General features: G+C 33.3%; 2 protein-coding genes and 2 pseudogenes across 2 annotated transcripts; 3 read left to right on the forward strand and 1 right to left on the reverse strand.

The window, feature by feature from the left end:
• Nucleotides 1-27,275: 27,275 nt before the first annotated feature.
• Nucleotides 27,276-30,163, forward strand: LOC139876570 (cytokinin dehydrogenase 1-like). Its single transcript, XM_071863911.1, has 5 exons — nucleotides 27,276-28,010; nucleotides 28,342-28,469; nucleotides 28,553-28,816; nucleotides 29,215-29,477; nucleotides 29,569-30,163. Exons 1-5 carry the CDS (start codon nucleotides 27,356-27,358, stop codon nucleotides 29,888-29,890), a joined length of 1,632 nt encoding a protein of 543 aa, XP_071720012.1. The 5' UTR covers nucleotides 27,276-27,355; the 3' UTR covers nucleotides 29,891-30,163.
• A 1,664-nt stretch (nucleotides 30,164-31,827) lies between these two features.
• On the forward strand, nucleotides 31,828-33,884 carry LOC139877534 (cytokinin dehydrogenase 6-like; annotated as a pseudogene).
• A 560-nt stretch (nucleotides 33,885-34,444) lies between these two features.
• Nucleotides 34,445-36,772, reverse strand: LOC139877144 (F-box protein At3g07870-like). Its single transcript, XM_071864560.1, has 2 exons — nucleotides 35,022-36,772; nucleotides 34,445-34,855 (listed from the first exon to the last, which is right to left on the reverse strand). Exons 1-2 carry the CDS (start codon nucleotides 36,134-36,136, stop codon nucleotides 34,852-34,854), a joined length of 1,119 nt encoding a protein of 372 aa, XP_071720661.1. The 5' UTR covers nucleotides 36,137-36,772; the 3' UTR covers nucleotides 34,445-34,851.
• A 10,224-nt stretch (nucleotides 36,773-46,996) lies between these two features.
• Nucleotides 46,997-48,304, forward strand: LOC139874289 (uncharacterized; annotated as a pseudogene).
• Nucleotides 48,305-70,181: the final 21,877 nt, after the last annotated feature.

The following is a 70,181-nucleotide window of genomic DNA, read 5'->3' on the forward strand; positions in this document are numbered from 1 at the left end:
TAATTATTAATTAAATGAAAAGTTATTTTAATCATTATTTATATTTTTAGCTTATAAAAAAAATAAGATTTTCTTTTATAAATTAAATAATGAGCCCATGAATTTTGACTAAATATTTTCAAAAACAAAAACTTATTAAAAACATTTTTAACATGTTTTTATTTATTTGTCAAAATTGGCACCTTTATTTTATTATATTTTTTATCTTTTCACCAACCATTTTTACCTATAAATACCAACCTAAAACTCATATATTTTTTCACATAACCCCTAAATCTTTCTCTCCAAATTTTGAAGAAATTTGAGATACTTTCTTTTCCTTCTTTTTATTTCATTTTTTCTTTCGGTTTACATAAAATAATATATAAATCAGATTAAATAGTTATAAATCATTAAAATTAGTAAAAATAATTTTTATAGATTCTATTAATCACATATAAGCTATTAAAGTCGAAATATTAATTTATATGTTGTGCTATATATTTATTTTTGTTTTTGTTTCGGTTAGTATATATATACTATAAATCAATAAAAATTAGTATATGTACTTAAAAACTGGAAAAAATATTTTCATAACTTTAAATTAACATAAGAAGAATATTAGAATTGAAATCAAAATTTATTTACTATTTTATATATATATATATATTCTATATTTTAATCAAAACCCCTATATATATATATATATATATATATATATATATATATATATATATATATATAATAGATATAAATGATATAAAATATTAAGATCAGTAAGGATTGTATAAAAATTAGTTGGAACTGTTAAGGAACATGTGAAAATGATTTTTAGAATTTTTGGAATATTATTTATATTTAATTACGAATTACTTATTAATTAAACACAAAAACTATGAAAAATTGGTAATAAAATATTAAACAGTAATAAAAATAATTATAAATTTTTTTTTGACATTATTATACTTATATAAATAAGCGAAAATTATAAAAATTAGATAAATGGGTCGATTATTATTTAAATAGAATTTACTTTTGCATTATTCTAAACCGAGAGAAATAATAAAGAAAATACAAAATAAATACAAACATGTATTAAATCTATTTTTATAAAAATTTTATATGATTAGTAGCATCACTAGATACTGTAAAAAAATATAAAAATTAATTTTAAATTGTTTTTTATTTATTTAATTATAGGCCTATTAGAATGGTTAAATAATTAGAAAACATTAAATAAATAATATTTTGATATAAAAATTGATTTAATAATTTTTATAATATTTTTACAGAATATAAAACCTATAAAAAATATAAAATTATTTATTTAGGTCGATTTGATATTTATTACCTAATTAATTTTGATTTAATCTAAACCGAGAACATATGCAAAGAAAAATGGAAATAAATATAAAAACTTGGAAAAATTATTTTTGTAAATGTTTCTACTGATTCATATGCCTAACTAGAGTTATAAAAATTATGAACATAATTTTTAGGTGACTAATGGAACTAATCAACAAATTAAATCATATATGTATATAATTCGGCTAAACTAATTAAATACATATAAATACATTAATATTATATTGTTACTATTATTATAAAACATCAAAGTAATACTTATAATAACTAATTAATTCATTTCCCTATTATACATACATATACTTTATTAATTCATAAAATACAATAATATATATATAATAATAAACCTAAACTTATATACACTTAAATAAATAATAAAGATAATCGAATTATTAATACGATAACAATAAACTTATTAATATCATATTATTAATACATAAACATGTCGTATTTCTATACGCACATAATGGGTGAAGGTTATGATCAAAAGATAATGTATGACTTATACGAATTCACCGCTATTTACGGTAAAGTGGATGATGTCTAGGTTGCCATAATGGGAATAAGGTTTTGGATTAAACGAAAGGTTGTAGACTTATAGTCCAACTGAAAGTTCCCGACCCCCGGTTACATCTGGTCATCCCGACTTACTTAATAGCAATGAAGTTTGGACAAAGTTGTACAACGTCTTAATGTGGAGGATTATAACCCAAACTTTCTAAAACTATAAACCTGTTTTAAATGGAAACTTTTCAAAAGTAGAAACTCTTACTATAAATTGTCACTATTAATATAATCCTTATATTAATAAACATACTTTTTGTCTGTTAGAAAATAACTTACTAAACGTTATATCTCTAGGTTGAGATCTCCGTTACTTACTTCTGTCATTTCTTTTCTTTGTGGATTATCTTCAACTGCTATTTAAGGTGAACTTCGTAGCCCCACTTTTTACTGTTTCATAACTGTTTTATAACTTTTGAGGTGAGACACATGCTTGCTTTATAACTGTTTTATGCTTAGACACAAGTACTAAATTGTTAACTATGCTGTCATGCTTTGATTCATGCTAAATCCCTACCGTAATATCGTTAATTGCTACGTTTAAATGCAAACTTAATTATTGTGAGTAGGCCTATTGAGAGTAACGTCTCTAACCATTTGACCGATGGTCTTTGGTTACATAATAATGATTCCACGACACTGACGGTACAAGGTGTCTTAGGGTAAACTTGTTTAGTAGCGATATTACAAACTGCAGCAACACTTTTAGATTGATATTTCTATATCAATCAACTTTAAACTAAATCTTGTGATATATAATTATTATCAAAATCATTGTTTATGATAAACCTATGAACACACCAACCTTTTGGTTGAAACTTTTAAGCATGTTTTGTCTCAGGTACTTATATATTATGCTTCCGCTGTAGAACTTTGATGTACTTAGAAGTCAAAGCCATGCACTGGGACCAGAGTTAACATCTGCGTCAATGTCGATTTTGACGGGGTGTTACAGTTGGTATCAGAGCGGTGGTTGTAGGGAACTAGGCAGTCTTAATGTGGATAACCCAGATTAATAGGGTGCATTAAAGTCTAGTCTACAGCCTGACCTATAGCTTTAAGATATTATTACTTGCATTATACATATACATATCTCTTATTCTGTAACTCCGGAAGGAAACTCCCATTGTGATTCAAAATATTCTATAACTCACGCGAGTTATCTTTATAAACCTACCTTGGTTAAGGGAACCAAGGGATGTCACTCATGATTTCTGAAATTCTTGACATTCCTATGTCATCTATCATGGTTTTGTGTATTACGTATGTATTACATGAAATGTTATCTATGATTTTTAAAATTTCTATGTTTGTTACTACTCATACTCAAACGTATATAACTCCCTGTTATATTACGTACCAATGTGCGCTTATGCCTTTGTGCATTAGTTTGCGAACTGAAAAATGTCATTATTGACTCATAAAGATTCTCGATAATTCAAAGACATTATAATGTCATCACTATTCATATTCATTACCTTTAAATTTTTGTTTTCTCGTTATTTATGATCATTGAACTTTCTTGACGGGTGGCGTCTACGAAACTCTAGGATGGAAGGGTTTGGATTACCGATTTAAAGGATCATATAGCTCAAGTCCCTAGACCTGAATAGGCCATTACGAATTGAAAGTCTTTAATCAAAAGTTTATCTGATTACATACTTATCATTTTTTTATCTCGACACGTCATACTGCAATTATTGAATACACGGTGTATAGACGAATCATATCCTATCATATCTATTATAGTGGATCTTATTTGGCGATGTCCGCAATTTCCTCCGTAATTTAAGGAATCCTGGTATTATATATATATATATATATATATATATATATATATATATATATATATATATATATATATATATATATATATATATATATATATATATATATCTATGTATATTAAGCATTGAGAATACATCCAACTATCATTTCCTATTACCAATCTTTTCATACCCAAAAATATTTTCTGTGATCAAGTAGGATGGCATCTACGAATAGACCAAGTTCCTCTAGCTCCGAAGACAGCGTGACGGGAGCGCACCAACCGATCAACTACCGTGATTTCTTTAGAAAATGGGGATGGGTTCGCAAAATACTCACCCTATGGAGAAATTAAGAAGGTACTCCATATCACGAGCCGAACTTACCACCTAACGTCGGTGTACTCGATCCGCTTACCGGCGAACCTGTCCGCAACAGCGTTTTCACTCTTTTCGCAAGGATTTTCCGCCTTGAAGGTTGACTCGATGTAGTTAAAGACAATATTCGTCCTCTACTCCCGAATTCTAATCAAATAGGATTATTAGAAGAAGTTAGAAGACTTCGAACTAAATATCAAGAATTGACAAACCTTACGAAAGAATGGGTAGAACTAATTCATAGACTTGAGTGTAAAGTAGAAACCCTGGAGGTGACGGTGTTCGATTTGGAAGCTAGGCTCGCACCTACTACGCAGGTACCACCATCAATACCAACAGCATCAGCAACACCACTAGCACCAGCATCATTCCCATCACCACAAGCTCCGTAAGCACCACAGACACCGAAGAGTACTGAGAATGATGAATTATGAAATATTAATTCATTACTTTCGATTCACGATTAAAAGATATATGTATATATATATTTATGTGTATCTCGAAATCGTAATAAAAAAATCTTTTCATACTAAGCTATTATGCGTGAATCTTAACTGGTAGGTACTACTTGGTTAATTCATATCACTAATATGCTATGATATACATCCTTCGTTAATGACTTAACAATCGTTAACTATAATCTCTGTTTCAACTTAATAAATTCCATTTCATAATAAACCAAGTGTATTATTCGAATACGTGTTTGATTGTATACTTTCATTTTCGATGTACTCAAAACTTTTTAGAAAACATCATTCATGCCTTGCGAAGTTCACAAGATTCCCCGAGCACCAACATCATACACCGAGGAATATCAATAACAATGAACGATGAAGTATTGATTCATAACTTCAATAAAGAAATATTCCTCGACGATTATGTAATCTCTAAAGTTTTGGAGATTATTTATTCTTGTTTCAACCATAAATCAAATGAGTTTAATATTATATTAACTCATTAAATCCATGATTACATCTGAAGGAAAATATATATGTACGTATATTATCATAAAGATTGTAATTAAATATTCTGTTGTACAAACTGTTGATGGTGAAAATATTTTAACGGGTAGGTAATACCCGAGAAATATTTAAGTTCACAATTAATATGTTACACCGTACATTCTTCAATTTTGATTCATAAATCGTTAACTATACTCACTACCTTCACAGCAATACACAATCATTTTCATACAAATTCAATTACATATTCTGATTTTACAAATCATAATCCAAGTTAAGATTTTACAGGAGACATCACCCTTAGATTTCTACATCTTTCAAAATCATACTTTAAATTCAAACTATACTAGAACATCACTTTTATTCACAAAACTCATAAAGATATTCGTATCATTCAAGATTCACGACGATTTCATCATACGGATATTGACAATGACAACCTGCATTTAAACCCTTCAAAATTCTTGAAAACACCTCAACTAAGGAACAATCGAAAGAATGAACCAATCACACGATACATACGAAGAATATATGCATATAGTTATGCACCTGGAGAACACTTGGAACCTAAGTAAAAGTTTAACACGTATCCGTGTCAGATCCTTTGGCATTTATTATTACTGAAAATAACTTTGCAATTCCTTTCCAAAATAGCCAATTTTGTCACACCTCCAGCAAAATCAATTTCGACTTTTCATTCGGATTAGCCTTATTATAATCTTGATATATACGTTGCCATGTATGTCATTGTTACCGGGGAACCTTTTATATTCCACCACATTATCAGCAGATGTACCAGCAACTTCGTTACTCTTTGGCGAAAAGCCTCTCCCAAAAATCATTATATGTACTCATTGAAACCCTATCATCTACTCATCTGCATATTGTAACGATAATTTCCATACCAATTACCAAGAATCAGCAATCAGTATTTCGAATCTCGCAGCGTTTCTACATCAACAGTTATAGGCATACATATAACATTTATCTCTTAGAATTATGATCTTCCATTTGGAAATTCTGAAAAGCACCCCAAACTACGAATTAGTTCTTCGAATTTTTGAAAAATTGCTGATGAAGCAGCAAAAACTGTAAACGACCTTAACAGTCGAAAGTTTGATGATAAAGAATAATGTGTTGGCAAAGCTCAGAAAAAGAGAAGGTTTGGAACTGGAAAACGGATTGAGCAAAATATGAAGAAGGCTGTGGACAAATCACAAAGACTAAACCTTCCTTCAAAGAATCTAAATGATTCAGTATCTGCTGAAGTCATTAATGAATACCTTGCTCTTGACTCTAAAACTTTACGGAAAAATCTTCTTCATCATCCTTCGATATTAGAAATTATAAGATATCATCCTATCGTTCATTATAAATATCCTCGATATTTCTGAAGATATTTTCATAACTATTCTCATCTGAAATCATTTATCTCCTCGCGTTATCTGTATTACATCATAAAGGAAACTGTTTAGTTTCTATATTCTGTAAACCTTCGAGTTTAAATTTGAATGTTTTTGAAGTAGTGTTGGGAATTGAAGCATGAGTTAGTATAATATAATGACACTTGATCAACGCGATTATATTACAGTAAGTCATGCTGAGTTTCTAATGGAACATGATAATTCACAGATCACACCGTCATCATGTGCTATGTTACACGACTCTTATATTCTACCTAATCGCTAAACATATCAAGAACATATTTTCTTGATAGTTCTATCTTTTACTTTGACTTCTGGTAATTTAACAAATCAAGATTGTCCTATTACAATTTCTTTCTAAGAACATTAGCTATGTTCGTTCGAAATTCATACGTACGAATTCTGGACCATTACTTGTTGTACTTAAAGTCGAGAAGTAAAAACAAAAGCATGAAGCTTCGAAATAGAAATAGGAGTATAAATCACAGCAAATAGGAGAGAGCATTAACCGTGAATAACGATACAGAAGCATGGAGCTTCGAAATATAAGGGAAAATATAAAACCCGATAACAACACATAAATTACAAACCGTGTATATCAATACATATAGCAACATAAAGACACGGGAGAATTAAAAACACTATAACCCCAAGGTAATAGTAGAAGTAAACAGATTCCTCCGGTGGTAGATGAAAAAGAAGAATGACAGAAGCGATAGCCAGAAAAATATCCAGGATAAGAACTGGATGGAGCATTTTCACAATCTTTGAAAGTATGAATTGAGGAAGAAAGTATATAGGAGTAGTGAAAATAATAAAACGGAAAGGGTTAATTTATATTGGAAATATCGGACATAGTAATCGAGGCAGATTACGAATTTAATCAAAGAAAATCCTAATTTCCTTAATTACCGAAGAATCAAATCTTATACAGATTACGAAGATTTTCTTTGAATCACTTGAATTCTGAAAATCAACCGTGACTACGTCAAAAGTTAAAACAAATCTTTATTTTCCTCATTTCACTTTTTACGATAGCTTCACTCATACTCTTCACGTAATCGAATTGTTTTATTACTCAATAGTGATAAAACTCTATTTTCCAACTCATATCCGTCATGAAAACATACTTATTGTCAACCATGATGATCTCTGTCAAATTTCGGGATGAAATTTCTTTAACGGGTAGGTACTATAACAACCCTCACATTTTTATACTTGAATTGACTAATTTGTCCCTAGGGTTGTTATCCATACTTAATATATGATTAAATTCGATGTTGATTAAATATTTATTTTTTTTCGACACGTTTTGTTAACTAAAGTTTATACTAATTATATAAAATAACTTTATTTAATATTAATATTAATGTGTATTATATATAAAACTATATGTAACATAATTATTAATTAAATGATAAGTTATTTTAATCATTATTTAAATTTTTAGCTTATAAAAAAAAGAAATAAGATTTTCTTTTATAAATTAAATAATGAGCCCATGAATTTTGACTAAATATTTTCAAAAACAAAAACTAATTAAAAACATTTTTAACATGTTTTTATTTATTTGTCAAAATTGGCACCTTTATTTTATTATATTTTTTTCTTTTCACCAACCATTTTTACCTATAAATACCAACCTAAAACTCATATATTTTTTCACACAACCCCTAAATCTTTCTCTCCAAATTTTGAAGAAATTTGAGGTACTTTTTTTTCCTTCTTTTTATTTCATTTTTTTTCGGTTTACATAAAATAATATATAAATCAGATTAAATAGTTATAAATCATTAAAATTAGTAAAAATAATTTTTACAGATTCTATTAATCACATATAAGCTATTAAAGTTGAAATATTAATTTATATGTTGTGCTATATATTTATTTTTATTTTTGTTTCGGTTAATATATATATACTATAAATCAATAAAAATTAGTATATGTACTTAAAAACTGGAAAAAATATTTTCATAACTTTAAATTAACATACAGTAAAACCTCTATAAATTAATAATATTAGGGCCGAGAAGTTTTATTAATTTACCGAGATATTATTATATCGATAAATTAATAAATTATTATATCGATAAATTAATAAATTATTAATTTATCGAGGTTATTAATTTATCGAGTATTAAATTATAGAGGTTCTACTGTAAGAAGAATATTAGAATTGAAATAAAAATTTATTTACTATTTTATATATATATTCTATATTTTAATCAAAACTGCTATATATATATATATATATATATATATATATATATATATATATATATATATATATATATATATATATATATATATATATATATATATATATATATATATATATATATAAAATAGATATAAATGATATAAAATATTAAGATCAGTAAGGATTGTATAAAAATTAGTTGGAACTGTTAAGGAACATGTGAAAATGATTTTTAGAATTTTTGGAATATTATTTATATTTAATTATGAATTACTTATTAATTAAACACAAAAACTATGAAAAATTCGTAATAAAATATTAAACAGTAATAAAAAATAATTATAAATTTTTTTTGAGATTATTATACTTTTATAAATAAGTGAAAATTATAAAAATTTAATAAATGGGTTGATTATTATTTAAATAGAATTTACTTTTGCATTATTCTAAACCGAGAGAAATAATAAAGAAAATACAAAATAAATACAAACGTGTATTAAATCTATTTTTATAAAAATTTTATATGATTAGTAGCATCACTAGATACTGTAAAAAAATATAAAAATTAATTTTAAATTGTTTTTTATTTATTTAATTATAGGCCGATTAGAATGGTTAAATAATTAGAAAATATTAAATAAATAATATTTTGATATAAAAATTGATTTAATAATTTTTATAACATTTTTACAGATAATAAAACCTGTAAAAATATAAAATTATTTATTTAGGTCGATTTGATATTTATTACCTAATTAATTTTGATTTAATCTAAACCGAGAACATATGCAAAGAAAAATGGAAATAAATATAAAAACTTGGAAAAATTATTTTTGTAAATGTTTCTACTGATTCATATGCCTAACTAGAATTATAAAAATTTTGAACATAATTTTTAGGTGACTAATGGAACTAATCAACAAATTAAATCATATATGTATATAATTCGGCTAAACTAATTAAATACATATAAATACATTAATATTATATTGTTACTATTATTATAAAACATCAAAATAATACTTATAATAACTAATTAATTCCTTTCCCTATTATACATACATATACTTTATTAATTCATAAAATACAATAATATATATATATAATAATAAACCTAAACTTATATACACTTAAATAAATAATAAAGATAATCGAATTATTAATACGATAACAATAAACTTATTAATATCATATTATTAATATATAAACATGTCGTATTTCTATACGCACATAATGGGTGAAAGTTATGATCAAAAGATAACGTATGACTTATACGAACTCACCGCTATTTACGGTAAAGTGGATGATGTCTAGGTTGCCATAATGAGAATAAGGTTTTGGATTAAACGAAAGGTTGTAGACTTATAGTCCAACTGAAAGTTCCTGACCCCCGGTTACATTTGGTCATCCCGACTTACTTAATAGCAACGAAGTTTGGACAAAGTTGTACAACGTCTTAATGTGGAGGATTATAACCCAAACTTTCTAAAACTATAAACCTGTTTTAAATGGAAACTTTTCAAAAGTAGAAACTCTTACTATAAATTGTCACTATTAATATAATCCTTATATTAATAAACATACTTTTTGTCTGTTAGAAAATAACTTACTAAACGTTATATCTCTAGGTTGAGATCTCCGTTACTTACTTCCGTCATTTCTTTTCTTTGTGGATTATCTTTAACTGCTATTTAAGGTGAACTTCATAGCCCCACTTTTTACTGTTTCATAACTGTTTTATAACTTTTGGGGTGAGACACATGCTTTCTTTATAACTGTTTTACGCTTAGACACAAGTACTAAATTGTTAACTATGCTATCATGCTTTGATTCATGCTAAATCCCTACCGTAATATCGTTAATTGCTACGTTTAAATGCAAACTTAATTATTGTGAGTAGGCCTATTGAGAGTAACGTCTCTGTCCATTTGACCGATGGTCTTTGGTTACATAATAATGATTCCACGACACTAACAGTACAAGGTGTCATAGGGTAAACTTGTTTAGTAGCGATATTACAAACTGCAGCAACACTTTTAGATTGATATTTCTACATCAATCAACTTTAAACTAAATCTTGTGATCTATCATTATTATCAAAATCATTGTTTATGATAAACTTATGAACTCACCAACCTTTTGGTTGACACTTTTAAGCATGTTTTGTCTCAGGTACTTATATATTATGCTTCCGCTGTAGAACTTTGATGTACTTAGAAGTCAAAGCCATGCACTAGGACCAGAGTTAACATCTGCGTCAATGTCGATTTTGACGGGGTGTTACACTAAGAATGGTTTAACATCTCATTGTGTACTAATAACAATGAGTTATAAGTATACTTTGAGACTACTAACTTAAGTTTTCAAAACGGTAACTATATATAACGTTCTTTGACATATTTACCTATAACCTATAATGCTTATACAAGTATCGTATAAATACGTATTTAATCACTTTTAAAGGGCTTAAATACATAAAACAATATAAGTATATTCACAAAAGATAGTTATATTTGAATTCTCGTTCCGTTTCCTCAAGATTTCTACACGTATACCTAGGGTATATGTAACCATATTATACGCAGCTTCTAGATGTATTTACTATTGATAAATACCAATTATTAGACCTCAATTATCTGCTCTTAGCAGCCTTTGTTAGTCAACAACATGTGGGATCAAGTGTTAACATCTAGGAAGACTCATGAGCTAGAAATCAAAACTTAAAATCTATATATATACATACATATACACGTTTACATACATATACATATACTTTCATAACAACTTTCTTTCAAGCTAGATTAACTTCTAAACTCTTTCATCTTCAACCTTCAAGTGTTCTTCAAGGTCCTCATAAGTTTCTAGCTTCATAATCAAGGTAAAACTATGTTTAAACTTTGATTCAATTTATGTAAGTTAATTATCTTAAATCAAGATATAAACTTACTTACAACCTTTGTTTCTTTTCATGATTTCACTTCTTAATATCCCAAGTCATCAAGAACAAGTTCATATCTTGTTTATTAAGTAACTTTCTTCATCATACTTGAGGTATAACCTTTGTTCATCATCTTGTTCAATTATAACTACTTTACTACGAATATACGAATTATAACAACAAAAACATAGCTTGAATGATTTCAAACTTGTTCGCAAACTAAATAGATCCTTCTAACTTGACTTTTAAAACACTTCAAGACCTGTAATATATCATAATGATATGCTAACTTAACAAGATACAACTTGATTTTACAATGAACACCTTAAAACTGAATCTACGTCGTCGGAGTGCAACAGGGGGCTGTTTTGGGTTGGATAATTAAAAACCATCTTAAACTTTGAATTGGAAGTTTATATTCTGGAAAAATTATATTTATTATGAGTACATTAATATATAAAAATCTCATGGTATAACTCAAAGTGTAAGTATTTTTATAAAAATGATCATCTAGATGTTATTTTTATGACGGAAATGATCACTTTCATAAGATTCAGCCAAGTTTGACCTATAACCTGTGATTTCGAATGCAAACCAAGGTATTTACAGTTCATATTCATAAATAATGGCTCGATCCAAGGAAGTGGCAAGTTGAACCAATAAAAACGGAGTTGTATTGAAGAAACTATGGCTAAAACAAAATTTGGTATCTGAAGCTAGTTTAGCTACGAAATTATTTGGAGTAAAACTAAACTAATCATATCTTTTCTAATAAATATGATATTTTATATATATTTACTTATGATTTGATTTTATATATTTCAGGACCACCCGTAAACAACACGAGAAGATTAATTATAAGACCTCATGATTGTACACAATACATCATTTGACAATACGGTACTTTGGGTCACGATTTTAAATCATAAGACACATGTACACAATACGTCATTTGATAACACGGTACCATGGGTCGAGATTAATTCCGATCAATACGAATACGATGGGGTCTTTATTTATTTTATTGAAAAACTAATTGTGGACCACTAACATCGGACTGCTAACTACGGACTACTAGATATTAAAAGTATTATAAGTATACATGTAACGATTATTGGAAAAAGAAAATATGTTGATATATTATATATGGTTAGGTTCGTCATATCTATCGGAGACCAGGCCGTTTTATATATCTTCAAGGCAAAAGTGAGTATACAGTCCCATTTTTAAACTCTAAATATTTCGGGATGAGAATACATGCATTTTATGATTTACGTTATGGACACAAGTGATTTAAAATATATATTCTACGTTGAGTTATACCACTGGCATACTTCCCTGTAACTTGGTAACTACTATTTACATGCGGTATTGTAAACGCGAATCCTGTTGATAGATCTATCGGGCCTGACAACCTCAACCGGACTGGATGACCAGTATTCAACGGTTGCACAGTACTTCGTTTCGGTGACTAAACTTGGTACGGTGTAGTGAGATTTCATAATAAAGGGAATATGTGACGTTGAATAAATGTTAAGTATGGTTATCAAGTGCTCAACCACTTAGAATATTTTTATTAAAACGTTTATGTATATTAAATCTTGTGGTCTATATTTATAACGCTGCTAGCATTAAACCTATATCTCACCAACTTTATGTTGACGTTTTAAGCATGTTTATTCTCAAGTGATAAATAAAAGCTTCCGCTGCATTATGCCGAATTTAAGCAGGATTTGGAGTATGCATATTTGTGTCAAAAATAAAACTGCATATCGGAAGATTTGTAATGTGAAATATATTGGAAATCGTATTGTTATTATCAAATGTAAAGTTTGTAAAACTAAGATTATCGCTAAACGGTAATCATTATTATGCTGTTTGAATCTTTGATTATAATAAAGGTTATGGTTTGTATTATAAAAACGAATGCAGATTTTGAAAAATGTCACATATAGAGGTCAATACCTCGCAATGACACCAATAAGTACGTGACATTTATAATCGATATGAACGGGACACTACAGGTGGTATCAGAGTGTTGGTCTTAGAGAACCAGAAAAATTGCATTAGTGTGTCTTATCGAGTTTGTTAGGATGCATTAGTGAGTCTGGACTTTGACCGTGTCTGATTTCGAAAACTATTGCTTATCCTTGTTAGTTAAAAATTAATATGTAAATATTATGTGATACTAACGTGCTAGTTGTTGTGTGATAGATGTCTGGCTTAAAACTTGTTATCACATTCAGCGACTCCGAACCAGAATCCTCAGATATTGTTCCAGTCATTAACCTATCCGATGATGAAAACGACACTTTTGGGGAAGACTCACAATTTCTGGATGAATCAATTGAAGAGGAACCGAAAAGTGATTCTGAGGAGGAAGAAATACAGGAAATTACGAAAGGCAAGTTCGAACGAGGAAAGAAACGAAAGGCTACTGAATTGAAAATTCCAAATCCCGAGTTTAGTGAGGATGTTGTGGCACCAACTCCACCAGTCACTTCCACCCCTATTCCCGCTATTCCTATTAGTTCTATCCCGACATCCAGTTCTTCGGCCCCTTCGCCAAAACGCAGGGAAATAGCCAAGATAAGCGTTAAGCGATATCCTGAACACAAACGTTTTGGGAATATAGGCTAAATGATGCGCTGTTGTTTTAAACCATGGGATCATATAACGTTTTGTATAATATTACTAGTGTGGTTTGCTTAATATTTAATGTAAGATAAGCATATGTGAAATAATGAAGTGTGAAATGCAATAATTTTCCATGGTGGAGTATTATTTGGATGGTAGTAATTAATTTCCGTACTAAGCTATTAAATATGAACTTTAACGGGTAGGTACTACCCTAGATATAATTATAAAACGCTAATAGGAAGAAAAGGCTTTTATAATAATAACTGGTTCATATTATTAATAAGCTACGATGTACTGTAAATACACACTACATCTATAATATTCTATGTGAATAATTATTTTTTTTCATTCTTATTGAAGAATATGGCGCGATTGAATCGAATGACGGAACAAGAAATCAAGGAACTCATCAATCAGCGAGTGAACGACAGAATGTTATGGGTCGAGGCTGCAAGAGGTGTTGTAGTTAACCCAAATCCTCGTGTGGGATGCACCTACAAAACTTTTCAAGGTTGCAAGCCCTCATCATTCAGTGGAACAGAAGGACCAGTCGGTTTAACCCGGTGGATCGAAAAGATTGAGTCTGTGTTTAAAATCAGTGGTTGTATTGAGAAGGACATGACTAAGTATGCATCATGCACCTTACAAGATAGTGCACTCACGTGGTGAAAAAACTATGTGAAGGCCGTAGGAGGAGATGTAGCTTATGATACTCCATGGGAAGAATTCAAAACAATGTTAATCAACGAGTATTGTCCAAGGAACGAGGTTAGGAAGTTGGAAGCTGAATTACGAAGCCTGAAAGTTGTTGGTACTGAACTCACCAACTACAATCAGCGATTCATGGAATTAGCTTTGCTATGTCCCGAATTGGTACCAACCGAAGAACGGAAGATAGAACTGTACAAAGATGGTTTGCCTAAAAATGTCAAGGCAAATGTTACAGCATCGAAACCCAAGACTATTCATGAAGCCATCACCATGGCAAACGAGTTGATGGACCAGATTATTCTGGATAAGAACATTGATGTCAAGACATCGGAAAACAAAAGAAAGTGGGAAGGTAATCATCAACAATCCAACAAGAAACAAGAAACCACGCAAGGTGTGGGTAGTGGTTCAAGCTCAGGTTACAAATGACGAAATCCTTTATGTAACAGATGCCACAAACATCACTCTGGTTATTGTAATGTGGTGTGCAACAATTGTAATCGAAGGGGTCATCTTACTGGAGATTGTAGGGTTCTCGTTACAAATACAAATGGCACCAAGACTCCTCCCACCAATGCAAATAGAACTGCCTTGGCCACTGTTACTTGTTATGGGTGTGGGAAACAGGGTCATTATAAGAGCCAGTGCCCGAATCCAGAGAAGAATAATGGATCTGCACGTGTAAGAGCATTTATTATTAATGCTAGAGAGGCGTGTGAAGACCCGGAGCTTGTTACGGGTACGTTTACCATTAATAACTTATCAGCATCTATTATATTTGATACTGGTGCCGATAGAAGTTATATGTGTAGATACTTTTACGCTAAATTGAATTGTTCATCATTACCTCTAGATGCTAAGTACATGATTGAGTTAGCTAATGGTAAACTAATTAAAGCCCATAAAATTTGCCGTGATTGTAAAATAAATTTAGCCGGAGAAACGTTTAAAATTGATTTGATACCCGTAGAATTAGGAAGTTTTGATGTAATAGTCGGCATGGACTGGATGTCCAAAATATGAGCTGAAGTTGTGTGTGCCAAGAAGGCAATTCGCATTCCTCGTAAGGATAAAACGCCAGTAATGATTTATGGAGAGAAGAGTAATTCAAAGCTAAAACTCATTAGCTGTTTGAAAGCCCAAAAGTGCTTGAAGAAAGGGTGCTATGCTATCTTAGCACATGTTAATAAAGTCTAAACGAAGGAAAAAGAGAAGAGCATCAACGACGTGCCTGTAGCAAAAGATTTTCCTGAAGTCTTTCCGGAAGAGTTGCCGGGATTACCTCCATTTAGATCTGTAGAATTTCAGATAGATCTAGTACCAGGAGCTGCACCAGTGGCTCGTACCCCATACAGACTTGCACCATCTGAGATGAAAGAGTTAGAAAGCCAGTTACAAGAATTACTGGACCATGATTTCATTCGACCGGGCACTTCACCGTGGGGAGCTCCGATTTTATTTGTCAAGAAGAAAGATGGATCCTTCCGAATGTGTATAGATTACCATGAATCAAATAAGTTAACTATCAAGAATCGGTATCCACTACCGAGAATTGACGACTTATTTGATCAACTGCAAGGATCATGTGTTTATTCAAAAATCGACCTAAGATCGGGCTATCATCAACTACGCGTCAAAGAAGAAGATATTCCGAAAACTGCTTTCCGGACACGCTACGGTCATTACGAGTTTTTGGTCATGCCGTTTGGATTGATGAATGCGCCAGCTGTATTCATGGACCTCATGAATCGAGTTTGTAGTCCGTATCTAGATAAGTTTGTTATCGTTTTCATTGACGATATTCTTATCTATTCTAAAAATGAGCAAGAGCATGAGCAGCATTTAAGGTTGGTATTAGAATTGTTAAGAAAAGAACAGTTATACGCCAAATTTTCTAAGTGTGCATTTTGGTTGAAAGAAGTGCAATTTCTTGGCCACGTTGTTAGTAGCAAAGGAATTCAGGTTGATCCAGCTAAAATTGAGGCATTGAAAAATGGGAGACTCCTAAGACACCAACACAAATACGTCAATTTTTGGGTTTAGCCGGTTATTATAGAAGGTTTATTCAAGATTTTTCCCGAATATCTAAACCATTAACAGCGTTAACGCAAAAAGGGAAGAAGTACGAATGGACTTCTGAGCAGGAGAGTACATTTTAATTACTGAAGAAGAAGTTGACTACGGTGCCTATTTTATCGTTACCTAAAGAGAACGATGATTTTGAGATATAATATGACGCTTCGCGACAAGGTTTTGGTTGCGTCCTTATGCAACGAAAGAAAGTTATTGCGTACGCATCCCGACAATTGAAGATTCACGAGCGAAATTATACGACGCATGATCTAGAACTGGGAGCAGTAGTGTTTGCATTGAAGATATGGAGACACTACTTATATGGGGTTAAATGCACTGTTTTTACCGATCATAAAAGCCTTCAACATATTTTCGATCAAAAACAGCTGAACATGAGGCAACGTAGGTGGGTCGAGCTGATAAACGACTATGATTGTGAGATTCGCTATCATTCCAGGAAAGCGAATGTAGTGGCCGACGCTTTAAGCAAAAAGGAACGAGAGCCAATTCGAGTACGAGCGATGAACATAAAAATTCGCATGAATCTCAACTCACAAATCAAAGAGGCTCAACGAGAAGCTCTTACTAAGGAAAACATAGGAAATGAAATAATGAAGAAGTATGAGAAGCAACTCGTTATACAGGAAGACGGAATTCAATATTTTGCAAAACGTATTTGGGTACCAAAGTTGGGTGGATTAAGGAAGTTGATATTGAACGAGGCACATAAGACAAGATACTCGATACATCCTGGAGTTGGAAAGATGTATCAAGATCTTAAGACGCATTATTGGTGGCCTAATTTAAAGACAGACGTTGCAACATATGTCGGTGAATGTTTAACTTGTTCCAAAGTCAAAGCAGAACATCAGAAGCCGTCAGGGTTACTTCAACAACCAGAAATCCCAGAATGGAAGTGGGACGGTATTACCATGGATTTTATCACAAAGTTACCTAAGACTGCATGGGGTTATGACACCATTTAGGTAATAGTTGATCATCTCACCAAATCTGCACATTTCTTGCCTATAAAAGAAACGGATAGAATGGAGAAACTATTACGATTATACATAAAGGAAATTATTTCAAGGCATGAAATACCTATTTCCATTATATCCTATCGTGATAGTAGATTTACATCAAAGTTCTGGCAATCACTACAGGAGGCCCTGGGAACTCGTTTGGATATGAGCACCGCATATCATCCACAAACTGACGGGCAGAGTGAAAGAACAATTCAGACTCTTGAAGACATGCTCAGGGCATGTGTGATCGTTTTTGGAAACGGATGGGATAAATATCTACCATTAGCAGAATTCTCGTATAATAATAGTTATCATGCGAGCATTAAAGCTGCACCATTTGAAGCACTGTATGGAAGGAAGTGTAGATCTCCTATCTGTTGGAATGAAGTAGGAGATCGACGATTAACTGGTCCCGAGATCATACACGAAACTACTGAGAAGATAGTACAAATCAAGGAGAGATTGAAAACAGCCAGTAGTCGCCAAAAGAGCTACGCCGATGTCCAAAGGAAACCATTAGAGTTTCAGATCGGTAATATGGTTATGCTAAAGGTGTCACCTTGGAAAGGTGTAATACGTTTCGGAAAAAGGGATAAATTGAACCCAAGGTATGTAGGCCCGTTCAAGATCATCGAACGCATTGGACCGGTAGCTTATCGACTTGAGTTACCACAACAACTCGCCGGAGTACATAATACATTTCATGTTTCAAACCTTAAGAAGTATCTTGCAAAGGAAGACCTCACCATTCCTCTTGAATAAATCCAAGTCGGCGAGAAACTACAATTCATAGAAGAACCATTCGAAATCATGGACCGTGAAGTTAAACAGCTCAAGCAAAGCAACATACCAATCGTTAAGGTTTGTTGGAATGCTCGAAGGGGTCCCGAGTTTACTTGGGAATGAGAGGATCAGATGAAACAAAAGTACCCACATTTGTTTCCCGAGAACGCAAAATAGGTACAACTTTAAAATTTCGGGACGAAATTTATTTAACGGGTAGGTACTGTAACGACCCGGATTTTTCCGATCGTTTTATACATATAAGATTAATATTTATATAAATTAAACATTACCAACATAATAAGCAATCTAAATTGTTGAGTCTTGTATTTTTGAAAAGAGTTTTACACAACGTTTGACCGTCCAATTTGATCGATGATATCACGAACTATATAACTTACAATAATTATACGTTGTGAACATATACATATTTATACATATTTAACATGATCTAAGAATGGTTTAACATCTCATTGTGTACTAATAACAATGAGTTATAAGTATACTTTGAGACTACTAAATTAAGTTTTCAAAACGGTAACTATATGTAACGTTCTTTGACATATATACCTATAACCTATAATGCTTATACAAGTATCGTATAAATACGTATTTAATCACTTTTAAAGGGCTTAAATACATAAAACAATATAAGTATATTCACAAAAAATAGTTATATTTGAATTCTTGTTCCGTTTCCTCAAGATTTCTACACGTATACCTAGGGTATATGTAACCATATTATACGCAGCTTCTAGATGTATTTACTATTGATAAATACCAATTATTAGACCTCAATTATCTGCTCTTAGCAACCTTTGTTAGTCAACAACATGTGGGATCAAGTGTTAACATCTAGGAAGACTTATGAGCTAGAAATCAAAACTTAAAATCTATATATATATACATACATATACACGTTTACATACAGATACATATACTTTCATACCAACTTTCTTTCAAGCTAGATTAACTTCTAAACTCTCTCATCTTCAACCTTTAAGTGTTCTTCAAGGTTCTCATAAGTTTCTAGCTTCATAATCAAGGTAAAACTATGTTTAAACTTTGATTCAATTTATGTAAGTTAATTAACTTAAATCAAGATATAAACTTACTTGCAACCTTTGTTTCTTTTCATGATTTCACTTCTTAATATTCCAAGTCATCAAGAACAAGTTCATATCTTGTTTATTCAGTAACTTTCTTCATCATACTTGAACTATAACCTTTGTTCATCATCTTGTTCAATTATAACTACCTTACTACGAATATACGAATTATAACAACAAAAACATAGTTTGAATGATTTCAAACTTGTTCGCAAACTAAATAGATCCTTCTAACTTGACTTTTAAAACACTTCAAGACCTGTAATAGATCATAATTATATGCTAACTTAACAAGATACAACTTGATTTTACAAAGAACACCTTAAAACTTAATCTACGTCGTCGGAGTACAACCAGGGGGCTGTTTTGGGTTGGATAATTAAAAACCATCTTAAACTTTGAATTGGAAGTTTATATTCTGGAAAAATGATATTTCTTATGAATACATTAATATATAAAAATCTCATGGTATAACTCAAAGTGTAAGTATTTTTATAAAAATGATCATCTAGATGTTATTTTTATGACGGAAATGATCACTTTCATAAGATTCAGCCAAGTTTGACCTATAACATGTGATTTCGAATACAAACCAAGGTATTTACAGTTCATATTCATAAATAATGGCTCGATCCAAGGAAGTGGCAAGTTGAACCAACAAAAACGGAGTTGTATTGAAGAAACTATGGCTAAAACAAAATTTGGTATCCGAAGCTAGTTTAGCTACGAAATTATTTGGAGTAAAACTAAACTAATCATATCTTTGCTAATAAATATGATATTTTATATATATTTACTTATGATTTGATTTTATATATTTCAGGACCACCCGTAAACAACACAGAAGATTAATTATAAGACCTCATGATTGTACACAATACATCATTTGACAATACGGTACTTTGGGTCACGATTTTAAATCATAAGACACATGTACACAATACGTCATTTGACAACACGGTACCATGGGTCGAGATTAATTCCGATCAATACGAATACGATGGGGTCTTTATTTATTTTATTGAACAACTAATTGTGGACCACTAACATCGGACTGCTAACTACGGACTACTAGATATTAAAAGTATTATAAGTATACATGTAACGATTATTGGAAAAAGAAAATATGTTGATATATTATATATGGTTAGGTTCGTGATATCTATCGGAGACCAGGCCGTGTTATATATCTTCAAGGCAAAAGTGAGTATATAGTCCCATTTTTAAACTCTAAATATTTCGGGATGAGAATACATGCATTTTATGATTTACGTTATGGACACAAGTGATTTAAAATATATATTCTACGTTGAGTTGTACCACTGGCATACTTCCATGTAACTTGGTAACTACTATTTACATGCGGTATTGTAAACGCGAATCCTGTTGATAGATCTATCGGGCCTGACAACCCCAACCGGACTGGACGACCAGTATTCAACGGTTGCACAGTACTTCGTTTCGGTGACTACACTTGGTATTGTGTAGTGAGATTTCATAATAAAGGGAATATGCGACGTTGAATAAATGTTAAGTATGGTTATCAAGTGCTCAACCACTTAGAATATTTTTATTAAAACGTTTATGTATATTAAATCTTGTGGTCTATATTTATAACGCTGCTAGCATTAAACCTATATCTCACCAACTTTATGTTGACGTTTTAAGCATGTTTATTCTCAGGTGATAAATAAAAGCTTCCGCTGCATTATGCCGAATTTAAGCAGGATTTGGAGTATGCATATTTGTGTCAAAAATAAAACTGCATATCGAAAGATTTGTAATGTGAAATATGTTGGAAATCGTATTGTTATTATCAAATGTAAAGTTTGTAAAACTAAGATTATCGCTAAACGGTAATCATTATTATGCTGTTTGAACCTTTGATTATAATAAAGGTTATGGTTTGTATTATAAAAACGAATGCAGATTTTGAAAAATGTCACATATAGAGGTCAATACCTCGCAATGACACCAATAAGTACGTGACGTTTATAATCGATATGAACAGGACACTACAGTAATAATGACATGTAGGGCATCCTACTCCAATAAGTAATTTGATTGTTTCTTCATTTCAGTAGTTAACTTTTACAAAAAATTGTCGTTGATTTAATTGTTGTTACATATTAGCTTTGATTGTTGTGTAAATTTAATTGTTTGTTTATTTCATTAGTAAAGTTATTATTTATTTTGAGAGAATTGATTTTAGGGTCTTGATTTGAAATTATATTTGAATTTTATATAACTTTAGGATTTGTCCCATTGAAGATGAAGAGAAAGGAAAAATAATAATAAAGATGAGATGAATTGAAAAAAAAAATGTCCTCACGTGCCATGCACATGATTATGCTTAACGACGAAAAATTAACGACGTTACAATTGCAAAGTTTAAGGTCATCAGATTAAAATATAAGAAAAGGGTCATCCATGTAATTTTTGACAAATTTTAAGGACCAAACACATAATTTTGTCTTTATTAAACTTCAAAAGAGGTCCCCTTGATGGCTTGCTCTGCTTACAACATAAATAATTACATTTTGATACATTTCTAACATTTTTTTTTTAACTTATGAAAAATCTTTGCTTATGGTGTATTAAACAAGAAAGCGTCCTCTACTCCTCTATTCATCGTTTATTTATACTTTATTATAAAAATGTTCGTGCATCCAAAGATATGCCAATACCGCCGCGAATCATTTTCATTACATTACAATACGACTATGCGGCTAATTAGATAAGAATTTTGGGAATATTTTACTTTACAAATTACTAATAACTAGTCCGGAGCAGCCCGCGCAATGCGGCGGGGGCTTTCGGCCTACATATTCGTATTTAACGTAACGTTGTGTATGTACAGAAAGAGAAACGGCAAATGTGTTAAGACCCATTTAGATGTCGGTGTAATTAGCGTTTTTAAAAAAGTATCCGTTTCGGACGTAGTTAGTCTCCTTTTGCTCGTTAAATTATTTTAAGTTTAATAGTAGTAGCGGTGAAAATTAATTCGTGATGAGTAGGAATATAGAGCCCGTTGAAGTTTATGATGAGTTTTTTTTTTTTTAAATTAAAAACTGTAGTTACGCTTTTAACCCCTGTAGAATTTAAGAGGCTAAGATAGTTGAGGGGGTAAACTGAAATTTACCAGTGTGAAGGGGTGTTGTTAAACGACAAAAAAATGGGGGGGGGGGGGGGGGGGGGGGCGGGGGAACGACGACAAACTCTCGCGGTGAAAATTAATTCGTGATAAGTAGGAAGATGGAAGTTTTTTTTTTTTTTTTTTTTAAATAAAAAATTATAGTTACGCTTTTAACCCCTGCAGAATTTAAGAGGCTAAGATAGTTAAGGGGGTAAAATGAAATTTGCTAGTGTGAATGGGTGTTAAACGACAAAAAAAATTAAATAAAATAAGGGGAACGACCACAAAGTCCACTTCTAATAATTAAAAAAATAAAATAAAATAAAATAAGGGGAACGACCACAAAGTCCACTTCTAATAGTATGTATACAACAAATAAATAAATAAATAAATAGATAAATAAAAAAATAAATAAATAATACTTAATTGGAAGAATATATATTCTTACTCGGGTTGATTGGTCTAAAAGTTTAACGTGCCTAATAGGTGGTCACATATCTCAAAAGGCATCTTTAGAGTTTAGACCAACAACATAACTTGTTTGACCAGTATTCGAACTCGATCAATAACAAAAAGGTACGTGCATTGCATCAAATATCTAAGTTTTGTTTAAACCTTCACAACTACGGTAGGGATGATAATGGATGGACTGATTTTTTTTTTTTTTTTTTTTTTAGCGAAAAAAGTTGAACTTGCATTAAAATAAAGGACTTCAACATAAATTGAGGTCTTTAAAAAACATACAACCTAAGAGAACCGAGCACAAAACTATAACATAACTAACCTAGGTCGCACCAAACATAAAGATTAAGAATTACAAAAATCAACAATCAAACAACCAAATAAAGACGATGACCAATCGAATGTAAAACGAACGATTAGCAACCATCTTTATCTCAACCACACAACCACAAGTCATAAAATAGAGCTCAAGCATCTTTGATGAATTCTTCAAACTTCTCGATCTCGACTCCTTGTATCCGACGTTGTCTTCTCGAAAGTCTCACTTTAGTCGCCTTTGGAGGGGTCACTTCGGATGTACGGCGGATATCATCCCCCCTAACGGTCTCGGCCTCCGAATTCGTCATCAATGCATCAGATTCGGGAAAAGATTTAATCGACCCCGAAACACCATCAATCGCGGATGAATCCGAAGGTACCATAATCGAAGTCTATTTATATCCATTTAATTGTTACTTATCCATATCCGTTTAGTTATATTTCATCTATCCATATCTAATAGATTAAGCCGATTAACTGACATTCATTTAATATACAATAAATTATTAATCTAACGACATGGAAACTGAATATATAGATTATAACATATGTAAATGTATAATTTTTGTGTTTTTAATTTATTACACAAGTTTTGATTGTAATTTATCGCTGAGTGTGATTTCAGTTGAACAAAATACGTTACAATTTAAGTAAATAAATGTTTAAACCAATCTAAAAATGTAACGTTTAATATTAAATGTAACAATTTAATAATTGTAAACTTTTATAACCCTTATTTTTGTTAATAACTTAAAATTTATGGATTATATGTATATGTATATCAATATGTAGATGTATATGCATAGATTATAGTACGTATATATGTATATATAGATGTATTTTGGGTGATAATATATGGATATATTCATGGATGATTAATTGTCATCCATATCCAATATACAAAATATTTTGATCATTTATATCCATCTTCATATCCACATCTATTATTCGTTCATTTAGATCATTCATATCCATTATAAATGAATCACATCAGATGAATATCTATGAATGGAACATTCATTGCCACCTTAATCCTAACCCATTAGGTTGGGACTCTAAACTCTTTGTGAGTATGGTAACTTCAAATCTTCAGGTGATCGATCAGGAAGGTTTGGAATATAGTCATGGACTGTTTTGGATAAATTTTGTATATTAGAGTTAAACATACTCCTCATTCCGAATAGTTTGAAGGAAAAAATCTCTTAACTATCTAAGGTTTATTTACATAGAATCATTATTTACATAGAATCAACAAATGAATTTCCAAATAATTTTTTTTTCCCTACATACGGATTTTTTTTTAATGGCCAAAGAATATATATTATATTATAAAATAAAAACGATCTCTAGCAAGACGCTAAGAGATGATTACAAATGAATAGCAAGCCATGAGTTCCAATTAGAAACTAAATGGCCCATATTTTTAATTCATCTAAAAGAAAGTAATCTAATAATATAAAAAAGACTACTAAGATTACAAAAAACGTTATTAAAAACAATACCGTTTCGAAATCGCCAAATTGCCCAAAGAAGAGTCACAATAATCGCCACAACCCGATTCTTGCTCGAAGTAGGTAAACTAATACCCTCTAACCACGAAATGAATGAATCCCACGATAAAAAGGTGAGCATATCACAATCAAGCCACAACCGAACCTTACGCCATAAATCCGAAGCCACCTCACACGTGAAAAACAGATGATCTTTCAATTCAACTTCATTATTACAAACCGGGCACACAACCGTAGGTAACTCTATACCTCTCGCAGATAGGTTCCAACGAGTAGGAAGAGCATCGAGTCTAAACCTCCATAAGAAAACATTCACCTTCCTAGGTAAGAACTTGAACCAAATGGTGTCTATATCCGAAACAGGCAGAATCTTTCGATCAATCAAAAGTCTAGCAGCCTTCACCGTATACAAGCCATCACTCAAAATCGAACAAGACCATGAGTCTATCCTATCCGACAAGTGAATGTTGCTGATTTCATTCTGAAGAGAACATAAAAGTTGTTCGTTTCGGCTACCCAAGTATTCCCTGGCCCATGTCCAATGCCAATGACCATCTACCCATTTATTAGCAACCATATCATCTTTACATAAATCCAGGTGGTATAATCTATTGAAACGAGAAAACAAAGTAGTATTGCCACACCACAAGTCATGCCAAAACCGCACTTTGGTACCATTTCCGATCCCCATATGAAATATGTTCGATGGCAAGATGCCCTCGGTATCAACTTTTAAGCAAGTCGAAACAATGTTATGCCAACAACTCGATCCACTACCTGATGTATTAACAAAAATATCACCATGTATGGACTTTACTTATGGATTAATGTCATAGGTAGTTTCTATTTCTAACAAAAGTTAGCTTGGTGCCTTGGTCTATTTCGCTAGAAACTTTAATTATTATATATGATATACAGATTGTATCGAGCAAACTAAAGCTTAAAATCATAACATCTTGATTAATGAGTTCTAGTGCAAATAAGCAAAGGGCTTAGACCTACCGATATGAAGGCAACTATTTATAACTCTGTGTATTTGCAGTTTATAATAAAATAAAATAAAAACTATACCGTCTATTTACTATTGTTACTAACATAAACGCGTTCATACATAGTATTTAGTTTAGAGATTCACATATAGGGTTTTCACACTTATACTACTAAACTTTGAAAAAATGACTTTAGTTAATTAAGTTCTAAATAATGATGATTTGTAGTTTGTGTTTGTATTCGTAACTATTACATGTGTATATCAAGGTCTTGCCAAAAATATGTATAAAGTAATAAATTTATATGGACTAAATTTCAAAGTAAGCAATCACAAATTACCTAATAATCTTCGTGACCATCAATTTCTTAAGGTTGAGGATATGAGTCACTACACATATTGTCCATAGAAAACACACAAAAACTGGAAAAGTTTTCAAAAAGTTGGCAACTAAAAGATAAGTGCAGTAGGATTTGCCAAACCTTTTGCAATTACTTGTAAATACAAAATCACTTTTATACATCTTTCATGTGAAAAATTGGTTTCAATAACTAACACAAGCTTTTTCGACTAAACTAACCCGACATATATACTCGTCTACGCGGTTTAAAGATCTTTTATGTGCTTTGAAGATCATTTTCAAGAAACAGTATAGAAACCATATAATGATCATATTAGTTAAATATCATAACAAGTACTTTTACAGGTATTATATAGTAACATGTTTTAAACAATAAGTTGTTACTAAGATCTTTAAATAATCAAATTTGATTAACTTGTCCTTAAGTACACTCAAAACTATAAGCACAAAAAAGGTAAATTCGTGTCCAAATGTAGTATATTTCTTGCATGGTGAATTATTGAGTAAAAAGTTATGATGATAAAAAGTTTTTACTACATCATTTCATCATTCCCTTTATATAGCTCTTGAAAACCTCTCATTTTATTCATGAAATTTTAAACACCATCTTCTTTAATAATACAAAACAAAACATATTCTCATTATCTCTACTACCAAATAACATGCTTAAACACACAAATTTTGTTTTCGAGATTTTAATAACCTTCATATTAGGCTGCAATTTTGATAGAAACAAAATGTTTACCAAAAACTTTGCTACATCAACAACATGTGATCTTCCAAACCATGCATCAATTAGTTCACTAAACAGAAGTTTAAAACTTGATGGTGAAATTCAATTCGAAAACCTTCGTTATGCAGCTAAAGATTTTGGAAATAGATACACTTACCACCCTGCAGCCATTTTAAACCCAAAATCAGTTTCTGATATTTCAAATCTCATAAACTTTATATTCCAAATGGGACCCACATCCGGTTTAACCGTCGCACCTAGAGGTCATGGTCACTCACTTGAAGGTCAAGCTCAAGCACATCAAGGTGTGGTCATAAATATGGAATCATTAGCTAAATCTCAAGAAATGAACTTTCACATTAATGGCGATACAAAAACAAAAACGCCTTTTGTGGATGTTTCGGCTGGTGCACTTTGGATTGATATTTTGCATGAGAGTCTTAAACATGGGTTAGCACCAAAATCATGGACCGATTATCTTCATTTAACGGTTGGTGGTACGTTATCTAACGCCGGAATTAGCGGACAAGCTTTTAGACATGGACCTCAAATCAATAATGTTCATCAGCTTGAAGTTGTTACAGGTATATTTTCATAAAACTTATACTTGTGTATGATCAGTTGCAAAATTTACAACCAAATAATACTAATAAGTGGCACTGTCATGATGCCATATGGAAGATAGTGAAAATAGTGAAGACAAACTAACAACATTGTCATATTAAAGACTTTATTTAGGGGACCAAACTAAAAAGAAAGTACAAGTATAATTTCTGGATTTGAAAGAGACTACACTTGAAGGGTATGATGGTAAATTTGCATAAAAATGATTAAAAAAACAAATAATATCATGCACTTATTCAAAAGCCCATTAGAGAAAATAATATAGATTTACTTAAATTTTGGATTTCGCAGGGACAGGACAAGTAGTTACATGTACAAAAGAAATAAATTCTGACCTTTTTTATGGTGTTCTTGGAGGACTTGGACAATTTGGTATCATCACACGAGCGCATATTTCGCTTGAACCAGCACCGAAAATGGTAAAAGATTGTAGCTTTCGGCTCATGATCTGCATATAAAAAGTGGGTTGTAAATCTTTTAGCTAAATTTTTTATTTTGACAGGTGAAATGGATCAGAGTACTTTACTCAGATTTTGCTACATTTACAGATGATCAAGAGCATCTAATATCGTCATCAAATGGTTCATTCGATTATATAGAAGGGTTTGTTTTGATAAACAGAACGGGTATCCTTAACAACTGGAGGTCGTCGTTTAAAAACAAAGATACGGTCCAGGCTGGTCGGTTATTTTCTGAGGAGAAAACAGTTTACTGTCTGGAAATCGCTAAGTACTTTAAACAAGAAGATAGCGTTAAAATTGATCAGGTAAAGTGAAAAGTTTGAAGTTGAAAAAATTGGGCTAGTCAGGTGGGTTATGTAACGGGTCAAAATGGGTATATTTTGGTACGGGTCAGGTTGACCCGACCCAAAGACACTGTTGTCCATAAGATTACATTTTATTCATAATATCATATTTTGGTTCGAATATATGTTATTTCAAAAATATCTTTTTTCATTGAATATATTAAAAGTACATTTTGGGCAACTTTCAACCCGTTTGACCCATTTCCTTTCAAGCTATTTTCTTTTAATATAATTGACCCGTTAGATAGAAAACATGTCCCAAATCAACTCATTCGTTAATGAAAGGTTCGACATTGCTACCACTTTGGCTATAACCGTACCAACTATACTAATATTAATCTATGTTTGTTGATATACAGAAAGTTGAAAACTTATTGTCGAAACTGAACTACAATGAATCCACACTCTTCATATCACAAGTTTCGTACGTAGAGTTCTTGGATCGAGTACATGTATCCGAGTTGAAACTTCAAGAAAAGGGTCTATGGGATGTCCCTCATCCATGGTTGAATCTTCTTGTTCCCAAAACCAAAATTTACAAATTCGCTAACGAAGTTTTCGGGAAAATTCTCCCCGATACTAGCAACGGACCTATACTCATCTACCCAGTTGACAAGTCAAGGTAGCAGAAAATTATGGACCCCTTTGAGTTTTGATTGTGACTGAGTAAATGATAAATTTATTTTAAAAAAAAATTATGAAACTTTTTGTAGGTGGGACACTAAAACATCAATGGTGACACCGAACGAGGATGTGTTTTATTTAGTTGCGTTTCTATCGTCTGCAATGCCATCTTCAACAGGAACCGACGGTCTAGATTACATCTTAAGCCAAAACAAAAGGATTTTAGAAGTTTGTGAAACAGCTAAGCTCGAAACCAAGCAGTATTTGCCTCATTACAACACTCAAGACGAGTGGAAACAACATTTTGGGAGTCGATGGGACGATTTTGTTAGAAGGAAATACACATATGATCCTTTAGCAATATTAACTCCTGGACAAAGAATTTTCCAAAAATCGGTCAGTTTTTTATAACAATGATAAGTTGTTCGAACGAGACCATGAGTATTCACCATTCAAGCTCAAGCGTAACAAAGCTACGAACTTGTTAAAAATGTACATTCTTATCGGAATATATATATATATATATATATATAATTTCAGTTGTAGCATATGTAGAAAATAAATTAAAATTAGAAAAAAACATTTATCTTGGCATGTTTCATCATTTTGGTTTTGATGGTTGCAACAGACGATGTTATTACTTTTTTTAGAAGTAACTTCAAATAATACTTATGCTTTCTTGCAGAGACTTAAACTTCAATTAGATTCTTGATATTTTAACATAACTTTGTTCATGAATATTTTTAATCTAATTCTAATATTATCTCTTAATGTACAAACATGTACTAACTATTTTCAAAATGAATTATAGTATCTTGTTACTAACTAAAAGCATGTTCTTGTCAATGTGGATAATATAACTAACAAACCTAACTCTATCTTCTTAAAGACGATATGATTATTAGTCCTGATACATAGCTCGGTATAATGATAGGTCTTCACAGTTTGAATCGTCTTAATCATTCAACTGCATTATTGACTTTTATTCGTTACGAAAGCAACAACCATTATAATTGCTATAAACATATTAATCAATATTTTGCCCACATCTAGGATTTCTTTACTCAAGAAAGAAACATATCACTACTATACACACTCAAATAATGAAGTTTTTCTTTTTCCCAAGATTGGGTTTTGACCAAAGGGTCGAGACGGTCGGGACCTTAAAAGGGTCGAGACGGACGTTGACTTTCAAATATATAAATATATATACACCCATATTTTAAAGCAAAAAGACTTTCTTTGACCACTTTGTACCTATAATCGATGTTACAACTAATTTAATACAAAAAAGTAACACTAAACTACGTTAATTTTGAGTGGTTTGACCGTCTTTAACCGAATTTTTGACTTTTGACTGGCGTTGACCCAACCTTTCCCGCCTATGACTCGAATTTTGACCGTTGACCGACTTGTTAGATGCCGAGACGGAGTCGAGACGGGCTAGCCACCAAAACCCCGCAACGGCCGTCGCAACGGACGAAATTTGCAACCATGGTTTTAACACAAAAAATGGCAACTATTACTTAGGTTTTTAAGTTGCTAGCTAAATGTTGAGCACTTCATAATCATCTGCTAGTTAATTAGATTTGGACTCATATTCATATTAAACTTATATAAGATTTTAACTATGCATAAATTTTGAGGTGGTCAGCGAAAAGGTATAGGCTGTTTGTAACAGACTCCTACGAGCCATTCGAGCTTCTTTCTTAATTTTTCTGTTAGAAAAATGTGAAGAATTTTGAATAATCTAGTTGGATGACAAACATATTTGTTTTAGTTACATTCGTTTATGGGTTTGACCCATTAGATATAGTTAGAAGTATAAACAACAAGCTCGCCGTACCTGAAGGTTAGATCAATACACTTTATAAGTAATCAAACAAGTTTATCAAAAATATGTTATGATTTTTATAGGACTACGAATAGATAATGGGAACCAGAGTTCCAATAACTCAAATCTTGACACAACTTATGATTTTTTAGTCCTTTTTTTTTTAAACCGAAATTACATACTAATGAGTTCATATTATGCAAGAAAACCGACTTATAATACTTACCAGTTTAGCATGTCTTCCTCTGTTGCTGTTGATGTAATTATAAAAGCCTGCAGCAAATGACCAAGTTTGACCAATTTTCAGAGTAATCCCGAGTTTTGATCGATTTTCCAAGTAATCCCGAGTTTGACCGACATTTGACTTAGATTGACCAAGTTTGACCGAATACTCGCCGAGTAATTTCGAGTTCTGCGACACTGGTCGGATGGATACTAGAGTTGCCAACTTTCACACATTGACTAATGAACATGGCGATTCAGGATACGTTTTCTTTAATGGGTTATATGTACAAAAGAAATAAATTCTGACCTTTTTTATGGTGTTCTTGGAGGACTTGGACAATTTGGTATCATCACACGAGCGCATATTTCACTTGAACCAGCACCAAAAATGGTAAAAGATTGTAACTTTCGGTTCATGATCTGCATATAAAAAGTGGGTTGTGAATCTTTAAACTAAATATTTGATTTTGACAGGTGAAATGGATCAGAGTACTTTACTCAGATTTTGCTACATTTACAGATGATCAAGAGCAGCTAATATCATCATCAAATGGTTCATTTGATTATATATAAGGGTTTGTTTTGATAAACAGAACGGGTATCCTTAACACCTGTAGATCGTCGTTTAAAAACAAAGATCCAGTCCAGGCTGGTCGCTTATTTTCTGAGGAGAAAACAGTTTACTGTCTGGAAATAGCCAAGTACTTTAAACAAGAAGACATCATTACAATTGATCAGGTGAATTTAAAGAAAGATAACAAAGTAAAAATTGTTCCTAAAGGTTGAAAAACTGGGCTAGTCAGGTGGGTTATGTAACGGGTCGAAATGGGTATATTTTGCTACGGGTCAGGTTGACCCGATCCTAAAAATACATTTTATTCAAATTATCATATTTTGCTACGGGCATGCCTCTCGAGTTTTGTTTACAAGGTCTTTTGGCTCTACTATTCGAGGCAACAACAAGCGTCGATTTTGTGGCGTCTTGAATGTCGCTTAGAGCCTAAATTAATTTTTCAGGCAGGTTTAAATACCCATGGAAATTTGATTTCTACCATTTTCATGGCGTATCTTTTCTACTTTTACTTTTTATTTATTTATTTATCCTTATTTATTTCTATTTTTTTATTTTTTTATTTTTTTTATTTTTATTTTATTTTATTTTATTATTATTATTATTATTATTAATTTTTTTTTTTTTTTATATATAGAGGCCGGAGGTCCGCGCGGAAGCAATCTCTCTACTCTGGGGTAGGGAGAGGGATGACTTTCTCTTCATGTGGGTAGAGAATTTTTCTCGACTCGTGGATAGAGAAACGACTTCTCCTCTATTCTAGGATAGAGGAAGGATTGTTTACATCTCACCTCCCCCATACCTCGCATATGCGGGATTGGGTATTGTTGTTGTTGTTGTTGTATATTATTTCAAGACTATACACACTTTGGGCAACTTTCAACCCGGTTGACCCATTTCCTTTAAAGCTGTTATCTTTTAATATATCTGACCTGTTAGATATAAGACATGACCCTAAACGACCCATTCGTTAATAAAAGGGACGAAATTGCTACCACTATGGCCATAACCATCCCAACTAAATGTAGCCTACCAACGCTAATTTTGATCTATGTTTGTTCATACACAGAAAGTTGAAAAACTTATTGACGAAGCTCAACTACAATGAATCCACACTCTTTATATCAGAAGTGTCGTATGTAGAGTTTTTGGATCGGGTACATGTTTCTGAGTTAAAACTTCAAGAAAAGGGTCTATGGGATGTCCCTCATCCATGGTTGAATCTTCTTGTTCCCAAAACCAAAATTCACAAATTCGCTAAAGAAGTTTTCGGGAAAATTCTCCCCGATACTAGCAACAGACCTATACTCATCTACCCTGTTGACAAGTCAAGGTAACTTTCATAAAAAGTACTTTATAATGATGAAGTATAATATAAAAAGTACTTCATAGAATTCAAGACACTGGTTCAGTTTTGATTCTGTATTCGTCACTGACAAATAAATTTAAATAATTAATGCAACTTTTTGTAGGTGGGACACTAAAACATCAATGGTGACACCGAACGAGGACGTATTTTATTTAGTTGCGTTTCTATCGTCTGCAATGCCATCTTCAACAGGAACCGACGTCTAGATTACATTCTAAGCCAAAACAAAAGGATTCTAGAAGTTTGTGAAACGGCTAATCTTGGAACGAAGCAGTATTTACCTCATTACAACACTCAAGACGAGTGGAAACAACATTTTGGGAGTTGATGGGACGATTTTGTTAGAAGGAAATATACATATGACCCTTTAGCAATATTAACTCCTGGACAAAGAATCTTCCAATAATCAGTCAGTTTTTTATGACAATGATAAGTTTCATGAATGAAACCATGAATAACAAAGCTATGAACTTGTTTAAAAAGTACATATTAATCGGGAAAAAATATATAATTACAACTGTAGCATTTGTAGAAAACTGGAAAACATATAACATTGTATGTTTCTATCATTTTAGTTTTGAAGGTTGCAACAGAGGATGTAATTACTTCCAAATGTGCCTAATGTTATAAGTAACTTTGTGCTTAAATAATACTTGCGCCTTCTTGCAGAGACTTAACAACTTGGTACAATTTTTCTGATAATATTACTCAACTTTGTTTCTGAGTATGCCACCAATATTATATTTGGATCATTGACAATCCTATGTGAATAAAGGCTAATATTATATAATTCTAATATTCTCTTTTAAAGTACAAACCTGTACTAACTATTTTTTAAATGAACCATAAGTATCTTGTAACTAACTAAAAGCATGCTCTTGTTAAAGGGGATAATATAACTAACCAACCTAACTCTTATCTTCTTACAGACGATAATGATAGGTCTTCACAGTTCGAATTGTCTTAATCATTCAACTGCATTATTGACTTTTATTCGTTACAAAAGCAACAACCTTTATAATTGTTATAAACATGTGAATCAATAATTTGTCCACATCTAGGCTTTGTTTACTCTAGAAAGAAACATATCACTCCTATACACACACAAATAATGAAGTTTTTCTTTTTCCCAAGATTGGGTTTAACCAAAGGGTCCAGAAGGTCACGACTTTAAAGGGTCAAACGGGGGTCGAGACGGACGTTGACTTATGTTGATTTTCAAATATATATTTACATTGATTTTATAATAATGGACTTTAATTTGGGCTAGCTATAACCATGTGCATTTAAGGTAATCCGAATATTCATGTTTAAACAACTGCAATATCTTCCTTTCCTCTATTGGGGGATTCACAATAAGATAGCACCATCCATCACCTGTTGAAGAAAAAAGAAAAACATGTCACATTCCTCATCATATATTGTAAAAGCATATTCAAGCAGAAGAAAAAATAAATAACGGTAAGTCAAGAGTGGTTAGAAAAGAAATCGGTTTAACAGTTGATAAAAATCATAAAACCACACATAATAATAATATGTTTACCTCGAGAACTTGTGAACAATCTCTGATTTAAAGTCTTGGAGTTTAAGAAAGCTCGGACGATAACTGATTGTCCACGCACCTGCAAATTCTGATTTCTCAATTGTACTTGTATCTTGATGATATACAAACAGGTCCTCTTGACTATTTGCCATTAAAATAGTTGCATCAATCAAACTCCCGACTGGGTACCCAAAATAACCAAATCCAGATTGTATAATTGAATAAATGCCTTCATTGATCACCAATTCCTTTTGCCAAGAGTTCTTGATAGTACCATAATCCCTCATCACCCAGACGGAAAAATCTAAGCAAGTTCCAGGAGGACCAGGATAATATGCATAACATAAGCAGCCCTTTAGAACAACCAACTTCCCATCATGTTCTTCTAAGCCTACTGGAGGAGAGGGAAATAATTGAAACGTCTCGTTATCAATATTAAATGTGCAAATATTTTCAAGAGGATTTTCATGGTCATCTAGAAGCCAATGAACATGGTTATTCAAGAATGTTCCGGTATAACCAAAAGAATTAGGAACGTGACCAAGACGTCTCCATTGGCCAGTACCAAGCGTGTAAATCTCCGCATTCACTTTCAGATGTAAAGGCAATTTGGAATCTTCAAAAACCCGTATAACTTTGTATTCCCCTGTTAACGAACTGACTCCAAAACCATAAGAATTATGGATATTACCTTTAATCTCCCTAGGAGGAAGGATAATATATTCTCGAGTGATTGGATTACATAAGTATATCATATCATCGAATCCATACTCAAAACCAAACAAACATATCAAGCCATTAACTGATCCGTGTGTATACACTATAAAAGCTTCAAAATCTGGTGCAGGGAAGAGATCCACACTCATGATTGGGTCGTGGTATAAACGACGGCGCCCATGTTGCTCTTCAATCTCGAGCAGAATTAGAGATCCCTCTTTAACTATAGGGGGATCCTCACAAGATGAAAGATAGCTACGAAACATGATACATTGAGGTGATTTGGTGAGGTGAAGATTAATAAAATGAGAGTCGCTGATTAGATTTAGCCACTCACGACAAACACATTTGCAATGGATGATTGTTTTGACGGGTAGTCTAACAAGAATCTCAACCATCTGATTATCCGATAACTCTTGTATGGATGAATTGTGACTGGTGTCACCAACAACTGATTTCAAAAGGGAGCCTTTAGTTTTTGACAACTTTCTCTTATTTCTCTTTTTTCCCTTTTTTTTTCTTTTTTCAGAATAAGAAGTTTTTGTATCTTTGAGCACAAACTAAGTCTTAGGGTTTTTGATCGATTTTTGTGGTATGTGGACAAACTATACTATAGGGATTATATGATGAGACAAAGTAAGATAAATCAATTACGGAGTATATGATAATAAAGGCAATTTATGCAAAGTGACCTAACTAACACTCGGCGAACAACAACAGCAACAACTACTAATTAACCTAAATAAATTCAAATGAAACAGAATCAAAACGAAATATGGAATGAAGATAAACTTGATATTGACATATCTGGGAGAAGGGAGTGATAGTCTTCATGTTGCTGGTAGAGATACAATGGTAGAAAAGAAGACGGTGATTTACTTGTTTTGCGGCGGTGGAGGACGGTGATTTAATTGTTCGGCGGCGGTGGAGGACGGGTTCAGCGGTGGTTAAACGGGTCTAGGCTACTCCGATCGAATGTAAATTACCTGCTTTTGATTCTGATGTGGAACTGGAGGTCGATTTAGAAGATAATGTTCAGGGTTTCGAATCGAATGCCATTCCAGGCACTGGTTACGTTGTTACCACAGGCTTAAGAGGTTGGGCCGACTGATTTATTTCCTTCTAATTTGGGCCAATTGGTTGCGGGGGCCCAGTAGTGTGGAAGGGCCTAGTTCTGGTCTCAAAGTTGATCCAAAGGTGAATGGGGCCATTGGCCCATCTTATTTTGAATCCGTGGCGTCCAAATTTGATAAATCGTTTGCTAAAAAGCCATCTTAAGTTATCACACGAAATTTTTTGACCATTTTTCTTATTCACCCCAAAATATGGTGTTAATGAGGATTGAACGAGATTTGATGTGAGTACGTCACCAATATTATATTTAAACCATTTGTTAATTCTAGTGTAGAATGCCTTATTATAATATTCTCTCTTAAGGTACAACCACATATCCCACATTTGTGGGTATCAGGTATGGGTATTTTTTGTTGTGTCTTAAGGTACAAAAGCATACAAGATAAATATTTATATAAGCAAAAACAAACATTTCACAATCTGAAAATGGTTTTACAATTCAAACTCCTTACATTCCCTTATCCCTTATCAGTCAAAAGTAGCCTTGTAAGATGCATATTTAGTAATAGTCCACCTACATTATATTTACATGAAAACCATATCTTCAACTGATGTGGAACTGGAGGTCGATTTAGAATATACGAGTAATGTTCAGGGTTTGGAATCGAATGCCATTCCAGGCACTCTGGTTACTGGTTACGTTGTTTTACCATAGGGTCAAGAGGTTGGGCCGACTGATTTTTTTTTCTAATTTGGGCCCATTGGTTGCAGGGCCCAGTAGTGTGGAAGGGCCTAGTTCTAGTAAGTTAAACCACAATCGTTAGGGCTATATATGTTTATCAATGTCCAATGAACAAGATTTTTTTTTTTTTTTGATATGAAACTTTGTATGAAAAAAAAAACACAAAACGATAACTAATCATATTTCCTTATATTAACATTATTACTCCATCGCTTATATATACATGCATGTATAATCAAACCTAAAACCATAACATACGTATGATAAAATCATAATAATTCGACTTGGATTTCCAGGTTTAACTTCGATTTTCTTTTTTTATCATTCACTATTTCTTTTATCGTTAGCTATTACGATGTCGGTAACGGCGGGTGTTAGAGATACTGTTACCATAAGATTTAGGGATAAACATGATGGATTTCAATACATAAACAAAGTCACAAACCCATTTTGTTACATATAAATTCGTGTGTATATGTATATATAAAGCGGAAGCAATTTCAAGTTTATGCATGTAAAGTTTAACCCTTTTAAATTTGAAATCCATTAAAGATCTAGTCTTGAAAATACACTTAAATGTAAATAGAGCTAGTTAGATGTTTATACCTACTCCAAAATGGAGGTGAAGAACTAGGATGAAGAAGATGATGTAGATGAAGAAAACTTCTAACTTGAAGCCTCAAATCTTTGATACCCACAAGCAATAATCAACACCCAAGACTTGGTTAGGATTTTAGACACTTAATTACTTGCAAAAATCAACCAAGAATCCCTTGAAGAAAAGGAGAGGAAATTGCAAGTATTATTTTCAAAATGCTAGAGTCAAAGAGTGTGTTAAAAGTTGCACCAATGCATGTGTATTAGTCATAATTATATGGAGTAATCAAGGAAGGGTGGTTGGCACCTAGGAGCCTTCAAAAAAATGGCCCCCCACCCCTTCCATTTATTTTATATTTTATTACATATTTATAAAACATACATGCATTTAGTTGTAAGTATTTTATTTTATAAGCCTTTTATAAAATAAAATGCAACACACATATGTTACATACACTTTATATTATTTATAACCTATATAAATAATATACAACATGTAGTAACTTATAATTATCCAAATAATTATATCTAGCATTTATTTTAGAAAACCAATTTCTAAAATTCAAGTGTCGTGTATTTGCTTTAATGATCCGATTGTCAAAACAAATACATAAAGTGTTGATAGCTTGTTATTGGGTATGACCCGACTTGGATCACAACATGTAAGCCACATTAATTTATTATGTCTCTCGGGCACAAGAAAATCCTTCAATCTCCCACTTGCACGAGAAACATAAGGAATTAATGCAAGTGACAGATACCACCTAACGACCGTCCATCACCCCCAACATGTTATGACTTAGTGCCATTCAATAACATCATCCCTTTCGAGTTTCCATTTCGAATATGATTTAGGTGAATCTTTCAATATATCCTTTTGCCCTAGATGTCATGTTAAATCCAAGAGACATAGAATGATCACTCTCTTATAGATTTAACTTTGTCAGGCCTTAGACATCTGACTCTCAACGAATAAGAGGGACAAATTCCATCTTGACTACATACGTCCTAGACATTACACTTCGTACCATACCTGAAACCTCCCTTATGTACTACCATGTTTCAGAATAGCGAAGGAAAGAATCAAGGCACAATATTCGGTGAATATCTGAACCCAATATGTGTCTCAGGTCAGAGGATATAATGATATTCTCCTTTACTCAAGATTACATGTGATCAACCACAAAGGTTCCATATAGTAATCTTGAGAGCGGGTCTTCCAATATTTGTGTCCCACAAATATCTATGAACCTTGGTTGCAACCTTGCCCTACATTCACCATTTGAATGTTAACCAATCCAAGTTCATAATAGTCTAGACCTCACACTTGTTCCCACAAATGTGATCAACTACGGAATTTAGAATAATAATTTATTCATGGATAAAATATGCTAAATTGGAACATGACTCATAATTTAAATTAATACCATAATTATATTAATGAGTTTGAACTAATTCGTTCCGTTACAATACATAAAGTAGATCAATTCCAATCACTAGAATGTCGAAGCCCTAATGCACAAACATGTCCCTCATGTTTTGGCCCATGTAAAAGCTTCGTGAGTGGATCCGCAACATTTTGATCTGTGTGAACTTTGTGAATACATATCTTTCCCTTTTCAACCTCATCCCTAATGTAGTTGAATCTCCGCTCAATGTGACGAGTCTTTTGATGAGCACGAGGTTCCTTGATTTGAGCAATCGCACCCTCGTTGTCACAAAAGATCTCAAGAGGGTCCTGAATGGAAGGGACCACTCCTAAGTCGTCGATGAATTTCTTCATCCATGCAGCTTCCTGAGCTGCCAATGAGGCGGCAATGTACTCCGACTCTGTAGTGGATAACGCAACAACTTCCTGTTTCGCACTCTTCCAAGAGACCGCACCACCATTTAACATGAATACATAACCGGATTGTGACCGAGAGTCATCTCGATCAGTTTGGAAACTCGCGTCCACGTAACCTTTTACAACGAGTTCCTCCTCACCAGACCCATATATTAGAAACATATCCTTAGTCCTTCTAAGGTATTTCAATATACATTTAACCGCAGTCCAATGACTATTTCCTGGGTTATTCTGGTATCTACTTGTCAAGCTTAGAGCGCATGACACATCCGGTCTAGTACATATCATTGCATACATGATAGACCCAATAGCAGATGCGTATGGGACTTTCTTCATTCTCTCTTGTTCATCTTTCGTGGTAGGACACTGAGATGAACTGAGAACGGTTCCTCTTTGAATAGGTACCAAACCTTTCTTAGAGTTTTCCATCTTGAACCTTTTCAAGACCTTATCAATGTATGTACTTTGACTTAAGCCTATCAATCTCTTGGATCTATTCCTATAGATTCCAATCCCCAATATATATTGTGCTTCTCCAAGATCCTTAATGGAGAAGCAACTTTTTAACCAAGTTTTGACCTCTTGCATTGTGGTTATATCATTCCCAAATAATAATACGTCATCCACATATAGCACAAGGAACATTATGGAGCTCCCACTAGCCTTCTTGTATACACAAGCTTCATCACCATTTTTAATAAAGCCAAATTTCTTTGCCTCTTCATTAAAACGATGATTCCACATTCTCGATGCTTGTTTCAACCCATAGATTGATTTCTTTAACTTGCATACTTTTTTAGGATTTTTCGGATCGACAAAACCTTCGGGCTGTGCCATATAGACATCTTCCTCAAGATATCCATTTAGGAAAGCGGTTTTGACATCCATTTGCCAAATTTCGTAATCATAATGAGCAGCGATGGCAAATAATATCCTAATAGACTTTAGCATTGCCACAGGCGAGAAGGTCTCATCATAGTCAACCCCTTGAGTTTGAGTGAAACCCTTTGCTACAAGTCTAGCTTTGTATGTATCCAAGTTTCCATGTATGTCGGTTTTCATCTTGAAAATCCACTTGCAATCAACTAGCTTAGAGCTAGGAGGTTGCTCAACAAGTTCCCAAACTTGGTTTTCATACATGGATTGCATCTCGGCGTTCATGGCTTCCTGCCATTTATCTTTATCTATCCTTGATAAAGCATCTTTGTAGTTTGTCGGTTCATCCAAATCAACCGTATAGCAACCATCCACGAGAAACCCATATCTCTCGGGAGGATTACTAATCCTACTAGATCTTCGAACGTCTTGTGTACCTTGATCATCCACTTGATCATTTTCAGCATCCTCATGTTGAGTGCTAGTGTCAACCAATTGTGTATCATCGGCTTGATCTTGTACCTCTACAAGATCTATTTTTCTTTCACCATCACCTTCCATAAGGAACTTGGTTTCAAGGAATTCCGCTTTCCGAGCTACAAATACCGTTTGCTCGGATGGATCATAGAAGTAATATCCCATGTCATCTTTGGGATATCCTATGAAGATACACTTTGTGGATCGAGCATGTAGCTTATTTGCTACATAACGCTTAGGATAAGCTTCACATCCCCATACTTTCAAGTATGAAAGAGAAGGAGGTTTTCCAAACCACATCTCATGAGGAGTTCGTTCCACTTTCTTGGTTGGGGCCATATTTAAAATACGAGCCGCGGAGCTTAGACAATAACCCCAAAATGATAGAGGTAACGAGCTTCTAGCCATCATAGATCGAACCATATCCATTAGGGTTCGGTTCCTCCTTTCGGATACTCCATTAAGTTGGGGTGTTCCGGGTGGAGTAAGTTGTGAGATGATCCCACAACTCCTAAGATGATCTTGGAAGGCATCGCTTAGGTATTCACCTCCTCTATCGGTACGAAGTACCTTGATTGTCCTATTGAGTTGATTTTGTACTTCGTTTTGATATTCTTTGAATGCTTTAAACGTTTCGTCCTTGTGTCTTAGTAAATAGACATATCCGAAACGACTAAAGTCATCAATGAAAGTAACAAAGTATCTTTCACCATTCCTAGTTATGGGTTTAAAGGGTCCACATACATCCGAATGTATTACACCCAATAAATCTTTAGCCCTTTCATGAGTGCCTTTGAAAGGTGCTTTAGTCATCTTGCCTTGTAAACAAGATTCACATACATCAAACGAATCCATTTCATTTGATTTCAAAAGTCCATTCCTTTGAAGTGTATGCATTCGGTTCTTGTTTATATGTCCAAGGCGACAATGCCATAAATAGGAATCACTCAAATCCCTTTTGAGTTTCTTGGTGCTAGTATGGTATATTGAGCTATTAGATGATGCATCATCATGAACCAATTCATAAATTCCATTTGAAGGCGTAGCCTTGAAATAGAATATATCATCTTTAGAAAAATGGATATCATTATCAATAAAATTAACATTGAAACCACATTGTCTTAAGCGAGAAATAGAAATAATGTTTCGACATAAATCCGGTGCATACAAAACATTTTCTAAAATAAGCTCCAATCCACTTGGAAGCTTCAAAACAAATTCTCCTTGAGCTTTAACATGCACCTTTGCACCATTGCCCATATAGAGACTTGATGTTCCCGCTTTATGATCACTTCTTTTGAACCCCTGCAAAGAATTGCAAATATGAGTTCCACATCCCGTGTCTAATACCCATGTATTAGAAGAAGTAATACTAAGCTCTATATATACCATATATATATTACCTGAGGTTTGCCCTGCATCCCTCTTGTCCTTCAACTCTTTAAGATAGACCGGACAGTTTCGTTTCCAATGACCCATCTCACCGCAACCGAAACATGGGTCTTCCTTGGGGTTTGCCTTCTCGGCTACCTTTTGCTTCTTGGCCTTGTTGATGGTTGGGGTAACCATCTTCCCCTTCCCTTTGCCTTGATGGACGGGTCCTTTTCTCTTAGCCACCTTTGGCTTAGAGGTGTTACCTTTAGACCCACCTTGATCGATTGCTAACACGGGTAAAGCTCTTTTACCCATGCTTGTTTCCGCCGTCCTAAGCATACCATGAAGCTCACCTATGCTCTTATCCATCCCATTCATGTTGTAATTAATTACAAATTGATCAAACCTCTTTGATAGGGAGTTAAGGATAAGATCGGTGGCTAACTCATTAGATATGTTAAGGTTGAGACGGTTAGCACGATCGATAAGGCTTTTCATCTTAAGTACATAAGATGAAACCGATTGGGATTCGTCCATACGACAAGCATGAAGCGCCCGAACCGTTTCGAAACGCTCAACACGTGCTTGTTGGAGAAACATCTCCTTCAATTGTGTTATCATGTCGTAAGCGCTATGATGCTCGAAATCCTTTTGGAGTTCGGGTATCATAGTCCCAAGCATTAAGCATGAGACTTGAAGGGAGTCGTGGCAATACTTATCGTAAGAGGCCATTGCCTCCACATCACTCTCATCCGGTTGGTCGGGAATGGGGTCCTCAAGCACATACATTTTATCCTCTTGTTTGAGGACAATCCGAAGATTGCGGAACCAATCCATAAAATTTGTATGGTTGAGTTTGTCTTTCTCGAGGAGAGACCGTAACGATAGGTTGTTAAAGTTAAGTGGTGCGTTGTTCATGTTGTTGTTGTTATTAGCGGCCATCTACAAAATTCAACAAAGTTCTTTTAAGTATCGATTTGGATTTAATAAACAATACCCTTTTAATTTGTTTTATTAAATATTAGAATCCAACGGTAAATCAAATTTCGGTTAGGTGACCTTTATCCCGTCATTTGATTTAGCTAGGTAGTCATAATGACAATTGCAATCCTTTTGCAACTTCTAAGTTATGGGATCATGCAATCCTTTTGCATGGCATATTAATCCCATCAACGCCTATTTGTTCCTCATGCTTCGGTGACCCTAAGTTCATGATTCCCAAATCAAGTCGTCCTACTTGTGTAGACATGTAGACTTAACATACAAGTGGTTAGGTGACCTTTATCCCACAAGCATGCAAAGTGTACTTTATTCATATTAGTTCACTCATGACGGTTAGGTGACCTTTATCCCATCATGAGATTCCTAATATGTCTAAGTGTTTCCACAAAAGGATGGCGTTTAACTTGTTTATCTTGTATTAGTAAAGGGATTTTAGGTTTTCTACATTCTAGTTTAGAAAACAAAGTGCTATACACCAACATGCATTTGGTGTGTAGTATGTTTATGAAAAACCCATTTTCATGTGCCTTTTAGTAACCAATTACTAGTTTTAACCATTTCATTACCTTTTAAATAAACCATTTTATTCAAGTCTAATAACCAATTATTAGTGTCATTTTGTTATGTTTTATTATAACCATTTTATAATGTATTATGCAAGTGTAATCATGTGATGATCTTGTAGCAACCAAACATACAAACATACACAAACATGCATAGCAAAGTGTTCACAATCAAGAGCCATTTTGGTAGACATTTGTTTAGCCAATAAACAAATGTCACCTAAGGGGTTAAACCAAAGTAAGAGATTTTACCAAAATCTCCCACTTAATCTTGTAATCTTCAAAACTTCATCTTGTAATCTTCTTCATGAATCTTCACTTTCATTTTACAAAATCATATCCTAATACAATTTTTCTAGAAAATGAAATAACAACCTATTCTATTTTACAAACCAAAATAGAACAAATTACATACAAAATACAAGATTAATTACAACTTTTACAAACCAAAATTACAAAATAATTACAAGCCATATGAATGAATATTACACCCATGAATAATCACCAAATCAATCAACCAAACAAACACATGGCCTAGGCTCGATTGTGAACAACAACATAACATCAAACATGGCCAAAACTTGAAATCCCAAACCCATTTTTGGGACCAAATATTTCGGCCATCACCATACACCCACCAAAACTCAATATTTTTACATTCTACTTTCATGCATGTTGGTAGATTGTAAAGAAAGTGAGTTTACTAGCCAAAAACAAGAAGCATATTAACAAGACTTTGGCTCTGATACCATTGATGGATTTCAATACATAAACAAAGTCACAAACCCATTTTGTTACATATAAATTCGTGTGTATATGTATATATAAAGCGGAAGCAATTTCAAGTTTATGCATGTAAAGTTTAACCCTTTTAAATTTGAAATCCATTAAAGATCTAGTCTTGAAAATACACTTAAATGTAAATAGAGCTAGTTAGATGTTTATACCTACTCCAAAATGGAGGTGAAGAACTAGGATGAAGAAGATGATGTAGATGAAGAAAACTTCTAACTTGAAGCCTCAAATCTTTGATACCCACAAGCAATAATCAACACCCAAGACTTGGTTAGGATTTTAGACACTTAATTACTTGCAAAAATCAACCAAGAATCCCTTGAAGAAAAGGAGAGGAAATTGCAAGTATTATTTTCAAAATGCTAGAGTCAAAGAGTGTGTTAAAAGTTGCACCAATGCATGTGTATTAGTCATAATTATATGGAGTAATCAAGGAAGGGTGGTTGGCACCTAGGAGCCTTCAAAAAAATGGCCCCCCACCCCTTCCATTTATTTTATATTTTATTACATATTTATAAAACATACATGCATTTAGTTGTAAGTATTTTATTTTATAAGCCTTTTATAAAATAAAATGCAACACACATATGTTACATACACTTTATATTATTTATAACTTATATAAATAATATACAACATGTAGTAACTTATAATTATCCAAATAATTATATCTAGCATTTATTTTAGAAAACCAATTTCTAAAATTCAAGTGTCGTGTATTTGCTTTAATGATCCGATTGTCAAAACAAATACATAAAGTGTTGATAGCTTGTTATTGGGTATGACCCGACTTGGATCACAACATGTAAGCCACATTAATTTATTATGTCTCTCGGGCACAAAAAAATCCTTCAAAACATAATAGAGGTAAAATAGGGCAAACGAAAGTCAAAAGATATAGGTGTGGTAAAGCTCCTAAGTGGGCGGATAATGGCGGCAATGAAGAAGGAATCGATAATATACAAAGAATGTGGTCGAGATCATCAACTTGTTTAGAAAAAGTGTTGTTTCCTAGTAGTAGGGATAGGGATGATGAATTTAATATTAATATAATTATAAGATCAATCGTTGTTAATATTAATACAATATTATAATATCTAGGTATAGAAATTTGTACATTAAATTAAATAAGAAAATCTAATAATTAAATTATTATATAGAATTTACCGATACGTGGTAGAAATAAATGAGGTGTTGACACGTAGCAAGAATTAATTTGGAATTTACACGTACAATTATTTACGCACTTTATATAATAGATAGAAGATAGATAGATAGATAGATAGATAGATAGATAGATAGATAGATAATCGGGTATAACTTTAAGATAAAAAAATATATATACATGGGCTAAATACAGATTTTGGGCCGCCCATGAGGCTCATGGCCTGGAATACATAATTTCTGAAATTATATTATATTATATTTTATATTTTATTATATATTACTATTACTATATAATCTCGACTCCGTGGTAAATATAATCTACTAGGGCTTGAAATCGAATTGTTGCATAATTAATTTCTGAAATTATATAGTACGGAGTTAATTTTTTATTATTATTATTTTTTTGTGTGGCAAAAAACCTGGAAAAATAGCAATGAGGCCCAGCCAACAGATAGTTGTTAAGGCCCAAATAAATTACATGACACCCTCATGATTCTTATACGTAATAAATCATAGGGCCCAAAATTGAAAATAGGAGCAGCTCCTTTACAAACCGACCGTGTGCAAAATAAATTACTATATATATCAATCACAATCTCCATAAGTTGATCATCTCGACTCCATAGACCGAATTACGATTCAATTACTTCCGCTGGTAAGCAAATCTATATCTTTGATTCAAAATTAGTATATCTAATTATTTCAGTTGATTTCGTGTGAAAATCTAGCTAGGGTTTCTATTACGATGTCGGTAACAGCGGCTATTAGGGATAAACAGAATAGAGGTAAAATAGGGCAAACGAATGTCAAAAGATATATGCGTGGTAAAGCTCTTGAGTGGGCCGATGAAGAAGGAATCGATAATATACAAAGAATGTGGTCGAGATCATCAGCTTGTTTAGAAAAAGCGTTGTTGTTTCCTAGTAGTAGGGATAGGGATGATGATGATAATAATAATAATGTGAAAGATGATGATGATCCTAGGTTGCGGAGGTTAACTAAGTATAAGTTGGATGATGATAAGGGATATGAGGTAAGATCTGATCATCGGAGATTTAGGCAGGCAGAGGAAGAAGAAGAAAAGTAGAAGTTGGATGTTGATGTTGATGTTGATGATGATGATGATGATGATGAGGATGCAGTGGATGAAAAGAGGAAGAGAATTAAGGAAACGTGTCAGCAGAGGGAGCGAGATGAAGCAAAAAAGATGATACTGGAAGGAGGAGAGGATGAAGAGGAAGAGGAATCATCATCATCTGAGTATGAAACGGATGATTCGGAAGAAGAAGAACAGATAATGGGGATAGCGATGGTGAAGCCGGTTTGGGTACCGAAAATGAAACAGGATACGATTGCTGAACGGAAGAAGATTCAAGCTGCTGAAGCACGGGCGAGTGAGGAGTCGAGGGAAAAAGTGGAGAAATGGAAGGTGGAAACGAAGGAGATGCTTATTAAGGAAATACGTAAAGATATGGAGATTCAGAAGAAGAATATTGAAGAAGCAGGTGGAGGTAATATTAATATTAATATTATTGTTGATGTGGAAACAGATGATGAGTTGAATAAAGCGGAAGAGTATAAAGCGTGGGAGGCTCGTGAGACGGCGAGGAATAAACGAGATACAGAGGAGAGGAATGATCCGAAGCCTGCCGGTGCACCGAAAGTTAGGAGGAATATTATTATGAGTGATGAAGAGTGGGAGAGGAATAATCCGAAGCCTGCCGGTGTACCGAAACGGAAAAGGAGGAGGTATCTGCAGAAGTATTATCATAAGGGTGCTTTCTTTCAGGATGATGATACGGATGGAATTATTCTGAGATGCGATTTCTCTGCACCGACTGGAGAGGATAAGATGGATAAGACGATTTTACCCAAGGTTATGCAAGTCAAACACTTTGGTCGAAGTGGAAGGACAAAATGGACTCACCTTGTTAATGAAGATACTACTACGACTGACTACTCGAATAACCACCACCCATGGACATCATACAACAACCATACACTTTGGTGGTCAAACTACAACAACACCGAAAAAAGTATCATCATCTGCTAAAGAAGCGAAGAAAAACTCTAGGAGGAGGAGGCGGAGGATAACGTTAATAATTAATGAGTACCCGATGCCTACTGATGCTTCCTTATTTTGGTTTTGAAGGTTGCAATAGAGGATGTAATTACTTCCAAATGTGCCTATTGTTATAAGTAACTTTGTGCTTAAATAAAACTTATGCTTTCTTGCAGATACTTAAACTTGGTATGATTTTTGATACTTTTAACATAAGTTTGTTCATGAAAATGTTACTTTTATATCTTAAAGGTACAAATATGTACTAACTATACTCTAAATGAATCATGGTCTCTTCTGACTAAACTAAAAGCATGTTATTGTTAATAGGGATTATATAACTAACCTAACCCTATCTTCTTACTGGTACAGACTATATGATTACTAGTCCCGATACATTGCTTTGTATAATGATAGGTCTTCACAGTTCGATTCGTCTTAATCATTCAACTGCATTATTGACTACAAGTGAGAATCAAATCAATAATTGCACCTCTCGTTTCTGAAACCTAGAACGATTCACAAATAGCGTCAGGGGATTGATTTGATTCTAATTGGTGATTTGATTGTTATGTTATGATGATTTGATTAGTGATTTTTAATTCTGGATTCGAATTTTCTGATGACTTGATTGTTAGTTTTGATTTTGTTTATGTTTATGAAACATCATAGTCACTCTAATTGGTTTTAGTAATTGGTTGTTGTTGTTGATAAAGTTGTTACTATTTCGTTTATATATCCTTTGTGATCATCTGGTTTAGGCCTTGCACACCACATGGAGCAAGCAAGCTGTGACGACCCGGGAATTTTCGACCAAATTTAAACTTATTCTTTATATGTTTCGACAAGATAAGCAAAGTCTGTAATGTTGAAGTCTCAAAAACTTTGAACTGTTTTCATGTACACTTTTTGTAGTGACCCGAACTTTTCCATGTTTATATATATTAATTGAGGTTGATATTTACATGATTAAATGTTTCCAACATGTTAAGCAATCAAACTTGTTAAGACTTGATTAATTGAAATATGTTTCATATAGACAATTGACCACCCAAGTTGACCGGTGATTCACGAACGTTAAAACTTGTAAAAACTATATGATGACATATACATGGATATATATAGTTAACATGATACTATGATAAGTAAACATATCATTAAGTATATTAGCAATGAACTACATATGTAAAAACAAGAGTACTAACTTAATGATTTTTAAACGAGACATATATGTAACGATTATCGTTGTAAAGACATTTAATGTATATATATCATATTAAGAGATATTCATACATGATAATATCATGATAATATAATAATTTAAAATCTCATTTGATATTATAAACATTGGGTTAACAACATTTAACAAGATCGTTAACCTAAAGGTTTCAAAACAACACTTACATGTAACAACTAACGATGACTTAACGACTCAGTTAAAATGTATATACATGTAGTGTTTTAATATGTATTTATACACTTTTGAAAGACTTCAATACACTTATCAAAATACTTCTACTTAACAAAAATGCTTACAATTACATCCTCGTTCAGTTTCATCAACAATTCTACTCGTATGCACCTGTATTCGTACTCGTACAATACACAGCTTTTAGATGTATGTACTATTGGTATATACACTCCAATGATTAGCTCTTAGCAGCCCATGTGAGTTACCTAACACATGTGGGAACCATCATTTGGCAACTAGCATGAAATATCTCATAAAATTACAAAAATATGAGTAATCATTCATGACTTATTTACATAAAAACAAAATTACATATCCTTTATATCTAATCCATACACCAACGACCAAAAACACCTACAAACACTTTCATTCTTCAATTTTCTTCATCTAATTGATCTCTCTCAAGTTCTATCTTCAAGTTCTAAGTGTTCTTCATATATTCTACAAGTTCTAGTTACATAAAATCAAGAATACTTTCAAGTTTGCTAGCTCACTTCCAATCTTGTAAGGTGATCATCCAACCTCAAGAAATCTTTGTTTCTTATAGTAGGTTATCTTTCTAATACAAGGTAATAATCATATTCAAACTTTGGTTCAATTTCTATAACTATAACAATCTTATTTCAAGTGATGATCTTACTTGAACTTGTTTTCGTGTCATGATTCTGCTTCAAGAACTTCGAGCCATCCAAGGATCCGTTGAAGCTAGATCCATTTTTTTGTTTTCCAGTAGGTTTATTCAAGGAACTTAAGGTAGTAATGATGTTCATAACATCATTCGATTCATACATATAAAGCTATCTTATTCGAAGGTTTAAACTTGTAATCACTAGAACATAGTTTAGTTAATTCTAAACTTGTTCGCAAACAAAAGTTAATCCTTCTAACTTGACTTTTAAAATCAACTAAACACATGTTCTATATCTATATTATATGCTAACTTAATGATTTAAAACCTGGAAACACGAAAAACACCGTAAAACCGGATTTACGCCGTCGTAGTAACACCGCGGGCTGTTTTGGGTTAGTTAATTAAAAACTATGATAAACTTTGATTTAAAAGTTGTTATTCTGAGAAAATGATTTTTATTATGAACATGAAACTATATCCAAAAATTATGGTTAAACTCAAAGTGGAAGTATGTTTTCTAAAATGGTCATCTAGACGTCGTTCTTTCGACTGAAATGACTACCTTTACAAAAACGACTTGTAACTTATTTTTCAGACTATAAACCTATACTTTTTCTATTTATATTCATAAAATAGAGTTCAATATGAAACCATAGCAATTTGATTCACTCAAAACGGATTTAAAATGAAGAAGTTATGGGTAAAACAAAATTGGATAATTTTTCTCATTTTAGCTACGTGAAAATTGGTAACAAATCTATTCCAACCATAACTTAATCAACTTGTATTGTATATTATGTAATCTTGAGATACCATAGACACGTATACAATATTTCGACCTATCATGTCGACACATCTATATATATTTCGGAACAACCATAGACACTCTATATGTGAATGTTGGAGTTAGCTATACAGGGTTGAGGTTGATTCCAAAATATATATAGTTTGAGTTGTGATCAATACTGAGATACGTATACACTGGGTCATGGATTGATTCAAGATAATATTTATCGATTTATTTCTGTACATCTAACTGTGGACAACTAGTTGTAGGTTACTAACGAGGACAGCTGACTTAATAAACTTAAAACATCAAAATATATTAAAAGTGTTGTAAATATATTTTGAACATACTTTGATATATATGTATATATTGTTATAGGTTCGTGAATCAACCAGTGGCCAAGTCTTACTTCCCGACGAAGTAAAAATCTGTGAAAGTGAGTTATAGTCCCACTTTTAAAATCTAATATTTTTGGGATGAGAATACATGCAGGTTTTATAAATGATTTACAAAATAGACACAAGTACGTGAAACTACATTCTATGGTTGAATTATCGAAATCGAATATGCCCCTTTTTATTAAGTCTGGTAATCTAAGAATTAGGGAACAGACACCCTAATTGACGCGAATCCTAAAGATAGATCTATTGGGCCTAACATGAAATGTCCCGTTCTTATTGATTAAAAACGTTCCATATTAATTGATTTCGTTGCGAGGTTTTGACCTCTATATGAGACTTTTTCAAAGACTGCATTCATTTTTAAAACAAACCATAACCTTTATTTCATAAATAAAGGTTTAAAAAGCTTTACGTAGATTATCAAATAATGATAATCTAAAATATCCTGTTTACACACGACCATTACATAATGGTTTACAATACAAATATGTTACATCGAAATCAGTTTCTTGAATGCAGTTTTTACACAATATCATACAAACATGGACTTCAAATCTTGTCCTTATTTTAGTATGCAACAGCGGAAGCTCTTAGTATTCACCTGAGAATAAACATGCTTTAAATGTCAACAAAAATGTTGGTGAGTTATAGGTTTAACCTATATATATCAAATCGTAACAATAGACCACAAGATTTCATATTTCAATACACATCCCATACATAGAGATAAAAATCATTCATATGGTGAACACCTGGTAACCGACATTAACAAGATGCATATATATAAGAATATCCCCATCATTCCGGGACACCCTTCGGATATGATATAAATTTCGAAGTACTAAAGCATCCGGTACTTTGGATGGGGTTTGTTAGGCCCAATAGATCTATCTTTAGGATTCACGTCAATTAGGGTGTCTGTTCCCTAATTCTTAGATTACCAAACTTAATAAAAAGGGGCATATTCGATTTCGATAATTCAACCATAGAATGTAGTTTCACGTACTTGTGTCTATTTTGTAAATCATTTATAAAACCTGCATGTATTCTCATCCCAAAAATATTAGATTTTAAAAGTGGGACTATAACTCATTTTCACAGATTTTTACTTCGTCGGGAAGTAAGACTTGGCCACTGGTTGATTCACGAACCTATAACAATATATACATATATATCAAAGTATGTTTAAAATATATTTACAACACTTTTAATATATTTTGATGTTTTAAGTTTATTAAGTCAGCTGTCCTCGTTAGTAACCTACAACTAGTTGTCCACAGTTAGATGTACAGAAATAAATCGATAAATATTATCTTGAATCAATCCACGACCCAGTGTATACGTATCTCAGTATTGATCACAACTCAAACTATATATATTTTGGAATCAACGTCAACCCTGTATAGGTAACTCCAACATTCACATATAGAGTGTCTATGGTTGTTCCGAAATATATATAGATGTGTCGACATGATAGGTCGAAACATTTTATACGTGTCTATGGTATCTCAAGATTACATAATATACAATACAAGTTGATTAAGTTATGGTTGGAATAGATTTGTTACCAATTTTCACGTAGCTAAAATGAGAAAAATTATCCAATCTTGTTTTACCCATAACTTCTTCATTTTAAATCCGTTTTGAGTGAATCAAATTTCTATGGTTTCATATTGAACTCTATTTTATGAATCTAAACAGAAAAGTATAGGTTTATAGTGGGAAAAATAAGTTACAAGTCGTTTTTTTAAAGGTAGTCATTTCAGTCGAAAGAACGACGTCTAGATGACCATTTTAGAAAACATACTTCCACTTTGAGTTTAACCATAATTTTTGAATATAGTTGCATGTTCATAATAAAAATCATTTTCTCAGAATAACAACTTTTAAATCAAAGTTTATCATAGTTTTTAATTAACTAACCCAAAACAGCCCGCGGTGTAACTACGACGGCGTATAATGCGAATTGCATTTTTGTAACAAACGATGTCTGCTTTCACTTCTTTCAACCAGTCCATACCAATTATCACATCAAAACTCCCTAACTCTACTGGTATCAAATCAATCTTAAATGTTTCGCTAACCAGTTTAATTTCTCGATTCCGACATATATTATCTGCTGAAATTAATTTACCATTTGCTAATTCAAGTAAAAATTTACTATCCAAAGGCGTCAATGGACAACTTAATTTAGCACAAAAATCTCTACTCATATAGCTTCTATCCGCACCCGAATCAAATAAAACGTAAGCAGATTTATTGTCAATAAGAAACGTACCCGTAACAAGCTCCGGGTCTTCCTGTGCCTCTGCCGCATTAATATTGAAAACTCTTCCGCGGCCTTGTCCATTCGTGTTCTCCTGGTTCGGGCAATTTCTAATAATGTGGCCCGGTTTTCCACATTTATAACAAACTACATTGGCATAACTTGCTCCGACACTACTTGCTCCGCCATTACTCGTTCCGACACCATTTGTTCCTTTCGTTCTATTAACCCCTGGTCCGTAGACCTCACACTTCGCCGCGCTATGACCATTTCTTTTACACTTGTTGCAAAATTTGGTGCAGAACCCCGAGTGATACTTTTCACACCTTTGGCATAGCTGCTTCTGATTGTTATTGTTGTTGCGGTTATTATTGTTGTTGGGATGATTGTTGTAGTTGCTGTTGTTATTGTTGTTGTTGTTGTTGTTGGGCCGTTTGTTGTAGTTGCGATTGATGTTGCGATTGTTGGGATAATTGTTGCGATTATTGTTGTAATTGCTGTTGTTGTTGTATTGGTGATTCTTATCACCGTTTTCCTCCCACTTTCTTTTGACTTGCTTCACATTGGCCTCTTCAGCAGTCTGTTCTTTAATTCTTTCTTCAATCTGGTTCACTAGTTTGTGAGCCATTCTACATGCCTGTTGTATGGAGGCGGGCTCGTGTGAACTTATATCTTCTTGGATTCTTTCCGGTAATCCTTTCACAAACGCGTCGATCTTCTCTTCCTCATCTTCGAATGCTCCCGGACACAATAGGCACAATTCTGTGAATCGTCTTTCGTACGTGGTAATATCAAATCCTTGGGTTCGTAACCCTCTATGTTCTGTCTTGAGCTTATTGACCTCGGTTCTGGGACGGTACTTCTCGTTCATCAAGTGCTTGAATGCTGACCACGGTAGTGCGTACGCATCGTCTTGTCCCACTTGCTCTAGATAGGTATTCCACCATGTTAACGCAGAACCTGTGAAGGTATGCGTAGCGTACTTCACTTTGTCCTCTTCAGTACACTTACTTATGGCAAACACCGATTCGACCTTCTCGGTCCACCATTTCAATCCGATCGGTCCTTCGGTTCCATCAAATTCCAAAGGTTTGCAGGCAGTGAATTCTTTGTAGGTGCATCCTACACGATTTCCTGTACTGCCAGATCCAAGGTTATTGTTGGTATGTAGCGCAGCCTATACTGCGGCTATGTTTAAAGCTAGAAAAGTACGGAATTCCTCTTCATTCATATTCACGGTGTGTCAAGTAGTCGGTGCCATTTCCTTCAAAATAGTCAAATGGAACAAGTTAATCATACAGAATATTAAGAGTAGTTAATAGTATTTCGTAGCATAATATGAACTCATTTATAAAAGCTTTTTCTTCATATTAGTGTTTTATAAGTTTAAATTCGGGTAGTGCCTACCCGTTAAGTTCATACTTAGTAGCTAATATACAATTCAACTACTACAATTCTATATGAAAAACTGATTGTAATAATATTTCGCGTTCAAACTTTTATACAATATTTTACAAACTTACAATACCGCTTATTTTACATAAAGCATGAAATATAGCACACAATAACTTTGATACAAGATAGTTGTGAAGATAATTCTAGCTAGTACACAAGTCGTTCAGCAAAGGCAATAAAGACACGTAATTCATACGTCCAGAAACAAGTCATGCATTCTGGTTTTACTAGGACTACTTCCCATCCTTGGTCTTGTGGAACATAACTGTTATGGCCGTTGATAAGACAGCGTGTTGTAACGTCGTCAAAGGGACGAGGGTTACGTAATGACCAACAGTCTCGTAATAACCTAAAAACCTCATTTCTTACCCCAATTACCGACTCCGTCACTTGTGGGAACGTTTTGTTTAATAGTTGTAGCCCGATGTTCTTGTTCTCACTTTGGTGAGAAGCGAACATTACTAACCCGTAAGCATAACATGCTTCTTTATGTTGCATGTTAGCCGCTTTTTCTAAATCACGAAGTCCTATATTCGGATATACTGAGTCAAAATAATTTCTTAACCCGTTGCGTAAAATAGCATTTGGGTTCCCCGCAATATATGCGTCAAAGTAAACACATCGTAACTTATGGATTTCCCAATGTGATATCCCCCATCTTTCGAACGAAAGCCTTTTATAAACCAAGGCATTCTTGGAACGTTCTTCGAATGTCTTACAAACTGATCTCGCCTTAAATAGTTGTGCCGAGGAATTCTGACCGACTCTAGACAAGATTTCATCAATCATGTCTCCGGGTAGGTCTCTTAAAATATTGGGTTGTCTATCCATTTTGTGTTTTTATACTGTAAAATAGACAAGAGTTAGATTTATAAAAAAAATACTTATTAATACAAGCAATTTTTACATATATCATAAAGCATAAGCACACTATATTACATATATTACACCACACGAATACAACTATCTTATTCCGACTCGCTCGTTTCTTCTTGTTCGATTTTGGTTCGTTTTGCCAAGTTTCTAGGGATATATGATGTTCCCCTAATACGAGCCGTCGTTATCCACATTGGTTTAGAAAAACCTGGTGGTTTAGAGGTTCCCGGGTCATTGTTACAACTTAAGGACTTCGGGGGTTGACGATACATATAAAGTTCATCGGGGTTGGAATTAGATTTCTCTATTTTTATGCCCTTTTCCTTATTATTTTCTTTTGCCTTTTTAAATTCAGTTGGGGTAATTTCTATAACATCATCGGAATTCTCGTCGGAATCCAATTCATCGGAGAATTGGTAATCCTCCCAATATTTTGCTTCCTTGGCGGAAACACCATTGACCATAATTAACCTTGGTCGGTTGGTTGAGGATTCTCTTTTACTTAACCGTTTTATTATTTCCCCCACCGGTTCTATTTCTTCTTCCGGTTCCGATTCTTCTTCCGGTTCCGATTCTTCTTCCGGTTCCGACTCTTCTTCCGGTTCCTCTTCGGGAACTTGTGAATCAGTCCACGAATCATTCCAATTTACATTTGACTCTTCATTATTATTAGGTGAGTTAATGGGACTTGTTCTAGAGGTAGACATCTATCACATAATATCAAACACGTTAAGAGATTAATATATCACATAATATTCATATGTTAAAAATATATAGTTTTCAACAAAAATGTTAAGCAATCATTTTTAAAGAAAACACGGTCGAAGTCCAGACTCACTAATGCATCCTAACAAACTCGATAAGACACACTAATGCAAATTTTCTGGTTCTCTAAGACCAACGCTCTGATACCAACTGAAATGTCCCGTTCTTATTGTTTAAAAACGTTCCATATTAATTGATTTCGTTGCGAGGTTTTGACCTCTATATGAGACGTTTTTCAAAGACTGCATTCATTTTTAAAACTAACCATAACCTTTATTTCATAAATAAAGGTTTAAAAAGCTTTACGTAGATTATCAAATAATGATAATCTAAAATATCCTATTTACACACGACCATTACATAATGGTTTACAATACAAATATGTTACATCGAAATCAGTTTCTTGAATGCAGTTTTTACACAATATCATACAAACATGGACTCCAAATCTTGTCCATATTTTAGTATGCAACAGCGGAAGCTCTTAGTATTCACCTGAGAATAAACATGCTTTAAATGTCAACAAAAATGTTGGTGAGTTATAGGTTTAACCTATATATATCAAATCGTAACAATAGACCACAAGATTTCATATTTCAATACACATCCCATACATAGAGATAAAAATCATTCATATGGTGAACACCTGGTAACCGACATTAACAAGATGCATATATATAAGAATATCCCCATCATTCCGGGACACCCTTCGGATATGATATAAATTTCGAAGTACTAAAGCATCCGGTACTTTGGATGGGGCTTGTTAGGCCCAATAGATCTATCTTTAGGATTCGCGTCAATTAGGGTGTCTGTTCCCTAATTCTTAGATTACCAGACTTAATAAAAAGGGGCATATTCGATTTCGATAATTCAACCATAGAATGTAGTTTCACGTACTTGTGTCTATTTTGTAAATCATTTATAAAACCTGCATGTATTCTCATCCCAAAAATATTAGATTTTAAAAGTGGGACTATAACTCACTTTCACAGATTTTTACTTCGTCGGGAAGTAAGACTTGGCCACTGGTTGATTCACGAACCTATAACAATATATACATATATATCAAAGTATGTTTAAAATATATTTACAACACTTTTAATATATTTTGATGTTTTAAGTTTATTAAGTCAGCTGTCCTCGTTAGTAACCTACAACTAGTTGTCCACAGTTAGATGTACAGAAATAAATCTATAAATATTATCTTGAATCAATCCACGACCCAGTGTATACGTATCTCAATATTGATCACAACTCAAACTATATATATTTTGGAATCAACGTCAACCCTGTATAGCTAACTCCAACATTCACATATAGAGTGTCTATGGTTGTTCCGAAATATATATAGATGTGTCGACATGATAGGTCGAAACATTGTATACGTGTCTATGGTATCTCAAGATTACATAATATACAATACAAGTTGATTAAGTTATGGTTGGAATAGATTTGTTACCAATTTTCACGTAGCTAAAATGAGAAAAATTATCCAATCTTGTTTTACCCATAACTTCTTCATTTTAAATCCGTTTTGAGTGAATCAAATTGATATGGTTTCATATTGAACTCTATTTTATGAATCGAAACAGAAAAGTATAGGTTTATAGTCGGAAAAATAAGTTACAAGTCGTTTTTGTAAAGGTAGTCATTTAAGTCGAAAGAACGACGTCTAGATGACCATTTTAGAAAACATACTTCCACTTTGAGTTTAACCATAATTTTTGGATATAGTTTCATGTTCATAATAAAAATCATTTTCTCAGAATAACAACTTTTAAATCAAAGTTTATCATAGTTTTTAATTAACTAACCCAAAACAGCCCGCAGTGTTACTACGACGGCGTAAATTCGGTTTTACGGTGTTTTTCGTGTTTCCAGGTTTTAAATCATTAAGTTAGAATATCATATAGATATATAACATGTGTGTAGTTAATTTTAAAAGTCAAGTTAGAAGGATTAACTTTTGTTTGCGAACAAGTTTAGAATTAACTAAACTATGTTCTAGTGATTACGAGTTTAAACCTTCGAATAAGATAGTTTTATATATATGAATCGAATGATGTTATGAACATCATTACTACCTCAAGTTTAGTAGGTAAACCTACTGGAAGTGACAAGAAATGATCTAGCTTCAAAGGATCTTGGATGGCTTGAAAGTTCTTGAAGTAGGATCATGACACAAAAACAAGTTCAAGTAAGATTTTTACTCGAATTAAGATAGTTTATAGTTATAGAAATTGAATTAAAGTTTGAATATGAATATTACCTTGAATAAGAAAGATAACCTACTGTATATAACAAAGGTTTCTTGATCTTAGATGATTACTTGGAATGGATTAGAAAGCTTGGAAGTAAATTAGTAAACTTGAAGGGATTTTTGAAGTGTTCTTGAAGTGTTCTTCCTATGATGATTATAGCTTGATTCTTGAAGTGATTTTTGATGAAGATGATGATTAACTACTGGAAAAATACGTTCATAATAGTGTGTGTGTGTGTGTGTGTGTGTGTGTGTTGAGAGAGAATTAGAAAGAGAATTGGAAGTGAAATGGAGTGAATGATGAGTGGTAATTGGTGAGTGGTGAGTGGGGTTAAAAGGAGTTCTAGTTAGTTGACTAGCTCATGGTAGAAGTTAAAATTGATTAGTCATACATGACATAATCAAGAGTGGAATCCCATGCTAGTTCCTATTGGTATATACTCATAGTAAGTACGTTTTGAAGCTGTGTATAATACGGGTAAGAATACGACTAGAATTCTTGATGAAAGAAAAGAATGGAAAAGTAACTGTAACCATTTTCGTTAAGTATGAGTGTTTTGATATATGTCTTGAAGTCTTCCAAAAGTATTTTAATACATCTAAATACACTACTTGTATATACATTTTAACTGAGTCGTTAAGTCATCGTTAGTCGTTACATGTAAGTGTTGTTTTGAAACCTTTAAGTTAACGATCTCAATTAATGTTGTTAACCCATTGTTTATTATATCTAATGAGATGTTAAATTATTATATTATCATGATATTATGATATATTAATATATCTTAATATGATATATATACATTTAAATGTCGTTACAACGATAATCGTTACATATATGTCTCGTTTCGAAATCCTTAAGTTAGTAGTCTTGTTTATATGTATATAACTCATTGTTAATATACTTATGGAGATACTTACTTATCATAATCTCATGTTAACCATATGTATATCAATATATATATCGTCATGTCATTTTTACAAGTTTTAACGTTCGTGAATCGCCGGTCAACTTGGGTGGTCAATTGTCTATATGAAACATATTTCAATTAATCAAGTCTTAACAAGTTTGATTGCTTAACATGTTGGAAACATTTAATCATGTAAATATCAATCTCAATTAATATATATAAACATGGAAAAGTTCGGGTCACTACAGTACCTACCCGTTAAATAAATTTTGTCCCGAAATTTTAAGCTGTTGAAGGTGTTGACGAATCTTCTGGAAATAGATGCGGGTATTTCTTCTTCATCTAATCTTCACGCTCCCAGGTGAACTCGGGTCCTCTACGAGCATTCCATCGAACCTTAACAATTGGTATCTTGTTTTGCTTAAGTCTTTTAACCTCACGATCCATTATTTCGACGGGTTCTTCGATGAATTGGAGTTTTTCGTTGATTTGGATTTCATCTAACGGAATAGTGAGATCTTCTTTAGCAAAACATTTCTTCAAATTCGAGACGTGGAAAGTGTTATGTACAGCCGCGAGTTGTTGAGGTAACTCAAGTCGGTAAGCTACTGGTCCGACACGATCAATAATCTTGAATGGTCCAATATACCTTGGATTTAATTTCCCTCGTTTACCAAATCAAACAACGCCTTTCCAAGGTGCAACTTTAAGCATGACCATCTCTCCAATTACAAATTCTATATCTTTTCTTTTAATGTCCGCGTAGCTCTTTTATCGACTTTGGGCGGTTTTCAACCGTTGTTGAATTTGGATGATCTTCTCGGTAGTTTCTTGTATAATCTCTGGACCCGTAATCTGTCTATCCCCCACTTCACTCCAACAAATCGGAGACCTGCACTTTCTACCATAAAGTGCTTCAAACGGCACCATCTCAATGCTTGAATGGTAGCTGTTGTTGTAGGAAAATTCTGCTAATGGTAGATGTCGATCCCAACTGTTTCCGAAATCAATAACACATGCTCGTAGCATGTCTTCAAGCGTTTGTATCGTCCTTTCGCTCTGCCCATCAGTTTGTGGATGATAGGCAGTACTCATGTCTAGACGAGTTCCTAATGCTTGCTGTAATGTCTGCCAGAATCTTGAAATAAATCTGCCATCCCTATCAGAGATAATAGAGATTGGTATTCCATGTCTGGAGATGACTTCCTTCAAATACAATCGTGCTAACTTCTCCATCTTGTCATCTTCTCTTATTGGCAGGAAATGTGCTAATTTGGTGAGACGATCAACTATTACCCAAATAGTATCAAAATCACTTGCAGTCCTTGGCAATTTAGTGATGAAATCCATGGTAATGTTTTCCCATTTCCATTCCGGGATTTCGGGTTGTTGAAGTAGACCTGATGGTTTCTGATGCTCAGCTTTGACCTTAGAACACGTCAAACATTCTCCTACGTATTTAGCAACATCGACTTTCATACCCGGCCACCAAAAATATTTCCTGAGGTCCTTGTACATCTTCCCCATTCCAGGATGTATTGAGTATCTGGTTTTGTGAGCTTCTCTAAGTACCATTTCTCTCATATCTCCAAATTTTGGTACCCAAATCCTTTCAGCCCTATACCGGGTTCCGTCTTCCCGAATATTAAGATGTTTCTCCGATCCTTTGGGTATTTCATCCTTTAAAATTCCCACTTTTAAAACTCCTTGTTGCGCCTCCTTTATTTGAGTAGTAAGGTTATTATGAATCATTATATTCATAGATTTTACTCGAATGGGTTCTCTGTCCTTCCTGCTCAAGGCATCGGCTACCACATTTGCCTTCCCCGGGTGGTAACGAATCTCAAAGTCGTAATCATTCAATAATTCAATCCACCTACGCTGCCTCATATTCAGTTGTTTCTGATTAAATATGTGTTGAAGACTTTTGTGGTCGGTATATATAATACTTTTGACCCTATATAAGTAGTGCCTCCAAGTCTTTAATGCAAAAACAACCGCGCCTAATTCCAAATCATGCGTCGTATAATTTTGTTCGTGAATCTTCAATTGTCTAGACGCATAAGCAATCACCTTCGTTCGTTGCATTAATACACAACCGAGACCTTGCTTTGATGCGTCACAATAAATCACAAAATCATCATTCCCTTCAGGCAATGACAATATAGGTGTCGTAGTTAGCTTTTTCTTCAATAACTGAAACGCTTTCTCTTGTTCATCATTCCATTCAAATTTCTTCCCTTTATGCGTTAATGCAGTCAAGGGTTTTGCTATTCTGGAAAAGTCTTGGATGAACCTTCTGTAGTAACCAGCTAGTCCTAAAAACTGGCGTATGTGTTTCGGAGTTTTCGGGGTTTCTCACTTTTCAACAGTTTCTATCTTTGCCGGATCCACCTTAATACCTTCTTTGTTCACTATGTGACCGAGGAATTGAACTTCTTCCAACCAAAATACATACTTTGAAAACTTAGCGTACAATTCTTCCTTCCTCAATACTTCTAACACCTTTCTCAAATGTTCACCGTGTTCTTGGTCATTCTTTGAGTAAATAAGTATGTCATCAATGAAAATAATGACAAACTTGTCAAGGTATGGTCCACACACTCGGTTCATAAGGTCCATGAACACAGCTGGTGCATTAGTTAAACCAAACGGCATGACCATAAACTCGTAATGACCGTAACGTGTTCTGAAAGCAGTCTTTGGAATATCATCTTCTTTCACCCGCATTTGATGATACCCGGAACGTAAGTCAATCTTTGAATAAACAGACGAGCCTTGTAGTTGATCAAATAATTCGTCAATTCTCGGTAGTGGGTAGCGGTTCTTGATGGTAAGTTTGTTCAACTCTCGGTAGTCGATACACAACCTGAATGTACCATCTTTCTTCTTGACAAACAAAATAGGAGCTCCCCACGGTGATGTGCTTGGTCGAATGAAACCACGCTCTAAAAGTTCTTGTAATTGGCTTTGCATTTCTTTCATTTCGCTGGGTGCGAGTCTGTAAGGAGCACGAGCTATTGGTGCAGCTCCTGGTACAAGATCTATTTGAAATTCAACGGATCGCTGTGGGGGTAATCCCGGTAATTCTTTCGGAAATACATCGGGAAATTCTTTTGCAATGGGAACATCATTGATGCTCTTTTCTTCAGTTTGTACTTTCTCGACGTGTGCTAGAACAGCATAGCAACCTTTTCTTATTAGTTTTTGTGCCTTCAAATTACTAATAATATGTAGCTTCGTGTTGCCCTTTTCTCCGTACACCATTAAGGGTTTTCCTTTTTCTCGTATAATGCGAATTGCATTTTTGTAACAAACGATGTCTGCTTTCACTTCTTTCAACCAGTCCATACCGATTATCACATCAAAACTCCCTAACTCTACTGGTATCAAATCAATCTTAAATGTTTCGCTAACCAGTTTAATTTCTCGATTCCGACATATATTATCTGCTGAAATTAATTTACCATTTGCTAATTCGAGTAAAAATTTACTATCCAAAGGCGTCAATGGACAACTTAATTTAGCACAAAAATCTCTACTCATATAGCTTCTATCCGCACCCGAATCAAATAAAACGTAAGCAGATTTATTGTCAATAAGAAACGTACCCGTAACAAGCTCCGGGTCTTCCTATGCCTCTGCCGCATTAATATTGAAAACTCTTCTGCGGCCTTGTCCATTCGTGTTCTCCTGGTTCGGGCAATTTCTAATAATGTGGCCCGGTTTTCCACATTTATAACAAACTACATTGGCATAACTTGCTCCGACACTACTTGCTCCGCCATTACTCGTTCCGACACCATTTGTTCCTTTCGTTCTATTAACCCCTGGTCCGTAGACCTCACACTTCGCCGCGCTATGACCATTTCTTTTACACTTGTTGCAAAATTTGGTGCAGAACCCCGAGTGATACTTTTCACACCTTTGGCATAGCTGCTTCTGATTGTTGTTGTTGTTGCGGTTATTATTGTTGTTGGGATGATTGTTGTAGTTGCTGTTGTTGTTGTTGTTGTTGGGCCGTTTGTTGTAGTTGCGATTGATGTTGCGATTGTTGGGATAATTGTTGTGATTATTGTTGTAATTGCTGTTGTTGTTGTATTGGTGATTCTTATCACCGTTTTCCTCCCACTTTCTTTTGACTTGCTTCACATTGGCCTCTTCAGCAGTCTGTTCTTTAATTCTTTCTTCAATCTGGTTCACTAGTTTGTGAGCCATTCTACATGCCTGTTGTATGGAGGCGGGCTCGTGTGAACTTATATCTTCTTGGATTCTTTCCGGTAATCCTTTCACAAACGCGTCGATCTTCTCTTCCTCATCTTCGAATGCTCCCGGACACAATAGGCACAATTCTGTGAATCGTCTTTTGTACGTGGTAATATCAAATCCTTGGGTTCGTAACCCTCTATGTTCTGTCTTGAGCTTATTGACCTCGGTTCTGGGACGGTACTTCTCGTTCATCAAGTGCTTGAATGCTGACCACGGTAGTGCGTACGCATCGTCTTGTCCCACTTGCTCTAGATAGGTATTCCACCATGTTAACGCAGAACCTGTGAAGGTATGCGTAGCGTACTTCACTTTGTCCTCTTCAGTACACTTACTTATGGCAAACACCGATTCGACCTTCTCGGTCCACCATTTCAATCCGATCGGTCCTTCGGTTCCATCAAATTCCAAAGGTTTGCAGGCAGTGAATTCTTTGTAGGTGCATCCTACACGATTTCCTGTACTGACAGATCCAAGGTTATTGTTGGTATGTAGCGCAGCCTGTACTGCGGCTATGTTTAAAGCTAGAAAAGTACGGAATTCCTCTTCATTCATATTCACGGTGTGTCGAGTAGTCAGTGCCATTTCCTTCAAAATAGTCAAATGGAACAAGTTAATCATACAGAATATTAAGAGTAGTTAATAGTATTTCGTAGCATAATATGAACTCATTTATAAAAGCTTTTTCTTCATATTAGTGTTTTATAAGTTTAAATTCGGGTAGTAACTACCCGTTAAGTTCATACTTAGTAGCTAATATACAATTCAACTACTACAATTCTATATGAAAAACTGATTGTAATAATATTTCGCGTTCAAACTTTTATACAATATTTTACAAACTTACAATACCGCTTATTTTACATAAAGCATGAAATATAGCACACAATAACTTTGATACAAGATAGTTGTGAAGATAATTCTAGCTAGTACACAAGTCGTTCAGCAAAGGCAATAAAGACACGTAATTCATACGTCCAGAAACAAGTCATGCATTCTGGTTTTACTAGGACTACTTCCCATCCTTGGTCTTGTGGAACATAACTGTTATGGCCGTTGATAAGACAGCGTGTTGTAACGTCGTCAAAGGGACGAGGGTTACGTAATGACCAACAGTCTCGTAATAACCTAAAAACCTCATTTCTTACCCCAATTACCGACTCCGTCACTTGTGGGAACGTTTTGTTTAATAGTTGTAGCCCGATGTTCTTGTTCTCACTTTGGTGAGAAGCGAACATTACTAACCCGTAAGCATAACATGCTTCTTTATGTTGCATGTTAGCCGCTTTTTCTAAATCACGAAGTCCTATATTCGGATATACTGAGTCAAAATAATTTCTTAACCCGTTGCGTAAAATAGCATTTGGGTTCCCCGCAATATATGCGTCAAAGTAAACACATCGTAACTTATGGATTTCCCAATGTGATATCCCCCATCTTTCGAACGAAAGCCTTTTATAAACCAAGGCATTCTTGGAACGTTCTTCGAATGTCTTACAAACTGATCTCGCCTTAAATAGTTGTGCCGAGGAATTCTGACCGACTCTAGACAAGATTTCATCAATCATGTCTCCGGGTAGGTCTCTTAAAATATTGGGTTGTCTATCCATTTTGTGTTTTTATACTGTAAAATAGACAAGAGTTAGATTTATAAAAAAAATACTTATTAATACAAGCAATTTTTACATATATCATAAAGCATAAGCACACTATATTACATATATTACACCACACGAATACAACTATCTTATTCCGACTCGCTCGTTTCTTCTTGTTCGATTTTGGTTCGTTTTGCCAAGTTTCTAGGGATATATGATGTTCCCCTAATAAGAGCCGTCGTTGTCCACATTGGTTTAGAAAAACCTGGTGGTTTAGAGGTTCCCGGGTCATTGTTACAACGTAAGGACTTCGGAGGTTGACGATACATATAAAGTTCATCGGGGTTGGAATTAGATTTCTCTATTTTTATGCCCTTTCCCTTATTATTTTCTTTTGCCTTTTTAAATTCAGTTGGGGTAATTTCTATAACATCATCGGAATTCTCGTCGGAATCCGATTCATCGGAGAATTGGTAATCCTCCCAATATTTTGCTTCCTTGGCGGAAACACCATTGACCATAATTAACCTTGATCGGTTGGTTGAGGATTCTCTTTTACTTAACCGTTTTATTATTTCCCTCACCGGTTCTATTTCTTCTTCCGGTTCCGATTCTTCTTCCGGTTCCGATTCTTCTTCCGGTTCCGACTCTTCTTCCGGTTCCTCTTCGGGAACTTGTGAATCAGTCCACGAATCATTCCAATTTACATTTGACTCTTCATTATTATTAGGTGAGTTAATGGGACTTGTTCTAGAGGTATACATCTATCACATAATATCAAACACGTTAAGAGATTAATATATCACATAATATTCATATGTTAAAAATATATAGTTTCCAACAAAAATGTTAAGCAATCATTTTTAAAGAAAACACGGTCGAAGTCCAGACTCACTAATGCATCCTAACAAACTCGATAAGACACACTAATGCAAATTTTCTGGTTCTTTAAGACCAACGCTCTGATACCAACTGAAATGTCCCGTTCTTATTGTTTAAAAACGTTCCATATTAATTGATTTCGTTGCGAGGTTTTGACCTCTATATGAGACGTTTTTCAAAGACTGCATTCATTTTTAAAACTAACCATAACCTTTATTTCATAAATAAAGGTTTAAAAAGCTTTACGTAGATTATCAAATAATGATAATCTAAAATATCCTATTTACACACGACCATTACATAATGGTTTACAATACAAATATGTTACATCGAAATCAGTTTCTTGAATGCAGTTTTTACACAATATCATACAAACATGGACTCCAAATCTTGTCCTTATTTTAGTATGCAACAGCGGAAGCTCTTAGTATTCACCTGAGAATAAACATGCTTTAAATGTCAACAAAAATGTTGGTGAGTTATAGGTTTAACCTATATATATCAAATCGTAACAATAGACCACAAGATTTCATATTTCAATACACATCCCATACATAGAGATAAAAATCATTCATATGGTGAACACCTGGTAACCGACATTAACAAGATGCATATATATAAGAATATCCCCATCATTCCGGGACACCCTTCGGATATGATATAAATTTCGAAGTACTAAAGCATCCGGTACTTTGGATGGGGCTTGTTAGGCCCAATAGATCTATCTTTAGGATTCGCGTCAATTAGGGTGTCTGTTCCCTAATTCTTAGATTACCAGACTTAATAAAAAGGGGCATATTCGATTTTGATAATTCAACCATAGAATGTAGTTTCACGTACTTGTGTCTATTTTGTAAATCATTTATAAAACCTGCATGTATTCTCATCCCAAAAATATTAGATTTTAAAAGTGGGACTATAACTCACTTTCACAGATTTTTACTTCGTCGGGAAGTAAGACTTGGCCACTGGTTGATTCACGAACCTATAACAATATATACATATATATCAAAGTATGTTTAAAATATATTTACAACACTTTTAATATATTTTGATGTTTTAAGTTTATTAAGTCAGCTGTCCTCGTTAGTAACCTACAACTAGTTGTCCACAGTTAGATGTACAGAAATAAATCGATAAATATTATCTTGAATCAATCCACGACCCAGTGTATACGTATCTCAGTATTGATCACAACTCAAACTATATATATATTGGAATCAACGTCAACCCTGTATAGCTAACTCCAACATTCACATATAGAGTGTCTATGGTTGTTCCGAAATATATATAGATGTGTCGACATGATAGGTCGAAACATTGTATACGTGTCTATGGTATCTCAAGATTACATAATATACAATACAAGTTGATTAAGTTATGGTTGGAATAGATTTGTTACCAATTTTCACGTAGCTAAAATGAGAAAAATTATCCAATCTTGTTTTACCCATAACTTCTTCATTTTAAATCCGTTTTGAGTGAATCAAATTGCTATGGTTTCATATTGAACTCTATTTTATGAATCGAAACAGAAAAGTATAGGTTTATAGTCGGAAAAATAAGTTACAAGTCGTTTTTGTAAAGGTAGTCATTTCAGTCGAAAGAACGACGTCTAGATGACCATTTTAGAAAACATACTTCCACTTTGAGTTTAACCAAAATTTTTGGATATAGTTTCATGTTCATAATAAAAATCATTTTCTCAGAATAACAACTTTTAAATCAAAGTTTATCATAGTTTTTAATTAACTAACCCAAAACAGCCCGCAGTGTTACTACGACGGCGTAAATCCGGTTTTACGGTGTTTTTCGTGTTTCCAGGTTTTAAATCATTAAGTTAGAATATCATATAGATATATAACATGTGTGTAGTTAATTTTAAAAGTCAAGTTAGAAGGATTAACTTTTGTTTGCGAACAAGTTTAGAATTAACTAAACTATGTTCTAGTGATTACGAGTTTAAACCTTCGAATAAGATAGTTTTATATATATGAATCGAATGATGTTATGAACATCATTACTACCTCAAGTTTAGTAGGTAAACCTATTGGAAGTGACAAGAAATGATCTAGCTTCAAAGGATCTTGGATGGCTTGAAAGTTCTTGAAGTAGGATCATGACACAAAAACAAGTTCAAGTAAGATTTTTACTCGAATTAAGATAGTTTATAGTTATAGAAATTGAATTAAAGTTTGAATATGAATATTACCTTGAATAAGAAAGATAACCTACTGTATATAACAAAGGTTTCTTGATCTTATATGATTACTTGGAATGGATTAGAAAGCTTGGAAGTAAATTAGTAAACTTGAAGGGATTTTTGAAGTGTTCTTGAAGTGTTCTTCCTATGATGATTATAGCTTGATTCTTGAAGTGATTTTTGATGAAGATGATGATTAACTACTGGAAAAATACTTTCATAATAGTGTGTGTGTGTTGAGAGAGAATTAGAAAGAGAATTGGAAGTGAAATGGAGTGAATGATGAGTGGTAATTGGTGAGTGGTGAGTGGGGTTAAAAGGAGTTCTAGTTAGTTGACTAGCTCATGGTAGAAGTTAAAATTGATTAGTCATACATGACATAATCAAGAGTGGAATCCCATGCTAGTTCCTATTGGTATATACTCATAGTAAGTACGTTTTGAAGCTGTGTATAATACGGGTAAGAATACGACTAGAATTCTTGATGAAAGAAAAGAATGGAAAAGTAACTGTAACCATTTTCGTTAAGTATGAGTGTTTTGATATATGTCTTGAAGTCTTCCAAAAGTATTTTAATACATCTAAATACACTACTTGTATATACATTTTAACTGAGTCGTTAAGTCATCGTTAGTCGTTACATGTAAGTGTTGTTTTGAAACCTTTAAGTTAACGATCTCAATTAATGTTGTTAACCCATTGTTTATTATATCTAATGAGATGTTAAATTATTATATTATCATGATATTATGATATATTAATATATCTTAATATGATATATATACATTTAAATGTCGTTACAACGATAATCGTTACATATATGTCTCGTTTCGAAATCCTTAAGTTAGTAGTCTTGTTTATATGTATATAACTCATTGTTAATATACTTATGGAGATACTTACTTATCATAATCTCATGTTAACCATATGTATATCCATATATATATCGTCATGTCGTTTTTACAAGTTTTAACGTTCGTGAATCGCCGGTCAACTTGGGTGGTCAATTGTCTATATGAAACATATTTCAATTAATCAAGTCTTAACAAGTTTGATTGCTTAACATGTTGGAAACATTTAATCATGTAAATAT

The sequence above is a fragment of the Rutidosis leptorrhynchoides genome, chromosome 11 (assembly GCF_046630445.1).
Source record: "Rutidosis leptorrhynchoides isolate AG116_Rl617_1_P2 chromosome 11, CSIRO_AGI_Rlap_v1, whole genome shotgun sequence".
Classification (NCBI taxonomy): Eukaryota; Viridiplantae; Streptophyta; class Magnoliopsida; order Asterales; family Asteraceae; genus Rutidosis; species Rutidosis leptorrhynchoides.

Bases quoted from the DNA above. Each gene is read 5' to 3' on its own strand.
- LOC139877144 (XM_071864560.1), bottom strand. From the start codon at position 36,136: ATGGTTGAGATTCTTGTTAGACTACCCGTCAAAACAATCATCCATTGC.
- LOC139876570 (XM_071863911.1), top strand. From the start codon at position 27,356: ATGCTTAAACACACAAATTTTGTTTTCGAGATTTTAATAACCTTCATA. The intron at 28,011-28,341 runs GTATATTTTCAT...TGGATTTCGCAG, and splicing joins TCAGCTTGAAGTTGTTACAG to GGACAGGACAAGTAGTTACA. The intron at 28,817-29,214 runs GTAAAGTGAAAA...GTTGATATACAG, and splicing joins ATAGCGTTAAAATTGATCAG to AAAGTTGAAAACTTATTGTC.